This window comes from Mytilus trossulus, chromosome 13, assembly GCF_036588685.1.
Source record: "Mytilus trossulus isolate FHL-02 chromosome 13, PNRI_Mtr1.1.1.hap1, whole genome shotgun sequence".
In the NCBI taxonomy this organism is placed as follows: domain Eukaryota; kingdom Metazoa; phylum Mollusca; class Bivalvia; order Mytilida; family Mytilidae; genus Mytilus; species Mytilus trossulus.
In genome coordinates, this window is record NC_086385.1 from 31,028,966 (window position 1) to 31,101,054 (window position 72,089).

The 72,089-nt window shown below is 33.6% G+C and overlaps 5 protein-coding genes across 5 annotated transcripts; all 5 read left to right on the forward strand.

Annotated features, from left to right (window-relative positions):
- Positions 1-15,916: 15,916 nt before the first annotated feature.
- Positions 15,917-17,572, forward strand: LOC134694246 (uncharacterized). The gene has a single exon (XM_063555248.1). The coding sequence runs from the start codon at positions 15,917-15,919 to the stop codon at positions 17,570-17,572; it is 1,656 nt and encodes a 551-aa protein (XP_063411318.1).
- A 716-nt stretch (positions 17,573-18,288) lies between these two features.
- LOC134694247 (complement C1q-like protein 4) lies at positions 18,289-24,831 on the forward strand. Its single transcript, XM_063555249.1, has 3 exons — positions 18,289-18,359; positions 19,203-19,285; positions 24,389-24,831. The coding sequence occupies exons 1-3, from the start codon at positions 18,289-18,291 to the stop codon at positions 24,829-24,831; spliced, it is 597 nt and encodes a 198-aa protein (XP_063411319.1).
- Positions 24,832-53,498: 28,667 nt separating this feature from the next.
- On the forward strand, positions 53,499-55,147 carry LOC134694248 (protein PML-like). The gene is made up of 2 exons (XM_063555250.1): positions 53,499-54,366; positions 54,606-55,147. Exons 1-2 carry the CDS (start codon positions 53,499-53,501, stop codon positions 55,145-55,147), a joined length of 1,410 nt encoding a protein of 469 aa, XP_063411320.1.
- A 4,687-nt stretch (positions 55,148-59,834) lies between these two features.
- LOC134694249 (complement C1q-like protein 4) lies at positions 59,835-61,000 on the forward strand. The gene is made up of 2 exons (XM_063555251.1): positions 59,835-59,976; positions 60,561-61,000. Exons 1-2 carry the CDS (start codon positions 59,835-59,837, stop codon positions 60,998-61,000), a joined length of 582 nt encoding a protein of 193 aa, XP_063411321.1.
- Positions 61,001-64,263: 3,263 nt separating this feature from the next.
- LOC134694250 (uncharacterized) lies at positions 64,264-68,044 on the forward strand. The gene is made up of 2 exons (XM_063555252.1): positions 64,264-64,417; positions 67,773-68,044. The coding sequence occupies exons 1-2, from the start codon at positions 64,264-64,266 to the stop codon at positions 68,042-68,044; spliced, it is 426 nt and encodes a 141-aa protein (XP_063411322.1).
- Positions 68,045-72,089: the final 4,045 nt, after the last annotated feature.

The following is a 72,089-nucleotide window of genomic DNA, read 5'->3' on the forward strand; positions in this document are numbered from 1 at the left end:
TTTTGAGAATATATAACTTTTAGAATTTTGTCGAAAACACGAAAGAAGGAGATGTAGTTTTTGTATATTTACCATCTTTCAAAAAGAGTGGCGAAAGATGCTTATGACAAAGGGGTATTAAAATACTCTAGCAATAAAATAAACTGACAATGCTATGAATGCCATGGCAAAAAAAAAAAATGAAAAAAATAACAATAGTTACAGTATAAAGAACAAATTAAACAAATTAAACAACACAATCCCTACCGAAAATCTAGATTTATTTAGGTGTTCCACATGTCAATAGACAAAAAAAAAAGAATGTTACTCCATGTTTTGAATACCACGGAAACCAACTGGAATTGTAAGAGTCGTCTACCGAAGAGCTTCCCTTAACATTTAATTTCAAAGGACAAGGTTTCAAAGTTTATTTGATTAAACGAACACTGACTGTTTTTTTTTATTTAGTAGTGACTCATTTTCTACGTCAAATATTACAGGCTTATTGATTTTATTAATTGTATCATGTCTTAAGTTTATAAGGTACATATTTCTTCATTGCGATTGCGCAAGTTTCCATGCAATATTTTGAGTTGCTGAAATGAGAGTAGACTTCGATTATTTGAATACTTCAAACAAAGGTATTGGACAAAATACTAAATCCCCATACAAGATTCTAGTGAGTAAGAGGAGGCAACCACCTCTCTCTGTTCAGCAATAGTAATGTGAATATGCAATATAGAAATTAAACATTAAGCCATCTTGGAGTCCACATGCATCTTGATTCTTAGTATTTCGAGTCTTTGTAGTGTGTTTGGTTTTCAACTTCTTCCGACTCAAAAGTTATGAATGTTTTTTTTTATATATATAGACTCATACTATTAGGAGTTGGACATAATAAACAACTATCATTGTTTGAGACAAGGGTTGCTGTCTTACATTTTGTAGTTATTTTCTTTATTTGGTTGTTGTGTCATTGACGAATATCCCGTTTATCCTTTTATTCATCTATTTAGGTTGAGGGCATAAGCCAGTGTCCTCTTTCGTCATGTTTTTTTTTCATTTTCAATATCTTGATTGGAGGAAGGAATTTTGAACCTGATCTTGGCTCCTACGCCTTTAAACTAAAAACCAGAGATTTTATTAGTTCATTTTCTAGGTTGATTCTTATCGAAACATTATAAGCGAGGTAAATACGGTTAGATTGTATACTGTATCTTTTCTATAGAAATGCTTTGCTCACTATTTCTCTGTTTTGTTTATCCTTGTTTTAAAATGAGTCATGTTTACGGAAACTGGCAAACGAGGGAATTGATTTAAAAATTATTTATAAAGAAATGTTTAAATTGCGAGAAACCGCTCAGAAATTAGATAAGGTCGTTTAAAAACAAAGTGCCCGGATATACGATATTGAAACAACAGTTACTATACAAAGAACCCATATTGAAGATTTAATGACCGATAGGTCATCTGAAATAGAATACCGTCGGAAACTGGAAAGACGTTTGAAAGTGATTGAAAATCATTTTGTTGGGAAACATTCCGATCCGAAGGAGAATGCTGTGAAAAGCAGTACTATTTCTAAACACGGAAATGTAGATCAGCAGGCAAATACGGATTATAAAAGTGGAATTGTAAATGAATCGGTTAATCCTAAATTGAATCCAATTTCTCGGAAAGGTAATGTTTGAACTCCTTTATTTTATTATTTTTATATGGGATATATACATTGTACATTGTAACCATGGTAACTGTTGATTATAGAATGAAAACATTTATGTTTGTAAAAGTACATAATAAACTAATTTTCATATGGAATTAAAAAAAACAGAAAATATAATGACACTGAACATTAAATTGTGTGGTTTTCAATTTTATACGAGTTTGTGTTTAAAATCTGGTGTTCATCGCACAAAGCGGCATAACTCGGTCTTTACTAGAGATCTCTGTTATTATTAACCTCCGAAATATTTGAACAAATAAAAAGGAAGGCGGCCTTTATGATATTCAAAATCATTTATAAGAAACAGAATAATACGGTTTGATTGGTATTCTGTTTAGTTTCGATGAGAACAGATATTTATCAGCAGTATTTTCGCAAATCCTCACATAACTATTGCTAAGTAAGCCGGAATGCCTAGTTATATAATTGTTTTATGTATAATTTTGGGCTGTTGACCGCATACTCGACCGATAGTGTCCGAGGTATTGATCCTTATTTTTTATTACTTTATTCTCATTTATCAGAACGTCTACTTTTACCAAAATATAACATAGACAGCGATGGATTTGTCGTGTTCTATTCCTACATGTCAAAACCGGAAATTAACCCTAGTGTTCATCTAACATTAATATACGACGTCCCTATTACAAATGTAGGAAATGGGTAAACCATGTGACTGGAATCTTCAACGCACTAACCAACGAGTGGTATGTATTTGTTCATATGGGTAACCCGAGTTTATTCCGGGGAACATTCTACCGAACTCATGATAAAGAACGCCGAGTATGGGACCACCTTCCTCCGAGCAAAAAATGGCGATGATGGTTCTGTTAGTGGGAACGTTGTGGCTAACATTACCAAAGGCGATACGGTCTTTTGCGTGTCCATTCCTCATATGCCGGTGATGGATATATTCATAGTAATATACATGGTCGTCCCTCATTTTCTGGCTGGCTTCTACGTTGAATCCCAATGAATATTTTGATTATTCGAAAAAACCCAATTCGAAATAAAAAAATCTAGAAGTTAAGAATAATTTTTGACATCCACTTTTCAATAATATTGCTTTGATTCAATGAGTCTAAAACGTCTTCTGATTCTAAGTCATATATACTTTTAGACGAGGAGACCTCATTGTGTGTGTCGCTTCTCTTCATTCCACAATGATTTAATCATCTAGCCACTGTGTTCTATAGGTACCATGCATATTCGCATTTGTCATCTATTCTTATGATTATTCAGTTTGGATTATTTAATGAGAAAAACGAATTAAAGGCGTCCGTATATTGTTTCCGTCATCAGACCAACTTTTAAGTAATTCAAGACATCCGGTTTTAAACTTGCATTTAATTTTCATAAGGCAACAACCATGTGATTTTCTCGCGTTGGGGGGGGGGCTTTGGATTTGCCCCCGACAAATTGATTTTTATTTTGTTTCTTTCAATTATAGAATAACATAGTGGCAGCTAAGGGTGAAACAAACATTTTCTTTTCTCAGGGTCAAAAACATTTTTTTTCTCCGGGTCAAAAACAAAATATTTTGTCTCTACAAGCGGGAAACACACTTTTGTTTTCGAATTTACAATTGCGTTTGCTTGGGTGTGTTTTAGAGACATACTTCCTGCACAATATAACCTAGAAAATTTTCAAACGTTAAGCAAAGATTATAGATTGATGGCATGTTTACCGGGGATCACTTTTGAACAAACAACTTCCTACCAAATGCTACTTTCGGATAGTTGGGCCATTAAATTCTACCAAATATTATATCAGGACGATTTGGCTATCATTCAAGTAGTAAATCGTCTAAAAGTGAAATCAAATGCTTAATTTGTGACGATTTCCGTAATCCAGCATGACTTAATGATGCTAGTACCCGATACATATTTTTTGTATTGTCAAAAAACAGCTCATATTTTTGTAGCAGAAATATTCTACCTTCTAATGAATAGCTAAAAGTTTATATTTTAGCAAGTTTATAAAATTGTTTATTTATTCGTGTCCAAAAAGGGGCGTACTCCTTCGGCTAAAAGAGTTCAAAATTATATTTCATCGTTCTTGTTTTGATTTAGACCAACTTTAATGATCATTAGTTATTGCCGAGCAATCTATCCAAAATGGGTAACTGATCAAGGAACATCAGAATTATTAAATACACCCAGTACCTTACCGTAACTTTTTAAAAAGGACTAACAGTGCTAAAAAGTACGATAGCCAAACTATCGACATTCGAGGAAAATTCAAAATTGAAAGTCCATAATCAAATGACAAAATCGGCTCAAACACATCAAACGAATGAATAACAACTTTCATATTCTTAACTTGAGACGGGTTTTATCATGTGTAGAAAAAGGTAGATTAAACCTGGTTTTTAGCTACCTAAACCTCTCACTTGTATGACAGTCGCAAAAACATTCCATATAAGGACAACAATGTGTGAATAAAACATACATCCACAATATGAATAAATGTCAATAAAGGGGTACAGCAGTCAACACATAATCATAATCTTAATCACTATAAAACGAAATTATATATGTCAACAAAGAAAAAGAACAAGGCATAAATACAAAGCACATTAACAAAAACGAAAGACACAAATACAAAAAATCACCATAGCAGCTATCATCTCAAAGATCAAGTATATATAATATATATATAAATTGTTATACCTTCACTTTGGTGGAAACATCAAAAGTCATTGTCTGATTGTAAAGATCACCATGATAGTACTAGTTAACATATTTAAAACTTGTATTATTGGATATTTTTTAATGATCAGTTTGCACCTAGTTTTGATGTCTGTAAATGCTTAACATACGTAAAAATCGTCCACATGCATTGAGAGAAAACTATGAAAATTCAGCTGCTTTTGTTAATCTGTTATAAACTATTGTCCCTAACTAACCTTGCTTTTAGAGATTCCTTTTACGAGTTGTTTCACTAAGAAGGGATATGCATGTCCCCTGACTATGAAGAACTAGTGAAAAGAACAAATGTGTGGAATCTTTCAGTTTTTGTTCATCTAATCGTTTGTTGCGCGTAGTATTTTTTAAACCAATAATATTTTTTCTTTAAAAATCTCTTAAAACGCTTAAACATGTAAATCCCTTAATGCTATCAATGCTTTGCATTTGCAGCAGTCCGTTTTTGTACTATATAGAGCCAGTCAACGGTTGACAAGAGAAGCAACTTGTTTCAAAAGTGGGTAATAACAGAATCAAATTGGTAATTGGCAAATGAACTATAAGATCATGAATTTTTCATCGGTATTTCTCTCCGCGTTGTAATAAGAAGATTTGGAAAAATCAGGGCTGATATGCATATTACAAATGTAGCACTTATGTAAATATATCCAATCGTAGAATTGATTTATCGAAGAATATGTAGAAAAATCCGTCTGTTCGGAACAAATCTGACATGCATTAGTTCTATGCATATCAGCCCAAAGTTTAAGCATTGTCATTGTTATCTAACATACGATTTTTTTTATAAATATCTAAAGTCACGTTCGTCACGACATATTTAAAATTGTATGCATGGGCACTTAACATGATCAGTGTAATTAAAGTAGGGATACATACATATATTGATGTATAATGAATTCATCAAAATTTTCAAGAGTTCATCAAAACAATTTTTTCGACCTATAATAAACTTAATATGAAAAATCTATCATGTTTAATGCCATTTGTACAAGTACTTGTATGTATTTCAAATTATAAAAGGGACACATTTAATAAAAGGCCTCATAGATAAATATAGATGTTGTGCCGTGTCCTGATTTTTTATATTTATTTAGATAAACAAAATTACAATGACATAAAAAGTCATAATAATTTGCTAAGTCATCATTGAAGTTTACAAGTTTATATTTACTCAAAAGTACATTGTATTTGATCTTCAAGTCGTCAAACTGTTATGAAGGAATCAATATTTTAGATTTATGAAAGCAGAGCCGTAGTGTAGTGGTTAGTTCAGTTTTATGTGTAATTTTGATGATACCTTTGTCAATACCCCTGATTTTGACCAAGCGATGCTTATGGGTTTTTTGAAGAGATTAACGATTTTAATTTTTGTTTCGCTAATTTCATTATGAGTATAGCAAGATTTAGTATCTATTAAAGAAGAAATTCTATATTGTTTGATTCCTAATTTCAACTCAATTTAGTAGACTATTTTAAAACATTGTTAAGATAATACATCTCTCACTACTTTTTTCTTTTTAGTTGATATATAACTGTCTGCTTGTGACACCAGGTACTGTCTATTACATTTTCATTGTATATATTTGAATAACATTTTATGAAGAGAAAAAAAGGTGCATCGGACTACAAACGCAAAGGTTCCTGGTTTGATTCTCGCTCCGGGGATAAAATTTCAGGGTCTGAATTTTTGGCCCTCCCTTGACACCAATTGCGAGTATGGTCTGGAGGAAACGATGATAGTCCGTCGGAAGGGGACGATAAATGGCTGACCCGTATATATTAAGAGAGAGCCAATACCTCTTGCACGTTAAATACACCCTTGTAGATTTCGAAAAAGAGCAGGCTAATGCCGCTACAAGGCAGTACTCGCACCCGCTATTATTGAAATGGATTAATATAACTTAAGTTGTAATAACTTGTTTCCCAGTCCACTATAAAAAAAATATGTTTAAACTTATAATTTAAAATGACTGTGCACTAGACCAACATTAGAAATGACGTAGTGATGGTGAATAAATTAAGAATTCACATAAAATTGTCCCTCTAGGATCAGTCACTGGAGTGTGTAAATGTATTTTGATTGTACATTCTGTCCAAATAGTCTCCTAGTTCGGTGTCCCAAGAAGGTTAAAAGGTTAAATGTTTAATTCCTGGACAGGTCAAACAAAATTTGTTAATACAGTTTTTATTTTTTTATTTTTTATGGGCTAGTTCCCAAAGCCAGGTCAAATCAGGATTTAAATAAGTCCAAGATACAAACACGTGCTCTGTGACATGTCTTCAGATTCAGTGCAAACTTGCATACTAGCACAAAGCAAGGTTCACAATATAACATTCTTAATTATATGTCTGTAACATATGCCAACGGACGTTAAGTATCAGATCTATCGTTGATAAGTGCGCACAGTACATTGCAAGTCTTGTTGCTTCGCATAACGATGTTGAGTTATTAGTTTCAGTCGAAATACACGCCATCTTGAATAAATTACTTATCACGTATAGATTCTGATTGGTTGCATTATAATGAGGCTGAGATACAGCAACAGCTATTGGCTTAATTGAGACTTTTTTCGTCCAGGATAAGACATCAAATACCGGAAAATTAACTATGTGTATTTCAATTCCGATCAGCTGTCATTAATTCATGTGCGTTTTATTATGCATACATTTCACAGTTAAATTCAATATTGAAATATCAATTATTAATACGTGTTTAATTGCTTTGTTACCTTTCAATTTGTACGATTTGCTTTGCTAAATAATGTTCCTTTACAATGTTTACAAATATGCATTTTCTGGGTTATGAACCAAGGTCTACCCTTAAGTAATTGTAAAACTTTCAATTTCTTTGAGGTATTCTCAGCACGGTTCAGTCTATGCTAATACTTTTCAGTTTCCTTCTGTTTGTACTAGTATACATCAACATCATAATTAATTGTCTGAAGAGCATCTTATCAGTACTGGAATAATTTCAAGCTAAGTGAACATGACTGAACAACTTTATTGTTCAGACTTTCACATGCTTTCAGATAAAACTTGGTTTTCTGGCACCGGTATCAATGCACAGTAATCCAGGAAATTAAAGTCCTTTTATACGCTACTAAATTTTTCGAAGATAAGCGTAGATTACTTTGCTAATTACTTATTTCTCTTTTCCTTTCATATATCTTTTGGGTAGATGTACGCGCTATACGCCACTCTTAACCAGCCGTGAATGTTTCCCCGCCCCATTCAAATGGACTCATTGTTTATAAAGATTTGTAAGGTAATTAATACAAAGCCTTTGATAAATTTAGTTCTATTGCAATAAATTACATAGTTCCCCTTTCTTGTCACATGTTTCGGGTAGATGTACGCCCTATACACAGCTATGAACACTAACCCGCTAAACAGTATGTTGTGTAACAATAAAGGCAACTATATTAGGGACAACACTTTTGTTATGACCAGTCTACTATTGTACACACTAATTGGTTAGCTACGCGGTCTTACAATATCTTATTCCTTTATCAACATAAATACGAATGCGATTTAAATTTACGCGCCGATTCAGTCGAATCACCTTTGGAACATTTAAATAATCTCCCTTTAATCATTGTAAATTGAATGGGAATTTCCACTGAAAACGAAAGTAAATTTAAGTTACCTCGGTTGATAAAAACCAAATGACACAGTTTTTGTTTTAAACAAACTTGCCAGGTAAGTTTAATCTAACAATCATACTAGTCTTCAAAATAGAAATGTAAAACTTAAATGATAACGATGACAATACAAATGGTTTGTTTACGTCGGTAACCAAGGCTAATTATAGTAGATGTCAAACCACAATTTCTAAAATAACATATAACAACTTTTGAAAACTACATGCAAAGGAATTTTGAGGTGTTTTTATATTTAATTGAGATACTGAATTGTTTGGATTTCGTTTTGTTTTTTAGCCACGGTGTTGTCTGTTTATTTTCTATCTACGAGTTTGAAAGTTTCTCTGCATGGTATCTTTCGCCCTTCTTTGGTAATATACGGACATTATCAAGAAAGACGTAATTTTTTTCTGCATTATGATGAAAAGAAATGGGGACATATGATGAACACACAAACACTAAAGCTGTGTTCATATAGCAATTTTCACTTTGATTTTTTTTAATAGAAACTGTTAATTCAAATCAAAAGTGACAGTATTTTTCTCTGATGAATACGTATCGATGTTGTTTTTGACAATGTTCCTGATATTTCTCTGGACCAAAGACGCTTATGCAGAGACTCCCCTCTACATTGCGATTTTTGTATTCTTACTAGAGTTCATTATTTTTACTATTTTATGTTTTCTTACGATATTAAGATAACATTATTATATTTCCGTACTATCTTCTTTCCAATTTTCTTAAATTATTTAAGACATTCTTACTCGTCTATGTATTCCAACTGTAGTATATGATATTTTATGTATTCAAAAGATTTACACTCTTATTAATGTGAAATATATTATGTAGTGTCACAAACTCTCATCAAGTTGTCTTTTTTAACGTGGAGAACTTGATGTACTGTAATTGTGTAACATCTAGTTTTTTGTCTCATTCTTGATTTCTTTTTTTTTCTTGAAAAAAAACCTTATAGATACAAAATTTCTTTTTTTCTTAAGTTTTTATCTGATAAGCAGTTGAGACAGATCAGAGTGAACACTTTCGCTTTAAAAGGATAAAAATGTTTTGATATCGTTTCTTTTGATAAATGCAATAAGATAAAATACCGTCTATGTCTATCTATATCTATGTCTATGTCTATGCTTTTTAACTTTTTACTTGTTTGGCTTTATAAATATTTTGACATGAGCGTCACTGATGAGTCTTACATGTATGTAGACGAAACCCGCGTCTGGCGGACTAACTTATAATCCTGGTACCTTTAATAACTTCTATCTATACCGTACCTTGACCTATCATGGTTTACTTTTATAAATAGTTATTATAATGGAGAGTTAGTTGCCTCAGTGGCACTCATACCGAACCTTCCTATATCTATCTATGTCCAGCTCGGACTTCTCTTGAACTTTATTTTAATGTGCTTATTGTTATGCGTTTACTTTACTGCATTGGCTAGAGGTATACGGGGAGGGTTGAGATCTCATAAATATGTTTAACCCTGCCGCAATTTTGCGCCTGTCCCAAGTCAGGAGACTCTGGTCTTTGTTAGTCTTGTATTATTTGAAATTTTAGTTTCTTGTGTAATATTTGGAGTTCAGTATGGCGTTCATTATCACTGAAGTAGTATATACATGTGTTTAGGGGCCAGCTGAAAGACGCCTCCGGATGCAGGAATTTCTCGCTGCATTGAAGACCTGTTGGTGACCTTCTGCTGTTGTCTGCTCAATGATCGGGTTGTTGTCGTTTTAACACATTCCCCATTTCCATTCTCATTTCTAAATTTAACCAAAAATTCTTTACAGTCCAAATGAGGTCAAAGAAGGCCGCAAAAATTTTCATTGTTTTAGTGAAAATCTTTACAGTGCAGATCCCATGTTTTTCAATTCGTAATGAATGACGGACAATAAATTCTGTGCTGGTTGTCAGCGCAGTGATGAAGACATTACAGCTGTATCTTGGTGCAGTGACTGCTGTGGGCTTGTATGTAAGGCGTGTTCTAGAGTTCACCAAAGAATGTCCCCGCCTCACAAGGTAATACCAACGTAAGAGATACAACAACTGAGTTCGTCACTTAATTCTTACATTGTCTTAGAACTGCGACAATCATCCAGATCAAAAGATTGCACTGAACTGCTGTCAACATGACAAGGTAGTCTGCGTGTCATGTGTTCCGGTATCACATCAGAATTGCAAGTCTATCATTTCAACTGAAAAAGCTGCTAGAGGCGTAAAAGATGGTACCACTGATCTAGAGAGAAGAATTTCAAACCTATGTCAAGTTATAGAGAACAGACGGAGTCAAAGTGAGAGAACACTTGAACATTTGGAAGAAAGTCGTACAAAAATAAAGACAAGGGTGTCTGAAATGGTTGTTTAACAGTCTATTCACTTTTTGAGTGTAATTGGCTGAAGATGTTTCAATTGTTTAATAATTGAGATCAATAACAACTAGACATATTAATGGGTGATAACTATAATTGATTGTTTTTAAATTCGAAAGAATTGAGAACGTGTTACGTGTAATCAACACCTCCTTTCGTGTTCAAACTGGTTTCTTGATAGAAATTAGTCAAAAACCATCCACTGTCCTGACAGCGAATCGGTATTACATAGTGAGCATTCCGATTGGACTTAGCTTTGTTAGATTTTTGTTTTAACTCTAGAAAGGTATGTCATTTCGTATAGCCTTATGAATCCTACTCATTAACTTGTCATTTTGACGAGTATCATCAATTGATCTAGAGTTCCCAACCGTTCCCAGCCTTTCAAGTGCAGCTGAGTCCATCCTGGCTTTTATTTAATTTTTTTTCGGAGGGGGTTTAGAGTTTGTGTTGCCCAATCTGTAATTTCCCATGTAGTGTGTAGTGTTTTGTGGACAATTATCCGTCTCCTCGTCTTTTATTGTTTGTCCATTGAGAAGTCTGTCTTTCTTTTACATATAATATTTCATTCGCACTATGGTATCCTCCCTTTTTTTATTATTTCTGTTCTTCTGGTATCAAAAAGAATATTTCACGAAAGAGAAAGGCGAACGTGACCAAACGGGAAATGAAAAAACTCACAAGTCAAAGACAACGAACAACGCCAATCCAAAATACGAAATATGACAAAAAACAAACAACATTCTACTTAAACACAATTATGTTAGGTAAAACAAATTCAAATTAAGCAATACATAACTGAATATTAAAAAAACACAATTTTAAACACTACCGAACTTTTAAAATATTAAACAGACGCAATTCTCGATAATACAGAACTATAACTTAAATAAACGAAGTTTTTGATATAACAGAACTATAAATTAATCAGACGCAGTGCTCAACATTACAAAATTATAGATTAAACAGACGCAGTGCTCAACATTACAGAATTATAGATTAAACAGACGCAGTGCTCAATATTACAGTACTATAAATTAAACAGACGCAGCGCTCAACATTACAGAATTATAAATTAATCAGACTCAGTGCTCAACATTACAGAACTATGAATTTAACAGACGCAGTAATCAACATTACAGAATTATAAATTAATCAGACGCAGTGCTCAACATTACAGAACTATGAATTTAACAGACACAGTGCTCAACATTACAGAACTATAAATTTAACAGACGCAGTGTTCAACATTACTACACTATAAATTAATCAGACGCAGTGCTCAACGTTACAGAACTATGAATTTAACAGACGCAGTGCTCAACATTACAGAACTATAAATTTCAGCACTGTTAAGACACTATGGGTGTCGTCGGTTAAGATCTGTTCAGTCTATGCCTATACATGTCAGTATCCTTTTGATTTTAGTTGCAGAAATCAACATCATACGTATTTTGTCTGAAAAGTATCTTATCAGTACTGGAATAATTTCAAGCGAAGTGAACATGACTGAACGAATTGATTGTTCAGATATTCACATGCTTTTCAAATAAAACTTGGTTTCCTGACACAGGTATTAATGCATAGTAACCCAGGAATTGAATATAAGCTACTATTTTTTTTCGAAGATAAACGTAGATTGATATGTTGATTACTGAGTTCCCTTTTATTTTCATATTTGTTTGGTAGATGTACTCACTATACGCCGCTCTTAAAATACCGCGAATGTATCCCCGCCCATTCCGATTCCCATGAAATCATTGTTTATTAAAGATTTGTAAGTTAATATATATGTTCCAGACCGTATGAGTATTTGGACCGTACGCGTATGGTCTGGACCGTATGCGTCCTTTTTCAAAATACTCATACGGTCGGACCGTACGCGTACGGTCTGACTAATATTAAGAAGTTGTCAAAGTTAATTAGATCAATATAACTTAACTCTCAAATTGATATAAAAAAAGTTTAATTGTAATTGAAAAAAAAAACCTATATATTTTAATGATTTAAAAAATTCACGCTAATTGAATCTGTTAATCTCTTGTATTTAACATATCGATCACTCAGTAAAATAATTGAATTATGATCACTTAAATTGAAAATATCGGAAGTAAATATAATGTGGGAGGACAATTGTTTTAGAATATTTAGAAACTTTACCAAAAAATATTTTTGCTAAGGAACATACACGAACTGCAAAAATGTAAATGTAAAAAATATTAGTACGTTACTTGTGGTAGCAAGTGTAACATTGGTTGAGAGTACCAAAATTAGGATCAAGATATACAATTAAACAAATATTTAATTTCAATTGTTCATTTGTTCATTTTATCCGTGTAATTGTAATAATATTAAATTAGTAAATCTGAAAATAAAGATTGTGATTAATGTTATTTTTTTTAAATTTAACCCATATGATCTAATACCATGTATGGTCAGCTCGTCCTGGACCATACGCGTATACTCATACGGTCCGACCGTACGCGTATGGTCGGACCGTACGAGTATACGTATACGGTCCGGACCGTACGCGTACGGCCCAAATACTCATATGGTCTGGAACATATACAAAGCTTGCAATCAATTTAATTATATTGCAATAATTCTTATATGATTAGCATATCGATAAATACTGGAATTGGATTGGTCAATTATAATTTTTCTCTAAGTTTACACTTCGATAAACCATGTTTCCCCCAAGGGTGACATGGGAATAGAAATATGGTCACTTGGTCTTCTTCCGAGCTGCAGTAAAACGCTTGCCGAAGTGGGGCGTCCGTTTGGCTGTGCGGGATGTATCAAGTTCGCAGTCACGTCCAGTCAGATTGGGGACTTTAAATCCGATGCCTCGTGTAAAGAGAGTGCCACGCTCTTTGCACGTTAAGAACCCTTGCAACAGGTGGCCTGTTGCAAGGCAAAATTTCTGTCCCTATCCAATATACCCTTATTTTCCAGTGGCAGTCCAAATTTTCCCGACCATCATCCCAGATGGCCTCTATTATATCAAGACCTACCTATTGTATTTATTGTGAACTTGTTCTCGTCCTGAATATGCATGAAAAATTTGCCACTGGACGTTAAGCAACCAACAATCAATCAATCAATCAACCGAAACTACTTTCGTAATCTATTCATGCGCGATACAAAAGCTTGCAAGAATACCGGGATTTTCGAGAAATAGAGATAAAAACAAATGCATAACAGTTGTGTTTATTTTAGTGCATATATGACAAAAAATAAATAAAATAAATACACTAAAGCTACGAAAATGTATAAATTTAAAAATCAAATAAAATTCCGAGAACTTTCATGAATGATTTGGCGAATTTACGTCATGGAAACACGACTTCATACGAATGAAAACTTTAATTGGAAAGATTATTTCGTTACTTGTACGCTTCAAATTCAAATATTATATCTCATTAATTTGAAGTTTTGGAGGTAGGTGTTATTTTATTTAAGATTCCGTTGCATTTTGCGAACATTTATGGATTTTAGAAAGTCAATAAGGCGACCAACTCCTTAGTTACGACATGTCAATTGTGCATTTTTAAAATGGTTATTATAGAATCATTTTCAAAACAAATGTTCTTATAAATCGCTATTATTAGCTTAAGAATTATAAGGATTAAACACAGTTTTTCTAGAGGTTATTGATGTGTAAGCCGGGGCTCTTACTCGCAAACTTTGTGAGTTAATCGCCCCGGTTTACACATCAATAACCTCTAGAAAAAATGTGTTTAATCCTATAATAAATAATATAGTTCCCTTTTCTTGTCATATGTTTCGGGTAAATGTACGCCCTATACACAAATCTTAACTCGCAAAAATAACCTGTTAAACGGTATGCTGTGTAACCATTAAGGCAACTATATAAGCGACAGTACATTTGTTATAACCCATTTACTATTGTACTCCCAAACTGGTTACCTACACGGTCTTTAAATATCTTTTTCTTTTTATCAACATTAATACAAATGCGATTTGAATTTAACCGCCGATTCAGTCAAATCACCTTTAATCTCCCTTAAATTGAATGGGAATTTCCGCTGAAAACGAAAGTAATTTGAAGTTACCTCGATTGATAAAAGCAAAAGACACAGTTTTTGTTTTAAACAAACTGGATTGGTAAGTTAAATCAAACAATCATATTTATAATAGAAAAGTAACACTTCTGATGATAAAGATGACATTACAACTCGTTTGTTTACGTCGGTCATCAAGGTTATTTAAAGTAGCTTACAAACCACAATTTCGAAAATAACATATAACAAGTATGTATGTTATGATTATTTGAAAACTACATGCAAAGGCATTTTTAGGTGTTCTTATTTTTAATTGAGATTCTGAATTGTCTGGATTTTCTTTCTTTTTTAGCCACGGCGTTGTCTGTTTATTTTATTTTTTAGCCATGTCCTTGTTTGTCTATTTATTTTCTTTTTAGCTATGTCGTTGTCTGTTTATTTTATTTTTTAGCCACGGCGTTGTCTGTTTATTTTTTTTTTAGTCACGGCGTTGTCTGTTTATTTTCTTTTTAGCCACGGCGTTGTTTGTTTATTTTCTTTTTAGTCACGACGTTGTTTGTTTATTTTCTTTTTAAGCCACGACGTTGTCTATTTATTTTTTATCTTTGAATTTGAATGTTCCTCTGCACGGAATCTTTCGCCCTTCATTTGTAGTATACTGACATTTTCAAGAAAGACGTTATTCGTTTCTGCATTATGATGAAAAGATATGGGGACATTATAATGAACACGCAAACACTAAAGCTGTGTTCATATACCAATTTTTCCCTTGAATTTGCTTATACATGTAGTTACTTCTCATCAAAAGTGACAGTGTTAATCTCTGATAAATACGAATCGATATTGTGTGTGACAATGTTTTTGACATTTGTCTTGACCAAAGACGCTAATGCACGGAATCCCCTCCCGAGTCCCATTTTTTTTAATTGTTATGAAAGTTCATTATTTTTACTATTTGATGTTTTCTTACGATATTAAGATAACAGTATTATATTTCCGTACTATGTTCTTTACCTTTTTACTCGTCTATTTATTCCAACTGATATTTTATTTTTTCAAAAGATTTCTTCCTAGAAATTCTTTACACTCTTAATAATGTGAAATATATTTTGTAGTGTCACAAACTATCATGTTGTCTTATATAATATGGAGAACTTGATGTACTGTAATTGTGTAACATTTAGTTTTTGACCTCATTCTTGATTTCTTGTTTTTTTCTTGAAAACTTGCAGTTATTCAGCTATTATCTGATAAGTAGTTGGGACAGGTCAGAGTGATCACTCTCGCTTTAAAAGGATAAAAATGTTTTTATATATTTTCTTCTGAAAAATGCAATAAGATAAAATACTATCTATGTTTATATTTTACAGACCATATGAGGTCAAAGAAGGCCGCAACACTTTTCATTCTTTTAGTGAATATCTTAACTGCAGACGCTATGTTTTTTTATTCTTACAGAATGGCGGACAGTAAATTATGTGCTGGTTGTCAGCGCAGTGATGAAGACATTCCAGCTGTATCTTGGTGCAGTGACTGCAGTGAACTTGTATGCAAGGCGTGTTCTAGAGTTCATGAAAGGATGTCCCCGCCTCACAAGATAGTACCAACGCAAGAGATACAACAACTCAGTTCGTCACTTTTTACATTGTCCAAGAACTGCGACAATCATCCAGATCAAAAGATTGCACTGTACTGCTGTCAACATGACAAGGTAGTCTGCGTTTCATGTGTTCCTGTATCACATCAAAATTGCAAGTCTATCATTTCAATTGAAAAAGCTGCTAGAGGCGTGAAAGATGGTACCGCTATTTCTGATCTAGAAAGAAGAATTTCAAATTTATGTCATGTTACAGAGAACAGACGGAGTCAAAGTGAGAAAACACTTGTAGATTTGGAAGAAAATCGTACCAAAATAAAGACAAGGGTGTCTGAAATGAAACGGAAAGTCATTGCTCATTTGAATACGTTAGAAGCAGAGATACATAAAGATATTGATTTTAAGTATGAAAATTGTACTGAGAGTGTGTCCCGAAATAAAATAAGCATACAGTCCAGCGCAGACTCGCTGTCTACATGGAAAAGTGATCTAAATTCACTGAAACTACACACATCAGAAGTTCATTTATTCCAGGTGGTAAAATTTCTAGATGCAAAAACTTACCAGAAAGAATTAGAAATCAGAGAAATCCAAACAGCTCATGTACCCATACTTAAATATCATCCGTCAGAATATGAGTCGACCATTAAGAAATTAATCCCAGACTTGGGTACAATAACGGTAGAAAATGTCCAAGTCCAAATGCCTGTACTAGATATCGATCAACAATCTCAATCTTTAGTGAAAGACGAACGAAAGTTTTCACTGACACATTCATTCGAGACCACGGAATTAGGTAATGAAGTAGGTATCAATAGAGGATGCTTTATTCCTGATAATAGATTACTCCTCTGTCACTACTTGAGCAAACAAGTTTTTGTATGTACACTGGATGGATCGAACTCCAAAGTAATTGATTTGGATTATGCACCACATGATATAAGCTTATATGACAAAAAACATGCTGTAGTAGCTGTAGGTTATGCAGGTATCAAGATCATCAACCTGACATCATTGAAGCCTGGTAGGAGAATTCAAGTTAAAGGATTCTGTGATGGAATAACCAGTGTAAAGGATAAGATCTGGGTAAGCAATAATGCTCAAACTCTAACCTTAGTGGATATCAATGGTAAAGTTCTTAAAGTTATACAAACAACATTTGAACCTAGGAAAATCTGTGCCAATCAAGATGGTGATGTCTATTGTACTTACATGTACTTTGATAGTAGTAAAGTATTCTTAGTATCTTCGGATGGAAAAGAACGTGAGATATACAACAGTCCTATCCTGCAAACTTCTTATGCTGTAGCTGTAGATGACCGTGGTGATGTGTATGTATCAGGAGGTGTATCAAACAACATACATAAAATATCTAATGATGGACAGAAACATGACATTGTCTTGTCAGCAGGCGATGGCATCAATGGACCGTCTGGTTTATCTTACAACAATGAAACAAAAGATCTGTTAATCGTAAACAACTGCGGTAGATCTATCAATATCTATAAAACCCAATGAACACTGGCTAATGAATACTAAAATGACTGTTAGCATCTGAAAAAGCCGACAGATAAATAATAAGTTTTTATATTTTAATGACAAATTGATATGTATATATAACCGAGTTTTCTAATTTTGCTTTTGCTTGAATTTTTTTTTAGATTTAGCCGAGAGTATTCAATACCTATTGAAATATAAAGTGTAATGAATATGAGATTTTTTAATAAATAATAACACATTAAAAAAAACTAGGAAATATATTGATAGTATTTTTGTATTAGTATTTAAACTTGCACAAAGAGGAAGAGAGGAGCACAATAAAGATGGGTATGCATATTTCATTCACACAATCTATTTATTTGATGAAAGACCAAAATTGTGAGTCAGTAATTTGAGACTTCTATAATAAGACGTAATATTAAAAAAAAATTACCTAAATGTTCACTCATTGAATCTAAACCAATAAAAATAGCACCAGCTGTTAAAAATAAAGACAAAAGGCTGAGTTTTAAAAAACCCAATGTTTTTTTTTTTTTTAAGTCATATTATTTATTTAGTGAAAAGAAATGTAAAGTTTAACGAATGACCTCCAACAATTAGAAAAAAAAAGGAAAACAGTATAGGCACCAATAAATGACCCAAAGTGAAAAGAGCGAAATATGTAATATTAGAAAACTATCGGCCTAAGTTACAACATTTAAGTTTGGAAAAACAAATATGAAAGAACTAGATAAATGGCAACCACTGAATTACAGGATCATGACTTAGGAGAGGTAAGTAAAGAAAGTAGTTTTATTTGTAACAAGTAGGTAATAGATATAGATAGTTAAAGTCGTGTCGAGCTCATTTGAGGTATAAAATTATTGTAAAGAACTCCAATCATAAGCAGAGAAAACTTTTTATCAGAGCGTCACTGATAATTTTACTTTATTTATAATGTGCACCTGGCTTACAAAATATAACATTTGATATATTCAATGAGTCTTTACCAAAGTTTATCAATTATAAAATATCATCATAAAATTTCAAAATGATATTTAGTTTAATTCTCTTATCTCAAACAGATATGCCCCCGACTTTAAAATAATAGAAGCCTTTAATTTAATCATTTTTGTATTATACTTATAGACGATAATAAGACTTTATATTTTTCAAAAGACCTTCGAACAACAAAAACAACACTGTAATTTGACCTTATGTTGGTTTTTTTTTTTGATTGGTTATGGAGTCACATTTCCAATTCTTAATTTTACCTAACAAAATCAACTCTAATAATAAATTTAGAATTAAATAAGATACAAGGACAATTTCGCGAACATGAAACACTCGAATCTACGCATGCTTTTTTATTATCTAATAAGCAAAATTCGAGTTTTGGCTCTTTTTTTTTTTTTTTTTAAATACTGACTTTTGACTCCGCAGTTGATATCTTTGAAAAAGGTAACCGACTTCGCCGGTTGGACATTCTGGTACTCTTTCAAGTAAGAGCAACGTAAAATTAAAGATTAAGCTTTCAATCGGTAAATTGTTTTTGGGGAAAAAGTAAACCACTTTTCCCTCCCCCCCCCCCAAAAAAAAAAAATATAAATAAAAAAATAACTTAATGAAAAAATATGTACCTTTTATGTATTTGATTTTACTTCTTTAGGTCGATATTACTTGACCGAGTACCAGGATGTCCTAACATAGAGATGGTAACTTGTCGAAATGTTGGACAATCCGATGTCAAAAGTTGGTAATATGACACTAATCAGTCTATTAAATGCAGAAGGAAATAGTGAATTTGTGCCTACAATTTAAATATAGAAATTAAATACCTTTGTAAGATACTTTTGAATCTTTGTTCCCGGTAAAGATTACCAAGTAAAAATCAATACTTTCAAGAAAAGTAAGCAAACTTTCTATCAAAATAAAATGTAAAATATTAATATCAAATTTTTAAACCATTTAAAATTATCAATTAAAGAAAAGTTACTAACCGCGACAAGGTCGAATTGAGATCATTTCTATGGGCCTTTAACAATGTTTAATGACGATATTTTAGTCTAGTTTTTAAATCCATTGACGAGTAATTTATTTCTTTTCTTTTAAGTATTTGGCCTTATATAAAATTTTACAAAAACAATCGAAATGAAATATTTCATTGATATATTTAATTAACAAAGTGGAAAACTATTCCATATAAACAAGTTAAATCCACGGTTTATATTTGATAACAAAACTTTTAAATTATAAAACTAAATATAGAGATCGAGCATCTTTAATATCAAGAATTACATCCACTAGAATTATAGTGCATAATAAACAAGTGAACTAATTCGAATGAAAATAAATAAATATCCTTTCATTTAATAGACGGAACAGGAATTGACCTTCGTGTAGATAGTAATATTTCATGTTAAAAACATTAAAATGAGGGGGGAAACGGGCGTATAAAGATGATACAAAAACCCAATGCACTACTGTAGGGAAAATCAATTTACAAAAGAAAAGCGTTCAACTATTTAACTTTTCATATTTAATTTATAGGCTAAACCTGATACAAAATAGTTTTGGTTGTGACTAGTAAAGGTACCTAGATACTAATTTACATAGGGTGTAAGTTGTCACCTTAAAAAAAAAAAAAATCTTCAAAGTAAATGGAGTGTTTCTCATTGCGATTGCGAAAGTTTTCATTTGTTGGTTCTAGTTTCATTAGAGTTGAGATAATGCTTTAATGATTGAAACAGTATAAAAAAGAAAACAAGTCCTTTAATTTAACATCAGCTTGGATGAAGGTTCAAATCGCATTCGGTTTTCATAACATTTCATTGCTGGTGAAACATCACACCATTCAAACTGGAAAACGAATTGTCTAATTTATAAAAAAAAAAAAAAAAAAACAACAACCGAGAAACACGTTTGAACCACATCAACAAACGATAGCTACTGAACATCAGGTTTAGAGTCGGACAATTCAGAGCTTGAACTAGTGAGATATTGGCAAATCGTTGTTTGAGACGATCTTTGAGGGTTGCTGTCTTACATTTTATAGTTGTTTTCTTTGTTCAAATGCTGTCTCATTAACGTGTATCCCACAATTCCTTCATGTATTCATCTCAGTTTAGGTTGAGGACTTTTGGCTGTGTCCTCTTTAATCTTTTTTATTTACAATATCTTTAACAGACTGGGTCAATTTTCCATCCTTAATTCGACTCAAACGTCCATGAACTGAAAACCAGAGATATGAATAGTTCAATAACAAGGTTGATTCTTATCAAAACTTTCAGAACGAGATAACTTAAAATACGGTCAGATTTTATACCGTAACTTTTCTATAGAAAATGAATCGCATAGTATGTCTCAGTTTTGTTTGTCTTTGTCTGACAATAAACCATGCTTACGGAAAACCTGAAAACGATGGAATTGATTTAAAAATCATCTATAAAGAAATGTTAGAAGTGCCCGGATATACGATCTAGAATCAACAGTCACTTTCCAAAAAAAACATATTCAAGATTTAATGACCGATAAGAAAGCTGACATAGAATACCGTAGAAAACTGGAAAGACGTTTGAAAGTGATTTGAAATAGTTTTGTTAGGGAATATTCTGATCCGAGGGAGTATGGTGTGAAAAGCAGTAATATTTCTCTACACGAACATGTGGATCAGGAGGGTAAGACGGATTATAGAAGTGGAATTGTTGATGGATCGGTCCAAAAGATGGTTAATCCTAAATGGAACGCAACTTCTCGAAAAAGTAAGGTTCAAATACCTTAATTTTAATATTGAATATAATTGTGACTACTTGTATATAATAGACTTATTAAAGGGCATCCGATACAGGTTCTCGATAAAATGTCATTTTCATAATTTTAAAAATATGTTGTAAGCCTTGCCGAGTTGTAAAATAAAACATAGGTCACCGTGTTGTTTTCGAGAAAATTGAGGCTTAAAATTGGGGAATTGTGCAATTTTGCAAAAAAGTTAGGCAAAGTTATAAAATGTTTTGAGCAGATACTCTTCGTCGTAAACTATTAAGATCGGGTTCAATCTGAAGCTGTAATAAAACACATAACGGAAAACATTAAATCCCTACACGAATGAACATACAATTATGCAAGCTTTGTTTGACCTTGCGGTCATAAAATTTTCGAGCACGATTTTTGTACTCAGACTCAAGAATCAACCAATGAAAATGCTGGATTTCATGTTTCGAGCATGATTTGTGTGCTTCAAGCACTGAACAAAGTTTTATGACTTCAGTCCCAAATGCTCAAAGTGGTATTTTTTGAAACCTAAAAATATGGAAAGAAAGTGTTTCTGATAATGTCATTTTTTTTTATCATTTTTCTACATAAACTGCATTTTGTCATGCTTTCTCCAGATCTAAAATAGAAAAAAAATATATGTCATATATTCCATGATAAAAGTAATGTATCCTAAAAAATGAGTACCCCTTTTAACCTCAACTCAATTTCGACGTTATGTCTGCAAGTTACCGGCGACATTTTTCAGATATATAAATCTTGCTTTTAAAGAGCTACTTATAAATTGGTCATATTGTTTTCGGAAATAAAATCATGCGAATCATAAATACCTCTCTCTGTTTGTGGTCTAAGTGAGAAACATCGCAAGAAAAGTTCTTACGGACTGTTGAAAATTTTACGGCTTTTAAAATTAAAGACTCGACAATTTTAGAACTTGACATACAGGTACATGTACTGCACACACTCGTGTATTATTGTTTACCATATGTTGACCTCTAGTTGTTGTCCTGTGTGTTTTTTTTTTGTTTTTATTGGCGGGCTGCTGTTTCATAACAATACTCCTTAAAATCTTTTTATTCATGTTTTAATTACTTTTTTAGAATTTCACGTTTATCCATGAAATTAAAATTCTATTAGGGTCAATGATTGCAATTGTAAAAATATTTACTTATGAACTTCTTTTTTTACATAAATTAGGCAGCTAGTTTTCTCGTTTGAATTGTTTTTCGGGGCCTTCGATAGCTAACTAAGCAGTATGAGGTTTGCTCATTGTTGAAGACGGTACGATAACCTAAAGTTGTTAATCTCTGTGTCATGTTTGTCTTTCGTGGAGAGATGTCTCATCGGCAATTACACAACATCTCCTTTTTTATGTTAACAGAAAACAAATCAAAGTCTTATAAAGGAGAATCTTCAATTTGCTAAAGGATGCTTTTGTCCATGCAGACAGACAGAGAAACTATATTTTTTTTTATTTGACAAAACGATTAATTGTCACCCCCACCCCTCCCTTTTCCCCCTTTTTGGCTTTGGGTTTGTTTCTGTTCCTCTCCTAACATTCCATACTTTACCCTGAGAAATTACGATTTCAAAGCAAGTCACTTTTATAAATTTGAACTTATGCATATTTTTCTCTTTAGTTTTAAATGATGTGGTTTTTTTTGGGGGAGGTGTACAAGCTGCGATTAAAATCCAAATACCTCTCTCATAGTGTAGTTTTATTGGTAAATAACTATACATATGTTTTCAACACAGCGCGACCCATTGTGGAGTACACTAAATATCGCACGTCCATTCCTCAATCTGTCTTTTATGTCCTTCCGGTGGTTAATTAAATTTTTAAGTGTACAATTCTTGCCAATTTTTTATAAAACTAATATTGTATGAACACGTTTGAAAATCAGGGCATATCAACTATTTCTTAAAAGAGTTGTGCCATTTGGAAATATTAATAATATTGGAATTTGCAATGCATTTGATGTCAATCCGTCATTTCTCTATTTTACCGAACTAAACAAAGAAATAACTCGACGGGTGCCCATGGTATACGGTGCAGGAAATTCTTACCCTTCCGGAGCACCTGATTGTACTCCTGGTTGTTAGTGAAGTTCGTGTTGTTTTTATTTGTTATTTGTAAATGTTGATGTAAATGTCTTTTGGTTTAATGATTCTTTGTTTAGTCCTTGGTTTTGATTGTTATTGTCTCTGATCAATTTGCAAAAAAAATAATAAAGAACAAAATAAACAGCTGCACTACGTGCGCATTATACGCCCGTCGTCTAATAAATGTTTTTAAAATAACACGGAGGTTGTAATAGAAGTCATGCTAAGTATATCCTGACTTATTCCTTATTCTTGCTCAATAGGAAGTTTATATATCACATCATGTTTTATATGATACCAAATTGAAGCTCAATAAAAATTCAAGAACTCAAAACTTTTTGAATCATCCCAAAAAGTGTAGATCTTCAGATTAATATAACTAAGAAGTGTGTACAGTTTAAAGCAATGAAAAGCGACGTTTTGCGGGATTTCAAACGCATTACGTCGCGCCAAGAGTTAACTCACTTAAACTGTATCGGATGCCCTTAAATCTAGTATGCTTGTAAAAGTACACATCAAACTAATTTTTAAATGGATTTAAAACCAAAAATCAAACAATATTTTGCCACTATGAATTTTTTTGATTTGTGTGATTCAGTTCAGATTTAGTTTTAAAATTTGATGTGTGTCGGACAAAGCGGCATAACTCGAGCTTTAATAGAGATTATTGTTACTGATCACCCTAAAAAGAATTAAAACAAAAAAAATGAAAGCCTTTATGATATTTAAAATTACTGAAAAAAAACCCAGAATAATGAATTGATTAGATTAGGGTTGTGTTAAGTTTGTTTTCAAACAAATATTTATTTACAGTATTTAAAGTGTTTTTGTAATCTGAACTATTGCTTAGTAATACTGGAATGTCTTGATGTTTTTTTTGATTGAAGTGGATTTTAGGGCTGTTGGACGCTAACTCGAATTACACTGTCCGAAGTAAAGGTTACACCTTATTTTACTAACTACGTGTATCTTATTTTTTAGAACGACTACTTTTACAACCAGATAACACGGCCAGCGATGCACTTGTTGCATTCTACGCATATATGTCCATTCCAGAAAACAACCCTAGTGCCCATCATACATTGATATATGACGTCTCCGTTACCAATGTAGGAAGCGGTTACAACCACGTGACAGGAATCTTCACCGCACCAACAAGTGGGATATACGTGTTCATATGGGTAACCAGAGTTTATAATGGTGAACACCCTACCGAACTCATGATAAACACCGCGGTGTATGGGGTCACCTTTCTTCGAGCAAAGGGCAGTAGTAATGATGGCTCAGTAAGTGGGACCGTTGTAGCTAACGTTACCAAAGGTGATGCGGTCTTTGTGCGTGTTCATTCCTCTTATCCTGGAGATGGATATATTTACAGTAATGTTCATGGTCGTCCATCATTTTCTGGCTGGCTTCTACGTTGAATTCTTAAGAATATAAACTATACGAAAAGAAATAAATTGAAAGAAAAAAAATGCATTAAAGATACTTTTCTGTTATTTTTTTTTATAAACATGATAAACAAGGTGCTATTTTCAATATCAGATATAAAAAAAGAAGATGTGGTACGATTGCAAATGAAACAACTCTCCATAAGAGACCAAAATGACACCGAAATTAACAATTATAAAGAGCTTTGATTCAATGAAGACTGTTGGTCTTTCTGATTTTGAATATATAATAGAAACTTACTCTTAAAATATAATCGACTTCATAGTTGTCAATGAAACAAACATCTATGAAAAGGGACAAAATATACCAAAGAGATATTCAAAAAGTAAAATCACAAAACTACTGAACTTAAAAGAAAAATAAAATTGGAAAGTCCCTAATCACATGTCAAAATCCAATGACAAAACACGTCCAAAACGAATGGACAACAACTGTCAAATTTATGACTTGGTACACACATTTTCAAATGTAGAAAATGGTGGATTTATAGCACTATACCTCTCACTATTTCCGACAGTCTCATCAAATTTCGTTATTGTTTTACAACGATACGTGAGTTTAAAAAACAAAATAAATAAAATAGTCAAAATATTGACACAGCAGTCATCATTATATTAAAAATTTAAAAGGAACAATTTTTCAAAGGAAATTAAAAACACATTCATTGCTTCGCGTGTCTGACGTTATTTAAAAAAAAAAATTGTCGATCTATGTTTAAACAAAACAGTATGGCACGCAGAGTTAAACAAAAATCAAAAGTATGCTGGAATGAATGTCGCTACAACAACTAGCTACTATCAGAAAATCAATTTAAAATTGTCGAGAAGTTCTTTACAATATATACGACTCCACAAATGGTTAATTTCACTACGCGATGACATACTTTGACGTTTGTGGTTCAATGTATTTTCTAAATTATAATAGGAATATAACATAATGACTTATACATGTTATAATAGAATACTAACAAACTGACGGGATATTTTGTGATACTGAGTCACGTTTTAAGGATCAAAGAAACACAAAAAGTCACATGTACAAAACACACAAACAAAAATGAAAGATAATACATTGACGGAATGAATACGTGCCGAGCCACGTCGAATGGATATCACAGAAAAAAATCGAAACAGTAAAAATAATATCAATAATTGAATAAATTGGGAAATGAATATCCCATATGCAGGGGAAGCTGGTATTTTGCTACTAAGACGTCGGAAAATTATAATTTCAAAATTAAAATCGTCTCGTTTGTCATAGATACTGGCACTGAGATGACAGTGTATGTCAATCTCGAGATTTAAGTCTAAAATTAGGCGGAGGAATCTTTGTCTGTTGTTTCTTTAATTTCTGGTTCACCAGTTAAGTAAATGGATACCACCATGTGACGGGAATCTTCACCGCACCAACAAGTGTGCGTATTCATATATATGGGTAACAAGAGTTTCATCTGGTTAATATCCTACCTAACTTATGATTAACAATTCTGAGTCATCTTCCTCCGAGCAAAGCATGGCGATAATGGCTCTGTAGGTAGGACCGTTGTGGCTAACGTTACCAAAGGTAATTCGGTCTTTTTGCGAGTTCTTGCTGGTGATTGATATTTATTCATAGCAATACACATGGTCGTCCATCATTTTCTGACTTGCTCTACGTTGAATTTCAAGGAACATGGCGAAAAACTTGTAAAATAAAAGGCTGAATCTAAGAATACTTTCTGATGTGATTGTTCTCAAGGTATCATTTTCTTGTGAATATAGCCACTTGTCAATACTATTGTTTTGATTAAATAAAGTCGCCAAAAGTCCTCCTGTTCAGAGCATATAATCCAAACTAAGTGTCTACTACATAACAGAAAAAAGATGTTTAAATGTAGTATATTTTCCACGTATACAACCATTTTTCAAAGAAAATTAGCGAATGATTCCAAGGGATGTCAAACACATGAGTCTAAAAACAATCTGACAATGCTGACCCAATTAAAAAAACATCAAAAGATAAACGAAAGTACGCAAAACACAATAAAAAAACCTAAAGATTGGCGACAAGAATGCATCCAAAAATCTTGATTGATCTCAGTCGCTATCAATGGGTACGCAGATCCTGCATCAAACGTTTAAAGACTATGAAAATGATGTAAACAAAAAGCTACTCCATTCAGCAACGAGCAAAGCGTAATTATAAAAAAAATAACATGTGGTATGATTGCCAATGAGACAACTCTCAACAAGAGGCCAAATGACACAGAAATTAACATCTATACGGCTATATAGGTCACCGTACGGCTTCAACAATGAGAAAGGCTCATTCCGCATAGTCAGCTATAAAAGGTTCTGTAAAGACAATGTAATACAAATCAAACGAAAAAACTAACAGCCGAATTTATATAAAAAAAACATGAACGAAAAAAATATGTAAACATTAACAAACGACAACCAATGCATTATAGGTTCCTGACTTGGGACAGGCACCTTCATAAATAATGTTGCGGGGTTAAACATGTATTACTAAATGGGATTCCACCACCGCCACCACTTCCCCCAAAACATGGACAGTGTTGTACCAGTACACCATAAAACGAACTAAACAAATCAGTTGAAGAAAGCTTAACTCACCCGCTATGAACAAATACAAATCCCAAGATGTGACTAGGAACTTTGTCAATTCTATAATTGGCCATGAAATTATATATCCATTTATTTGTCGTCTTCCTTAAAAAGGACAACTAAGTTCAATTAAAAAAGTGCTAGTAAATATGCGTACAAGATGTAAATATCTGTTGATTTTCCTTTAATCGTTTGTTTGGCTTGGAATTTTAAAAACCACGAGATATTTTACATTAAAGAAGGTTGAAAAAAAATGCCTATACATGTTTATATCTTTCAATTTGTAATGCTTTTTATAGGCAGCAGTCTGTTTTTGTACTGTATAGAACCACTCGACGATTGACAAAAGGAAGCAACTTGTTTCAAACGTGTGAAATAACAGCAACAATTGGGTAATTTGCAAATAGAATATAAGATAATTAATTTTTCAGCACTATTTCTAACCGCGTTGTTATTAGAAGTTGTTAAGAAATCAGGGTTGATATGCGAGGAGTTATTTTTCGTTTTTCGTGATCGGCGCATGTTCGCTATCGTGATCCGTTTTTCTACAAATTTATATATTCGTGATTCGCGAGGTAAGCATTATTTGCGAATCGTTTTCATTAGAGTTTGATGTTCGTTCTTCGTGATTGAGACACATAATTCGTTTTCATGACTTTTTTCCATAGACAGAAAACTACATGGACCAGATGGAACCTTATCGTCGAACACTTTGAAGTTCGTAGACATTATCCTTAGTGAACTGGGTTATTTGCAAAGTCAAATAATGTCAGTTAACTCACCAATTCCAATTAACATGTTGTCATGTTTCACTGTATGCGTTGAAAACTTGCATGTTCTTGGACATTTCAAATGCAAATTACCAACAATTTTAAAACATGCCCGTAACATATGTAAAGTAATACGGTGTATGAGGGATTAAAAAGGAGTGTTCTGTGGACTGTCGACAACTTTACTGATCCCTCTTCTTAATATCCTATTTCTGAACATGACATGCCATTGTCGTCCCTGACTGCTATGGAGCACTTAAAACAAAAAGCCCTGCTGTCAAAAGACCAGGAACATGAAATGCGCGAGTGGGCCCAGGAGTTTGGAAAGTGTGTGTTCGACAAAGACCAGTACGACAGCAAACGACAATATACACCACTGGCACATTACCACTTAATATGTATACAAATGCAACTTACAGTGCCACAAGTGAACAAATCAAATTTCCTTCAATATCTGAAGAAGTTAACAAGGCCTACGATCAAGTTTCTGAATATGATTCAGAATCAGATGTGGACGACACAGAAGAAACGAACAATACTATTGACAACCCAGGATGTCTTAGTTTTCTTTATGGGACAACCAGCCGGAGTGGGAGAACAATCAGGCTCAGCAGTAATTTTTTTTGAAAAAATTAATATATAAACTATATAGTCCTTGAGTTGAATCTCAAGATAAGACACAGACGTGGTTCCGTGGTATTTTACGCAAGTAAAACACTACTATGGAATAATAAAAGATACAAAACAAGATGTCAGAATGTGACTGTTTTCAACGATTTAATTTAGAACCTGGGAGAATTCAACACGTAAACAAGTAAAGAGCCAGTAATGTATTTAATTGTAGTTAAAGTGAACCAATACACAACACATACAACCAGCTTCTGAATCTCTATAATCGATTGATTGGGGATACTCTTTTTATATTTTCGTGATCCGTGATCATGGACATTTATTTTCTGTAAATCGTGATTGACAAAAAAAATCAACTCGTGAATTGTGATGAGACCCTTCCCCCCTTTTTGCAGGACCCTCATATGCGTATTACAAAAAATGTAAAGATATTCAATCGCAGTACTGATTTATTGTAGAGTATATAAAAAAAAATCCGTTTGTTCAGAACAAATCTTAACTTAGTTAGTTTTATGCATATCCGCCCAAAGTTTAAGCATTGTCATTGTTATCTGAGAAACAAATTTGTTTACAAGTATCTAACGACACGTTCGTCACAGCATAGAATTATTTAAAATTGTATGCATGTGCACTAAACATGTTTAGTGTTATTGAAGTAAGTGTGCATACAGATATTGATGTATAATGAAACAATAGACCACTTTCGAGTTCATCCGTCACCGGCAAAAAATCGTCAATTTTGCACGCCTTTATGACGTCATTTACCAGATAGAGGGGCTCGCCTGTATCCCTGCACTATTTACGTTCATCAAGCGTCTAAGTGATCGTTTTTGTGCAGGATAAACTAGAAAAAATGGTTGCTCTGTAGGTACTTACTGACAATTCCCTAATGACAGCAGTGTTGATTGTCTATTTTCAGAATTCAATTTGCCGAATAATTCGTACAATATAGAATTATAATTTTCCAACCACTCGCTCAAAATTGTAAGGAAGTGACGACGCCCCTAAACGCACAGATGACGGTGATAAAGGCGCGTATAATTGACAAGTTTTTTCCGGTGACGGATGAACTCGAAAGTGATCTATTCATCAAAATTTTAAGAGTTCATCGAAACAATTTCTTGTCGTGGCTAGTGCATCGGATAAAGGTTCCTGGTTTCATCCTCGCTTCGGTGTTAAAAACGCAGGGTCTCATTTTTCGGCCCTCCGATTGCGATTATGGTCTTTCATTGTACAATCTCTCTTGATAATCTTATAGTTTTGTGCCACTGGAAGTTCACATTGTATATTCTGTCTGGATAATCTTCTAGCTATGTGCCACAAGAAGTTTTGCTTGTACAATCTGTCCGGATCGTCTCCTAGTCTTGAGTAACCGGAAGGGAGGGGACAGTAAATGACTGACCTGTGTTACGAGAGAGCCATATTTTTTGCACGTTAAATACATCCTTGTAGATTACGAAATAGAGCAGGCTAATGCCACTAGAAGGCACCATTAACACCGGCAAAGTGAACTTGTTTCCCAATCTTCAATAAATAAATATGTTTAAACTAATAATTTAACATGTATTCTGTCTGGATAGTCTCCTAGTTGTGTGCCAGAAGAAAGTTCTATTGTACATTCTGTCCGGATCGTCTCCTAGTTGTGTGCAACAAGAAGTTTTGATTGTGCATTCTGTTCGGATAGTCCCCTAGTTGTGTGCAACAAGAAGGTTAGATTGACATTCTGTCCGGATAATCTCCTAGTTGTGTGCCACAAGAAGTTTTGATTGTGCATTCTGTTCGAATAGTCTCCGAGTTGTGTGCAACAAGAAGGTTAGATTGTACATTCTGTCTGGATAGTGTCCTAGTTTTGACCCACGGACAGTTGTGATTGTAACTTCTTCAGTGCCACAATAAGTTTTGATCGGCAATCTGGAAAGTCTCCTAGTTTTGTGACACAAGAAGTTTTGATAGCACAATCTTTTCGGATAGTCTCTTAGTTGTGTGCCACAAGAGAGTTACATTGTACATTCTTTCTGGATAGTCTCCGAGTTGTGTGACGCAAGAAGTTTAGATTATACATTCTGGCCGGATAGTCTCCTGGTTGTGTGCCACAAGAAGTTTTAATTACACGGTCTGTCCTGATAGTCTCCGAGTTGTGTGCCACAAGAAGTTTTGATTGTACAGTCTGTTGGATCGTCTCCTAGTTGTGTGCCACGGACAGTTGTGATTGTACAATCTATACGGATAGTCTCCTAGTTGTGCCACAATAAGATTAATCACTCTGGATAGACTCCTAGTTGTGTGTTACAAGAAGGTGTGATTGAACATTCTGTCCGGATGATCTCCTAGTTGTAGGCCACAAGAAGTTTTGATAGTACAATCTTTTCGGATCGTCTCTTAGTTGTGTGCCACAAGAAGTTTAGATTGTACATTCTGTCCGGATATTCCCATAGTTGTGCGCCACAAGAAGTTTACATTGTACATTCTGTATAGATAGTCTCCGAGTTGTGTGCCGCAAGAAGTTTCCATTGTACATTCTGTCCGGATAGTCTCTTAGTTTTGCGCCACAAGAAGTTTACATTGTACATTCCGTCTAGATATTCTCCTAGTTGTGTGCCACAGGAAGTTTTGATTGTACATTCTGTCCGGATAGTCTCTTAGTTGTGCGCCACAAGAAGTTTACATTGTACATTCCGTCTGGATATTCTCCTAGTTTTGTGACGCAGGAAGTTTTGATTGTACATTCTGTCCGGATAGTCTCCTAGATGTGTGCCACAAGAAGGTTAAGAGGTCAGATGTTCAATTCCTGGACAGGTCAAACAATTTTTTATAGTTTTAACATTTTCTAATGGGTTAGTTCTGAAAAGCCAGGTCAAATTAGGCGTTAATCTAGCCCAAGATCCAAAAAGGTGTTCATTTAAATGTCTGCAGGTAGAAAGGAAAACTTAAATACTAACACAAATCAAGGTTCATGATATACCATACTAAATCATATGTCTGTAACATTTATCAACGGACGTGAAGTATCAGATCTGTCATTGATAAGTGAATATATTACATGGAAAGTCTTGTATACATTTGTTTCAACAATTTGTATGAATAAATTCTTAAGTTCTAGGTAACATAGATGATTTTGATTCTGTTTCAAGAAAATGCTTAAAATATATTGATGAAACTTGACATTTTCTAACGCATAACTGATTTAAATCGTTATCGCCATAAACCAAAGTGTACCCTTAACTAATTGTTAAACTTTCAATTTTTTTTAGGTGAATTCAACACTGTTCAGTCTATGCCCATACCTTTCAGTATCCATTTGATTTAATTGTAGAAATCAACATCATATGTTTTTTTCTGAGAGTATCTTATCAGTCCTGGAATAATTTCAAGCGAAGTGAACATGACTGAACGACTTGATTGTTCAGACTTTCACATGAATTTTAGATGAAACTTGGTTTCCTGGCACATATATTAATCCACCGAAATCCAGGAATTGAATGTGCTTTTAAAGCTACTATTTTTTTCGAAAATAAACGTAAATTGATTTTTTAATAACCTAGTTCACTTTTTATTTCATATCTTTAGGCTCTTAACCCGTCGCTAATGTATCCCCGTCCCCTTCCCATGTAATCATCGTTTAATAGTTACATGATTAGATGTATAATTCATTATACTACGATATTGTGATTGGCTAACTGCACATCGATCAATTGTTATTCCTTAAGTAAATGCATTACACAATAAAACTTATCATCATAATAACACGAGGTCTCACATTAAAGTTCATAGGTGAATTGAATAAGACAAAATGATAGAATTCGTGTTTTCATGATCCTATAGACGAGCGCCGATTTGAGAAAAAGTCTCTCGTTAAGGTTTTTAATGCACCTATCTAACACACAGCTAATTTTGGTACCATTAGAACATAAAACTTCTAGAGCATACGATTTGGGTGGTCGTCAAGGTTCCCTATGGTCACGTTTCTTGTAAATCTCACGAGAACACAGACATGTCGAAATTCTTTGGATTATACGGCGAAATTTAACATTGAATATATCTGCATTTTTGTAAATATATTATTCATTTTTATTTAAGATAGCTTTGTATACATCCGAAAAAGACATCGAATCCAAAAAGAAGAAGTTTTTATGAAAAATTAGTAAATTCAGAGGCATTTGTCAGACCAACCCTAAAATGTAAAAAAAATACCATGTTTTTTTAAGATTGTCAGTGTCAATGACTTATTAAAACTCTCATACTTTGTTTTTTATAAATTCCATATACCTTGAAAAGATTGCGACACACATCGAAGCTCAATGATGGATAATTAATGTTTGACGACTTCTTTTAAATCTGCATTATTTAACGGTATTCCGGATCTGCATCGTGTTTATCCCGGACACTCATAATTTATATAAATCGAGTATCTATTAATATGTACAGGTAACATTTGAGTTGCCAAAACACGAGTCATGTTTCAACATATTACTAAATAATTATTCGTATATATATATATTACGCATTACTAACGATATTAGCAGGTGATATGTAAGCAGCAGACTGCCTTTTGTAGAATAGTAAATTCTTTACATTAAATATTATTTTAATTATAACTCATCATGAATGAGTGTCCAAGTCCTGTTAAATGTGCGCCACCTCCATTAAAACGAGGTCGCATGTCTATAAATTGGCAACGCTGTATAATATGTCAAAATATAACAACAGATACTCTCAGTATGACAACTGATAGAGGTTTTACAACCTTAATGAATGCTGTAAGGCAAAGACAAGATAATGTGTTTAGGTTGTTTTTGAGTGAGGTTGATACATTAGATGACATTATTATGAACAACATAAAATATCACAAAACTTGTTACAGGACATATACAAGCAAACACAACATACCGTCTCCATCAAGTTGTACATCTGCTGCAAAAGTCCAGCAACAGCAGTCTCAAGCAGAAACTACTAGTTCATGTTCATCTCCAAATATCCTTACTAGATCTAGGCTTTCACTAGATTTTTTTGTGTTGTATCTTTTGTAAAAACAAGACTTTTAAAAAAGATCGAAAACTTCATCGTGTTTCCTCGTCTATGAGGGTTCAAAGCCTTTTTGAAACAGCAACTAAACATGCTGACAATGAAATGCTCTTTCAAATTGCAGATAAAGATTTCACGTCAAATGCTTTATATCACTCTGGTTGCATAACAAAATACCTTTTGAGAGAAAAAGAAATTAAAACAGAAACCGATGAAAATAATACTGGTACCATGTACGATAAAGCATTTGCCTCGTTTGTTGAGTCTATAAGCGAGGAATTGTTCGTTCACAAAATGGTGTTCTCCTTGTCTTATCTCCTTTCTAAATATAAATCATTTCTGCAAGAAGACGTATCATCTAAGTACACTTCTTATAGACTTCAACTCAGATTAAAAAGTCACTTTCAAGAACATATTGTGATTGATGTAAATCACGGTCAAGGGGAGTCTAACTTCGTATATCGTAGTTCTCTCACATTGCGCGAGGCAGTTAGAACTGCTATTCGTTTCAAGGCCGAAACAAAGTTTACTAAACTGCAGATGTCTGCGTGCACTTCAAAAAACGACCAAACCGACGAAAATCAAATATTATATTCAGCTGCTTCAATTCTCAGACGAGAGATTAGAAATGCCGTTGTCCCTATGGATACTTATCCTTCAGTTGATGAAATGTCTTTATCGAAATCTCTAGAGACCGTGCCTTCTGTTTTAACTGGCTTTATAAATTGGCTTATCGATGACTCTAACAGCCAAGTAGATATAAAAAACCATTTATCTGACATTCCATTTGAAAGTATAAGGAAAAGCTTGGCTCTATCTGAATGCATAGTTTCATTGCACAAAAAAGCTTTATCACCTCTTTACATTGGCCTTGCATTACAGTTACATCATATGCATGGGTCGAAAGCTTTAATCGAGACATTACATTCGCATGGATTTTGTGCATCATATCATGAGGTACGGCGATACCTTACAAGCCTTGCGTGCTCTGAATTATCTCAAGTTCAAAACAATACATACATTCCCAGTGGAATTCGCCAATATAACGGCACATTCTCGGTCATACATGAAGGAGCTGATAATGTCGACATCAATGCAGAAACAATTGATGGAAAGGATACTTTCCATTCAATGGCAAGAGCGGTATTCCAAGTATGTGAGGAGATAAATGGTGAAACTGAGCATCTGGAACACCAAAAAATCGCCCGAGGTCGTATAAAAACCCTGCCAATAGACGAAAAAGTATTTTCCCTTACTGCATGTGCTCCTTTTACAAAGCCAAAGCAAAGAGCTGAACCTAGCCGCAAGAATGACGTTTATTCAAAGCTTTCTGCGTGTGTACGTCCCTATGCTGAAACCTCTGATCTTATCTGGGTACTCTTGAGAAATTTATCAAGGACTATTGTTGACCTTCCATACAAACAACCTTCGTTTGAAGGACAACAAATTCCATTCTGGACTGGATTCCACAAGCAGATCTCGAATATTAGTACCACTTATCATGTTGTCAGCTATCCGCCAATCATTGACGCGAAACCTTCCGACATGGGCACTGTGTATACAACAATGAAGAGGTGTGCTGATATGTGCCAGAAGGCTGGTCAACCATTTTCTATTCAAACTTTTGATTTACAATTGTACGCAGTGGCACAACAGGTAAAATGGGATAGACCTTCTGAGTTTAAATCACACATTTTACGTCTTGATGGTTTTCATACCCTATCGTGTTTTATTTCATCAATAGGTAAGATATGGGGAGATGGTGGTCTCCGCGACCTGCTAGTTGATTCTGGTGTGTACGCAGCAGCAACGGTAGACCAAATGCTTGCAGGAAAACAGTTCAACCGGGCAGTTAGAGGACTCACACTCCTTTATGAGACATTGAAAACACTTTGGATCTGTTCGTTCTTTGATTGAATCAGACAACAAACATGTTTAGAGATCCCTGAAAGCCTTTTTGTAGGCCTCACAGAGTGTCATGAAAGTTTTACGAGTAATAGCCATACATTTGACATGCTTCAAAGTCTAGAAAAAGCTCTGAATGACGACCTTGGGTCACAAATGATCGAGTTTCGGGAATGGGGTGGTCGTGTTTCTCCTACATTTCGTTATTGGGATATGCTACTACAAGCTTTAGAAATTATGCTGATAAATATCCGAGCTGAAAGAAATGGCATTTGGTCTCTTCATTTGCATTCTATTTTCTCAATGCTTCCTTACTTCTTTGTAGCCAACAAAAACAATTATTCCAGATGGACCCCTGCCTACCTTTTAGATATGCTAAACCTGTCAACTGAGATAGAAGGTCTTTTTTCGATGGGTTTCTTTTCTGTTCGTCAAAAAGTTGGATCGTTCAATGGCGTTTGGAGCGACATGGCAACAGAAAAAACAGTGATAAAAGATTCAAATGGAGACGGTGGTATTGTTGGTTTAACAAGGAAGAAGGCTTCATTGATAAGATGGAATCTTACAAGGCATGTGCTTAGTCAGATAACATCGACAATGAGAGCACGTGCGGGTCTTGCCCAGGTTGATGACCAATGTCACGATGAAGCAAAACCAGCTGCAATGAAAAGGGACGAAAAACATGTACAAGATCTAATTGTTTATATAACAGAAAATATGACAAATCCATTCGACGTTGATAATCACCCCCGTCAGCTTATTAACATTTCAACTGGTCTCCATGCAAGTCACGACATTGAAGATTCACTGTTAAAATCAGTTGAAACTGGAAGAACTAAAATGAAGATGTTTGTTGAGTCATCTCTATCAACAGATAAGGCAGGTAGCTTTTACCATCCTATCAAAAGATCAGGACTGAAGACCTTTGAAGATATGAACCCCAAAGTACAACTTAAATGCAAATCTGGGCAAGTTGTAAAAGGTCATTTGAATCCTGAACTTGTGTTTAGACGTGCACTATCTCTAACTAAATGTAGAGATGACGTATCTGTGGAAACTGTTTTGTCTTATCCAATTTGTCCCATTCCCACTGCATTATTTCATGACGATGGAACTATGAGAAAGACAAATAAGTCTGATCTTGCCCATGAATTAGAAAATTTAGTAGGATCAGTACCTAACATTCTTCCGTTCGAACACAGTGCTACCATCCTAATAAGAGATGGCATGAGTTTAGTTCAGTCATTTGATGTTAAAAGGATGTCCACATTTGGAGACTTGGCCAAATCTTATATTACGCAGTTACAATCATGCTTCCGATTCACAGACACGGTTGTTGATGTCTTCGATCGCTATGACACTGAACATTCCATTAAATCAACAGAGCGTCATAGACGATCGGCAACAACATCTACGCAAAAAGTGTATCATATCTCTGAAGGCCGAACTGTTCCAGACTGGAAGAAATTCCTATCAAGCAACAAAAACAAGCAAGCATTGATTACTTTCCTTGGTGATTATCTGAGCAGCAATTTGTCTGATATGATCCAGGAGGAAAATAAATGTTTAGTTCTTGCCGGTGCATTTTCCAATCCAGAAATAGTGCGACAACTCTCTAATGAGCATGTAATCGATCTCCCAGACCTTTTCTGTTCGCACGAAGAAGCAGACACAAGAATCATGCTTCATGTTATGCACTCTGATAAACTCTTTCAACAGTTGAACATAAGGGGACGAATCATAGTCAAGTGTTCCGATACAGATGTTCTTGTGCTCTGTGTTCATTATTTCAAGGTTCTCGTGTCGACTGAACAAATGTGGTTTTTGACGGGGTCAACTTATTCCCTTAGGGACTGTAGAAGGTACATACCAATTCATGAGTTAAGTAAATCTCTTTCACCTTTACTAGCTAATATTCTCCCTGCAGTTCATGCTTTAACTGGTTGTGATTCCACTTCCGCTATATTTGGGTTTGGCAAAAAGACCGTCTTCAAATTGATAAGAAAATCTCCGAGTAAGTTTACCAACCTCCAAAACTTTGACAAGATCGATTTTTCAACATCGTTGTCAGCAGTCAGAGAGCTTATTTCAAGCTTGTATGACCCAAAAGACAAATTTGCTTCATCACATGTTGACTTAAACAAGTTACGTGTTAAACTTGCAACATGCAAAGACACAAGTTTGTTGCGATTGCCACCAAGCAAACCTGCATTCAAAGAACATGTTTTGCGATCATGTCTTCAAACGAAAATTTGGATGTCCTCCCATGTCGATCACCCAAATCCTTTGTCTCCTTATGAATACGGATGGAAAAAGAGTTCACATGGCCCGGATCCAGTCTACTTTTTAGGCATGATGACGTCCGATTTCCTACAAGATTTAATATGTTCTTGCAAGGGAAAATATATATGTAGCAAGTCATGTATTTGCCGAGAGCAGCAGATGTCTTGCACTGAGCTCTGTCCATGTGAGGGTAGTGATACATGTCAAAATATATTTTCTAAAGAGGACATCGACCTCGAAGATCAAATAAATGACGATGGTGAAGATGCAAATGATACCATAGACTAACGAAAGAACATTTGAGCAAAGGGACAACATTAAGTTTGTTTTGTCTCACTGTTATTCAATGGGAATGTTTATTTTTTATTATTAATTTTGTGTTTTTGTAATTGATCTACCAGCAAAAATAATTGGTTGTATACTTAAGTTCCGTATGCGATGATAGTGTTAATAGAAAATTTGAATTAAAAAAAAAAAAAAAAAATAAAAAAAAAAAAAAAACCTTGCTAGTGATCTTCGACCTTGACGTGGTTGGCAAGCTTAAGACAATTAAATCATAATACATTTATAACTGTCGAACTAACAGGAGACCAAAATAACATATATTTTTAACTGTGCTGTAAAACTGGTAAATATGCGTTTTGAAGCAGTTGTACGGAATGTTTTAATATAGTTTTATCGGTATACAAAAATGCTAGGCGAAACATTAGAACTTAAAAAACAAGTTATATATGTTATTAATATAAAACCAAAAGAATCTGTGTGTTTTCGATGCAAAATTAAATATTACCGAGCAGTTTTTGTCAAAACCCGTAAAAACTATGATTTTCAGAAAAATACGAGAATTTTTCCTTTAAAACTCTTTTTTGTAAAAAAAATTTTTAGAAACAAAAAATAGATAGACTTTAGTATATCAAATGATATCTTTCAAATAATATTGCAGATGAATTTGTTTTTAAACTGCATTTTTCGAACAACATCGTCAAATTATGACTTTTATTTTCCCCCCCTTTTTGCCGTTTTTAGAAAAATGTGACCATTTCCCAATTTGACGACCAGGCAATTTTGAATGTACGATAAAAGACCTTTCAAATGATATATCATATAGCCGTGTGTTAGGTAGGTGCATTAAAAACCTCCGAATCCTTGATTTGGCGCTCGCCTACTACACTACCAATAATTTACCTATACTTTTTTGGTACATTTCTACCCTCGTGCATATCAGTACTGTTAGGAAAGACTGAAAACTTATAATGTTATACTTTCAATGAAATCAGTACTGATTTTGTCAGTACTGTTTCAGTACTGATTTTGACAGTACTGTTTTAGTACTGATTTTGACAGTACTGTTTCAGTACTGATTTTGACAGTACTGTTTTAGTACTGATTTTGACAGTACTGTTTCAGTACTGATTTTGACAGTACTGTTTCAGTACTGATTTTGTCAGTACTGTTTCAGTACTTATTTTGACAGTACTGTTTCAGTACTGATTTTGTCAGTACTGTTTCAGTACTGATGTTGACAGTACTATTTCGGTATTGTTATTTTCAGTACTGTTTCAGTAGATTTGGTGTTGTTAATCTTTTAACTTGAATGTGTATTGTTTCAAAAAATATTTGGAACTGAAAACTTTTAAACTCGGTAAGTATAGTATGCTATATAATAATTTGTGGCATATTTTGTATCTTTTGTAGATATCTCTGATTAAGTGTTTATCATTAGAGAAGTTTTTACTATGTGCATCTCAGTATAATTGGTATCCAAATATAGGTTTGATAATTCTGTGACAATATTATTATTATCCTTTTTTAAGCTGGTTACGTTTTTCTCTTAGACTATATCACCCTGCTGCGCAGTTTTTTTGTTAGCGACGTGAACATGACCAAGGAAAATTATCAAGCTTACTCTCGTCTATCGAAATACTATTGAAGCGAAGGAGAAAACAACAGAAATGAAGCAAGATAAGCAGTTTAAAGGATTTTACCCATTAGGAGCACCTGAATTCACTCCCGGTTTTTAATGGAGTTCGTGTTGTCTTTTATGTATTTTTCAAAGTGTTGTTGTAAATGCCCTTTTGTTTTGTGATTCTTTGCTTACTTCTTGATTTTGGTTGTGACTGTCTTTCAGTGTTTAAAAAAATAATACGCATTAGGAGCACCTGAATTCACTCCCGGTTTTTAATGGAGTTCGTGTTGTTTTTATATATGTAATTTTCAATGTGTTGTTGTAAATGCCCTTTCGTTTTGTGATTCTTTGCTTACTTCTTGATTTTGATTGTGACTGTCTTTCAGTGTTTATAAAAAAAATACGCACTCGACATCAGGAAGATTCACACTGTGGTTCGAGGCTGATATTTTACAGTATCAATTGTATAATAGCGCATAATTTATATATATATCAAACAAGATTAGAATCTTCAATACTGTTCATTTATTGGTATTTTGCTATTGCTTAAAATATGTTGTAATTAATGCAGTTATATGTTACTATGTTAGGCAATGCACAAAACAATCTCTCGATTACCTTATTTTTAATCATAACTGGAATTTCTTTTATTTATCATAACCATTTTTTAATATATAATAAAAAATTCAATGTCATACCAACATGTGAAGTTTGTGGCAAAAATCTCTGTCATTTTTACGCCCCTTGGTTATTTTATGACCCTTTAAAGCTCATAAATAAAACAATCAAAGAAACAATTAATTTTGCATGTATCATGTTTCATTGTTCTCCCCCTATGCCATCTTTTCTTTGGAATGCTTTGTTGAATGTCAGTTTCCTGGCTCTTTTCCTCAATTCAGTCCCGGATATAATGTGTCTTTTTACATGTACAGTGGTAATCCAAGAGGACACTTTAGTTCTAATATGAGCTCATTATAAGCATCCACCTTTAATGTTTTGGTACTTGTACGAAACTCAGGATTCAATGGTTCATGATCAAATGTTGGGTTTTTTTTTCTGATCAGTGCTATATTGTCTAGATACATCATTTTGTTTATAGGTCTTCAATTTTCACATCGAACATTCCCATGTCTGCTGCTGTCTCCATTGCTGTTAATCATTCTGAAGAAAAAAAATGTAATGAATTTATAAATAATAAAATTGAGAATGGATATTGGGAATGTGTCAAAGAGACAACAACCCGACCAAATAAAAAACAACAGCAGAAGGTCACCAACAGGTCTAGGCTACAATACATTATCTTATGTTAAAACTTTCCTCATTTCTGTGTTATGTAAAAATAAAAAGAATGCCCAATTATGGATGGGAATGGTATGACATCAAAATTTACTTATTACTTTATATACTACCATAAGTCCAGTAATCACTAATGGACTGGACTTCTGATACTACATGTATATATAATATTATAATCAATCAAAGTTGAAATTTGTTTCTAAATAAAAAAAAAAGGAAAATATGATAATTTAATTCATCATCATCAAAGAATTGGTGTTTGCCAGTGGCAAGTATTTCATACACGTGTAGCTTTAACCATCGGTCTATTTATGTGTTCTTTATAATAAGATCCGTGAAACAACGACGAAAGACATTAAAATATATACTAACTACTTTATACAAAAGTACATTAATGTTTAATAGATTGAAGTGGAAATTTAATTTAATTGAAAATTTATCGTACATAGTCATATATGTAGCACCTAGCCAGATATGTTATACATCTATCTATGGTAGCACACAGAAACGTGTCCGATTCCTCAAAAACGCGTCAATGTGACGTCAATGATTTGATAAACATGTCAAATTGCACTGGCGAAACCACTTCTGCGGGACGCCGGTCGAGCAGTACCCTCATAGACATACATTTTCTAAAAGGACATTTATAGGCATCACCGGATAATATTAAAACAATAGAATTTACTTACTATTTATAAACGATGATTTAAACTTTACAAAACTTATTAAATGCAATGTTAATGGTTTTTTTTTTCTAAATACGCAGACATATTTGCCACTGGACATTAAGTAATCAATAGTTAATTATGTGTTGTAAACTTAGCTTGCAGTTATGCTTGTTATGAATTACCTATGCTGAACAAACTAATGTTTATCAATGACATACCGTTAACGTGGTCAAGTACCGGGAATAAAATACAATATAAAATGTACATGATGTATTAGTTTTCTAAATTGTGAAGTACCTCTGTCTGAACTTTATAATAATAATAATCATATTGATAAAGAAAATCATATATTAAAGCGCTTCAAATAAAAATAACTTTTTATTGTGCATTTTTTTTTTTAAACCAGACCTATAGTCTGTGTCTGCAAGCAGAAGAAAGCGTGCACAGTGTAGCATACCTTGGACATTTGTCTGTACGGATTACTAAACCTTTCCTCCAGATTTTTTTTTTGGCACCTGCTTCGACTTTTTTTTCTAATCATTTATAATCCAACCGAACAATACGGGTTCTATCGTATCCCACACCATTAATATTGAATTGCGTTTTTACTTTACAGAGTATCATTGGGGGTACAAATGTATATGAGTTTTGAAATATTCTGGCGTTTTTAACCGGACACATTCTTAAATTATCGGACACGTTTTTGAGATTGTAACAATACAAAAGAGGTAGGAGTTTGGTATTCTGTAGTTGGTTTTCAAGTTATGGTTTTACACTAGTCACTTTTGGGGCCCTTTACACCTTGATGTTCGGTGAGAGCTCATGCCGGCACGGTGTTGAAGACCGTACTTTGACCTATAATGGTTTACTTCTACAAATTACGACTTATATGAACAGGAGACTTTTCTCATTGGCAGTTATACCACATCTTCTTATATATAATACAACACTGAGCCACCCAACCCATCCACCGCAATTACTCGTTTGTGAGGGCTGCCTAGAGTCAGAGGTGGATTTAGGGGGGGGGGACTGGAGACCCGCCCCCCCTTTTTGGAAAAAAATTGGTTGCTTATATAGGAGAATCATTGAAGCGTAACTGGAGCCGGCCCCCTCTTAGGTCAGTCAGTGGCCCCCCATTTATGTAAATTTCTGGATCCGCCACTGAGAGTGGTTACACCGGGCCAAAAATGCATCGGACTGAAACAACATACTGGTTGTGTGTACACTGACAATTAAAATAAAAATTAAAATAATGTATAAAATATTGTAAAAAATAATTTTTCATTTGAGTGCATTTACGTAACAATAACACAATGTAACCGTAGACATAAATATCATTGTTACACTCGTAAGTATTCTATGTGGTTCCTTAGTCAACCATATGTCTGCATTCCGGCGATATAGCCTAAACTTCATTGTAACAATAACTTTTTTACGACTTTTACATTTCAATGTAACCATAGCCAGTACCAAAATAAAATAGAAATTCAAATATTTCACAGACATCTTTATTTACAATATAAAAATAGGAAGACTGTTGAATGATTTTCAGTGGCGGATTCAGAGGGGGGCGTAGAGGGCGTACGCCCCCCCCCCCCCATTTTGCTTGGACTTTTTTTTTTTTTTTTTTTGTAAAATGATTAATCAGACTAGACTTCGTGAACTTTGCCATTTCCCGAGTATTTAATTTTTATACGACAATTCTTTACTTATAAAGACATTTTTCGCTGGCCGGTATTTACTGATTGTCAAAGTCATGTGATTTGCTATGGTGGAGTTGACCAGTGCGTTGAAAAAACGGCACTCGGTCATTTTGAAATTAAAATTACAGTAATACACATTGCTTAGGCTGAGGTTGTCATGACAATCAGGAAACCTTCAAAGCGACACAGGATTGAACAAGAACGTATTGACTTCTATTTCATTATTCCACTAAACAGAAAGTAATGGTAAATACTCTATAGACTATTACACACTCATGAAAAAAAAGTTCCACAATATTATTTACCTACGAAAACATGTTTAACAAATTGAATAATGATCCCCAGTCAGTATAAGCTCTAGAAAGATTTAAAATCTCAGGTACGAACCATTTGATTTGAGGAGGCAGTCTGAGATATTTGAGAGAAAAAAAAATGACTCTCTGATTCTTGCCTTAAACAAAAGTTTTGGCCGTATCTGGATTGAAAACAATAGTCTTGTCCACTTTTTTGCTATTAAAAACTAAAATTTCCAACAAAAATATTTAGCATGAAATTAATATGATGAATAAAAACGGGCGTATTTTTTTGTGGCCGGGCTTTTCATGTCTGACTGGAATGTCTGTTTTGCCGAACTTATATATATTGAATACTTTTTTCAAGACCAGACTGCATGCAACCTGCCTACTAGGTGTGACTTTTATGTCTCCATTTGTTGACCGTCATTCATAACTTCGTTGTCATTTTAGACACGTTCGTAGTCTTTGTTGGATTTGGAACCCCTCACTTCGGTTCCCTAAGTTATGTTGGGTGAAACATATCAATCAAACATTTTGATAAAAACTGCTTGTTTGTCTTTTTTAACTCGTGTCGGTCGTATTGTAAATTTCATTTAATTTCCATGTCTATTCTTTACTGACAAGTCCTACATCAAATATATCAGTACATAGCTTTGGATCAATACTATCATTTTATGATAGACAATTAATAGGGAGAATACAGCATAAAAAATGTCCAACCCTTACACTTTACAGCAACTATATATAAAATATGCATGCCCCAAGCCAGAAACCGTTTAAATAGTGCATATAACACTTATTTTATGTTTTTTTTAGCCCAAAAAAGGTCCCAAAAATATTCCGACTCGCTCCGCTCGGCAAAATTTAATATCTTCGCCCCCCATTCAAAAATCCGGGATCCGCCCCTGATTTTTACCACATCAAATGCACAATGAGCAAACCCATATATCGCATTGCCCAGATCGCATAGTATGCTAAAAAAATATTTAAAAAAACCCAGAAGTAACAGAAATGTTGTTGTTAAATCATTTCAAACGAGATCACTTATATATAAAAAAAATATACATATATGCAGCAACAACTTAACAGCAACAAACACAGCAGTCAATGTGGCGAGATGAAATAATTTTGTAGGCACCTACATGTAGGACTTATATATTAAAAAATGTTTCCCAAATTAAATGAAGCATTGGGCCCTATAAAAAAAATCCTGTCAAAATAAGAAACACATTTTTAAAAGGGGGTTCCAAATCTGGAGATAGGGTTTCCAAATAGATTTCCCTTTTCAAATTTATGCATTCATCGTTAAAAAGGGGTCCAACCTTCGGACCCCTCCCCTTCTTACGCCGAGGGGTGTACCGCACCTCCCTTTATCCAATCATATGTTTAGAAAGTCAGGCTAATCACAAATATCAATTTGACAAATATTAATACTATAATCTATTTAATAAGGTTTGGCAAAGAAGTAATAATATGTATCCAAAACAACCCGCGATTTTATACCTATTTTGACATTTACAGAAAGTTCTGTAACCAGAGGCGGATCCACCCATTGTTTTAAAAGAGGGTTCCAAACACAGGCACTTGTTTCTATCCATACGAAGGTCGACTATCCATAGTCGACCTACACAGGCACTTGTTCCTATCCATACGAAGGTCGACTATACATAGTCGACCTTCGTATGGATAGAAACTAGTCCTATAACATATGACTTCGCATTCTTATTCAATTTTTAACGTTTTTATACTGATATTTCCATTTATTTTTTTTGGCACATTGATAGTAAAAAGAAAAAATCAGAACAGCAAATAGAAATAGTAAATAATGCCCCGAGGTCATAGGACTAGGATAGAAACAAGTGCCTGTGGTTCCAAATACTCTGGATAAAAGGAAAAAGGGGGGTTCCAACTCAGTCCCCTAAAGATTTATTTATATTATTTTCATAATTATAGCGAAAAAATGGGGGAAATAAAATATTTTAAGTGGTATTATATGACTTATATAGAATAAATAATGCATTGAACGTCCAAAATAATTTGGTGTTCCCACCCCCGGAACCCCAGGGGTCCGCCACTGTGTAACGCGTATTCTGCTTTTTTAACTAACGTAATATTTATGTTTTGAATTAGCTATATGCTACACTTTTCTCAGTTTTAAAATATTCAATGTACTACTATACCTTGATCTACCTTCAATCCCATTGTGGTATTCAATCCAGAAGAAGTTTGAACTGTTGAACTGTTGAAATGTCAGTGCGAGTGCAAAAATAACGTTTGTAAACAATGAATGACGTCATGTGTAAATTCAATCACATAAACGTTTTACAATAGGCAATTGTATGTTCCATATTGACGCGCTTTTGTGATGACGATAATAACATCAACGGCAAAATTTGAGACAACAGTAGATCAGCCGGGAAGGATAGGATACAGAAATACAGCAGAGAAAATATCGGTTTACCAGCCACTTGCAGAAATTCTTAAAGTTACAGAAAGAGACGATTGTTACGACAAGTCAGAGATGGCGGATCCTTTTCGAATCATCTAAGGATTGCTATTGTTCATGTATGTTTTAAAAGTCAAATGTAGGCTATGTCTTCTTCCATCACAAGTTTTATTCCGTGAGCATCCTGTCAGATCATATATTTTGCCGGAATCAACATTCTGTATACTGTGTCAACAGAATACAGAATGTTGATTCTGTATTCTGTTGACACAACATTCTATATTCTGTTGACATTTATACAAAAACAATGTCTTTCCCTTCAAGAATTTAGTTCAAATTTATGTGGTTCATAAGGGAACAGAACATTCGATTTACATATATATATATATATATATATTTGTTTATAAAAAAAGATGCCGTATTATTGCCAACGACACAACAACAACAGCAACAACATATATTTTATTTGCCAATCATGGCACCCAAAATGAGCGGAATAATCACAACTCTCCACAACAGATCAGATGACCAGAAATTAACAAATATAGGTCACCATACGGCCATCAATAATGAGCAAAGCCATATCGCATAGTCAGCTAAAAAAGGCAACAAAATGACAAATGTCAACGAATTCAAACAAGAAAACTAGCGTTCTTATTCATGTACAAAAATGAACGAACAATGAATATGTAACACACCAACAAACAACAACCACTGAATTACAGGCTCCTGACTTCGGACAGGAACATATATACAGAATGTGATGAGGTTAAACATGCTAGGGTCTTCCCCCTAAACCTGGAACAGAGTTGTTACAGTACTACATAACAACAAACTATAAAATTCAGTTGAAAAAGGTTTATTTAACTTTAAATAACAGATGAATGAAAATAGAAATACATCTCAGTAACAAAAACATAATGGACGTTACCGTTACTCAACAAAAAAGGTCACTAAATACAGATCTGAGAGTACTTGCAGTTACTGACAGCTAGTTCAAAGCCACTAACAACTACATGTAATAACAAAAATCATGCATCTAACTTCAAAGACTTAGTTCATAGTTTTTTTTTATACTTCTGTTGATTATTTTAATCTTAGTTTTTTCCTTCTGTTAAAAAGAGATTAAATAACAGACGCAATGGGCAATGTTCAACAAATTTGTTTAAAGATGGCAAATTTGTGTTACATTCGTTTAATTTATAATAATACAAAAAAACTAAAGAGACAGAAAGACAAAATTTGTCTCCAACGACAAGCAAGAATAAACCAAGAAACAGAAAACAGACAATTTTCCAATGTCCTATTTGGCTGGCTTTCATATTATTCCCATTGATGTTATAAAGTAGACAAAAGCAATGAAGAATCGATAATAGTGTGGTGCTTGAATATGAAGAAAAGAGAATAACAGGCAAAATTAATAATAATAAGTGAAAAATGATATAGAATATTACAGAATACAGAAATGAAGAAACGACTTCCAGACCAGACACTTTTATAAGTTGCACATTTTTTTTATTTTTTTTTTGCCTTTTAAATCTTTCTGTTTGGACACCATATTGGTCCGACACCCCAATAGCCTGACGCCCTATTAGTCCGACGACCCATTGGACCGACACACGAATACTAGTAATCCGACACATAATTATTGAGAAATACTTTGTATGAATAATATTTATATTTTAAGAGGATAATCCCCATAGTTTAAAATGATCCTACTGAGATTCCTCAAAATAATAACATATTAGAGTACATGTATTAAAAATATGCTTAATGTCCAGTGGCAAATATTACATGCATGTTCAAAACAATTGTTAAATAAGTTCAATAGGTATAAGGTAAGTCCTGTAAAAGATGTCATCTGGGGTGAAAGAAGGTCAATGAAACTTGGACTGCCACTGGATAACGAAAGCATATTGAAGGTGGACAGGAATTTGCCCTGCTGCATATTCAGACAAAAGGCCACCGACGGCCTCTCAAAGAGTTGTTGCAATAGTTATTAACCTGCAGAGATCATGGCACTCTCTTTCTATACATGCTATATGAGGCATCCGATTAAAGGTGACCAATCTTACATTTGTTGAAAATTAAACATCCCGCACAATTTTACTACCAATGGTTTTACTGATTTTACTGTATCACATAAACATTATCCGTTGTGATGACTGACTTGCACTTCTGGTGACATTTTCTTAGTGAGAATGTGTTCACATATGGAACATATCTTGTCCTTATGTCCCACGTAAGTGTCATCAATAACTCCTGAACCACTTTACAGAATTTTGTAAATCATCGATACAAACTTTATCTCATGATGTATTTTTTCAAAGGACAATTTACAAAGTGTTACGTCCATAATTAATACCATAACATGCATGTTGGGGAAAAACAACTTTTTATAAATGCATGCAAAGTATTTGATGCAGTATGATCTATTGTTATAGGTATCTAAAAATGGATCCCACCAAAACACAAAGACTAAGTCTATGAGGAAAATAAAGTTTTAGATCAACGACTAAAAATTGTCATGAACAGATAAAATATGAGATAGAGATAGCACTGGTATGAAAAGTGACAGTAGAACATTGAAATAATTTGAAAGGTAGGTATATATATAGTTTTACACTCAATTATGATTTTTTTAAAGTAAGTATTTGCAGTTATTCCTATAATTTTATTTCAATATCATGAAATGTTGTAGTGTGTTCATATGACAACAAACCAACAACGAGCAAGTTCAAAAAAATAAAGAGTAGAAATACAATTCTTCAACAATTGAAATATATCATTAAAGTTAACAAAGAAGTCTACGGAAAGTACATATCCGTACGCACAACTTCTCATTTAACTGTTTCACAGATTGCATTGATATTGTGCTCGAATAATCAGATTATATTAATACATATGTGTTTTGTTGCCGATCCAAAGATGTCAGAGTGTTACAGCAGGACATAGTTGAACTTAGGAACCTAAAGGAAATATAAACAAAGATCTCCTTCTCTGTAACCGAATAACAGATTTAAAAGATAGTATTTTATTATAATGAGAATTTCCACTGGTACTAATAATGAAAAAATTCACAAAAAGAATACTTTTATTTAATTTTTAAACTATTGCATATGTATAAAATAATAAAAAGTAGTAGGATTGTCACTAAGACAACTATCAACCAAATTTGAGACGATGTGAATGTGAACAATAATTTACAACTGTGCAGACTTCAACAATGAGAAAACCCATACCGTATTGTCGGCTACAAAAGACCATGACATAAACAATATATGAAACAATTTAATTCAGAAAAATTAACGACCTAATTTATAACAAAACAAATTAAAAATGTTAAAAGTGCAGCCCGTATTGAAAACATGGATATTTGCCATGAACCCAGACTTGGGACGCTAAAATTCTTCTCCAAATCGTATAAGATCAGGCCCTGAAGTCATACAAAATTTTCTCAGTGCCCGGAGAAAAAAAATCGTGGTCGAAAATTGAAATCCAGCATTTTGATTGGTTGATTTGTTGATTTTGGAGTTTGCGTAAATAACTGACTCGAAAGTTTAATGACTTCAAGGCCAGTTTTCAAGTAGGTAAATCAAACATTGTTCCATTTTTTTTCTTTCATTTTTCTCCCTGTATAATATAAACCTTGTATAATTAACGTTATACCACCTTTAGCAACGCATGTACACTGATTCACATTATGTCATGGTTGACCTATGTTTAATCTTATTATTGGACTTTAACAAAATGATAAATGTTATAATCCACTTTTTCCTTTCCAGAAACAAGTTGGCAAAGATATATATCACATGCATAGGAAGAGCAATGGAAAATAACATTGAAGCAGAATTATGAAACAGTTATTAAAAAACCCCATTAAATTTAGAGAGAGAAAAATACATTTTTTTACTTTTTAATGCTGTTCATTCTTAAGATTACTGTTTATTGTATTTCGATGAAAGTTATTGCAGTTGATAAGAAGATAGAACAAAAATTTGAGTTCTTCAGCTTGTTTGATTCAGTCAATAAAAATTAATTTTGAAAAGCAAACCATATATGTTCAAAAATCAAAAAGGTTAATTATGTACCAAATGTCCTCCGTCAGACATTTATCAGTCTGTTGGAAATCTTTCTTTAAATTTTTATGCTTATTTTACAAAATGTACCTTTGTTTGTATGTCTGTAAGATTCAAATCAATCAAGAGATTTCTGAGGAACTACAAACCAAGAGTTTCTAAAAGTCATCAGTCCTCATGTGAACATGCTATACTGAGTAATGTAGTTTTCACCCTTTCAACTCCCCGTTAACGGGATGCCTAAATATTGAAGCACTAAATTTCATATATTCTTTTCGTAAAATACGCTCTGCAGTTTTATAGGAAAGAGTACAAGAGTTATGCATACATGTAATTAAGTTACTATTCACAATACACTCATTACAAGTGAATGAAATTGCAGCATGATTAATGTATACAAAAAAAAAAAGAAATCTGTCAATAAATGTGTTTAACCATTAAAAATCTTACATTGAGCATATGATTGGAAATTTATTTATGAGAAGTTAGACTAAAAAAAGTGGTCGTATTCTGAATATTCGCTCAGCTCACAGTAAAAGGAGAAAAACATACACTGTTCAGTCTGAAGGTACCTGTTCATGTAGGGGGACATGTCTTATAGCAGATTCTCTCCTTGTGGTGAACTAGCATGTTAAAAAGGAGCTCAGTGCATTATTGGTCTAGTTCTGTACAAAATATGTTAATTACAATGTATTTATATCTGAGTATCATGTCCTCTTCCTGCACTTAACTTGCCACTGGATCACATAACATCAATCCATCCACCCATCTTCTCAAAAGTAATATATCGAGTTCCAATGTGTAATATGTTCTGATTTGACTGAAGCAAGATATAAATACATGTTATATGGTATTGTCAAATAGAAGTATTAATAAGTATTAAAAACATAAACCTTGTAGACCACACAAGATGCAATTCTGACAATAAATATGACATAAAGCCAGAATATTTAAAAAAAAAAAAGCTAAAGTAACTGTCGAAGAGCTGGATCTAAAGCTGAACCACTTCAGGACAACAAAAATCAGAGAAATAAAAAAAAACATAACGAAAACATTAACATGTCACGATAAAGAAAATAAATGGAAATGAGGTAAGTGTCAAAGAGAACAATTAACCCACCCCAAATATACAAAACAACTAGGCATCACTATACAGATAAAGTCTGATTTAAAAAGTGTTATAATGAAACAGTACTGAAGAAATTAGTAACGAAACACTACTTACGAAATCAGTACTGAATCATTACTGACGAAATCAGTACTGAAACAGTACTGTCAACATCAGTACTGAAACAGTACTGTCAAAATCAGTACTGAAACAGTACTGACAAAATCAGTACTGAAACAGTACTGTCAAAATCAGTACTAAAACAGTACTGTCAAAATCAGTACTAAAACAGTACTGTCAAAATCAGTACTGAAACCGTACTGTCAAAATCGGTACTGAAATAGTACTGACAAAATCATTACTAAAACAGTACTGTCAAAATCAGTACTAAAACAGTACTGTCAAAATCAGTACTGAAACAGTACTGACAAAATCAGTATTGATTTCATTGAAAGTATAACATTATAAGTTTTCAGTCTTTCCTAACAGTACTGATATGCACGAGGGTAGAAATGTACCAAAAAAGTATAGGTAAATTATTGGTAGTGTAGGTAACATTGTAATTATAAGTATTGAATATGTTTTTTTATATCTTTCTGTAACTTCATATGGATGTAAAAGCGTTGTCTATGCGCACATTTTTAGAATTAAGCGCTTTTACATCTCAAAGAAGTCACAAAAAGAAGCATTAAATTCTTAATTAAAGATTTATATGCTAATATATACAAAGCCTTGGATCAACTTAATTATATTGCAATAAATAACATAGTTCATTTTCTTGTCATTTATATCGGGTAGATGTACGCCCTATACACAGCTCTGAACACGCACAAAGAACCTAGCTGCTAAACAGTTTGGTGCGTATATATTACGGACAATTCTTTTGTTATGACCTATCTACTATAAATTGTATTCACAATTTTTTAAGCTACACGGTCTGAAAATATCTTTTTCTTATTGTTAATATAAATACGAATGCGATTTGAATTTACGCGCCGATTCAGTCGAAGCACCTTTGGAACATTTTCATAATCTCCCTTTAATTGAATGGGAATTTCCACTGAAAACGAAAGTAATTTCAAGTCACCTCGGTTGATAAAAAATAAAAGACACAGTTTTCGATTTAAACAAACTGGATAGGTAAGTTTCATCAGACAATTATATTTAAAATAGAAAAGTAAACGTTATAATGATAAAGACGACACTACAAATCGTTTGTTTACGTCGGTAAACAAGGTTAATTATAGTAGCTTACAAACCACAATTTCGAAAATAACACATAATAAGTGTGTAATTTATGATTTTTTGAAAACTACATGCAAAGGCATTTTGATGTGTTTTTATATTAAATTGATATACTTAATTGTCTGAATTCTTTTCTTTTTATTTTAGCCACGGCGTTGTCTGTTTATTTTCTATCTATGAGTTTGAATGTGCCTTTGCATGGTATCTTTCGCCTTTCATTTGTAGTATACCATTGTATACGTAAATTTTTCAAGAAAGATTTTACTCGTTTCTGCATTATGATGTAAAGAAATGGGAACATATAATGAATATGCAAACACTAAAGCTGTGTTCATATACATGTACCAATTTTCTTTTTGAATTTGCTTATAGTTACTTCACATCAAACAGTTTTAATTTCGGATAAATATATACGAATCGATGTTCTTTTCTGGAGTTATTCAGTTATAATCTAATCAGAGTTATGACAGGTAAGAGTGATCACTCTTGCTTTAAAAGGACAAAAATGTGTTTAAATCATTTATTTTGAAAAAAGCAATAAAATAAAATACTCTCTAAGTCTAAATTTAACCAAAAACTCTTTACAGACCACATAAGATCAAAGAAAGCCACAACACGTTTCATTCTTTTAGTGAATATCTTCACTGCAGACGCTATTTTTTTTTATTCTTACAGAATGGCGGACAGTAAATTCTGTGCTGGTTGTCAGCGCAGTGATGAAGACATTACAGCTGTATCTTGGTGCAGTGACTGCTGTGAACTTGTATGGAAGGCGTGTTCTAGATTTTACAAAAGGATGTCCCCGCCTCATAAGGTAATACCAACGCAAGAGATACAACAACTGAGTTCGTCACTTCTTACATTGTCCAAGAACTGCGACAATCATCCAGATCAAAAGATTGCACTGTACTGCTGTCAACATGACAAGGTAGTCTGCGTGTCATGTCTTCCGGTATCACATCAACATTGCAAGTCTATCATTTCAATTGAAAAAGCTGCTAGAGGCGTGAAAGATAGTACCGCTATTTCTGATTTAGAGAGAAGAATTTCAAACCTATGTCAAGTTACAGAAAACAGACGGAGTCAAAGTGAGAAAACACTTGTAGATTTGGAAATAAATCGTACCAAAATAAAGACAATGGTGTCTGAAATCAAACGGAAAGCAATTGCTCATTTAGATACGTTAGAAGCAGAGAAACATGAAGATATTGATTCTAAGTATAAAAAATGTACTGAGAGTGTGTCCCGAAACAGAAATAGCATACAATCCAATGCAGACTCGCTGTCTACATGGAAAAGTGATTTAAAGTCACTGAAGCAACATACATCAGAAATTCATTTATTCCAGGTGGTAAAATTTCTAGATGCAAAAATTTACCAGAAAGAATTAGAAATCAGAGAAATCGAAACAGCTCCTGTTCCGATACTAAAATATCATCCGTCAGAATCAGAATCGAACATTAAGAAACTAGTCCCAGACTTGGGTACAATAACAGTAGAAAATGTTCAAGTCCAAATACCTGTACTAGATATTGATCAACAAGGTCAATTTCTAATGAAAGACAAAAGAAAGTTATCACTGTCACATTCATTCCAGACCACGAAATTAGATAATTAAGTACGTATCTTTAGAGGATGCTTTATTCCTGACAATAGGTTACTACTCAATCAATACATGGGCAAACAACTTTTTGTTTGTAAACTTGATGGATCACACTCCAGCGTGATTGATTTGGATTATCAATCACAAAATATCAGCTTATATGACAAAACTATGCTGTAGTATCTGTTGGTAAAGCAGGTTTCCAGATCATCGACCTGAAATCATTGAAGCCTGGAAGGCTAATTCAAGTTGGTGGAAAGTGTAGTGGAATCACCAGTGTAAAGGATAAGATCTGGGTAAAAAACAAATCTAACACTCTAACCATTGTGGATATCAATGGTAAAGTTTTTAAAGTAATAAAAACAACGTTTGATGCTTATCAAATCTGTGCCAGTCAGGACGGTGATGTATATTGTACTGACTTAAATAGTAGTACAGTATTCTTAGTTTCTTCGGATGGAAAAGAACGTGAGTTATACAACAGTCCCGACCTGAGAGGTGCTAGGGGTGTAGCTGTAGATGACCGTGGGGATGTGTTTGTATCAGGATGGTTATCAAACAACATACATAGAATATCTGATGATGGACAGAAACATGACATTATCTTGTCAGCAGACGATGGTATCAAGGGACCGTTCGGTTTATCTTACAACAATGAAACAAGAGAACTGTTACTCTTAAACAACCGTGGTGAATCAATCTATATCTATAAAACCAAATGAACACTGGCTAATGAACAATAAACAGACTGTAAGAATTGATGATTACCCAAAAGATAAACAATAAGTTTTTATATCTTAATGACAAATTGATTTATATAATCTAGTTTTCTAATTTTGCTTGATTTTTTTTTAGATTTAGCTTTATTGACAAGTTAATAAGTTAAACAATACCGAGGGTGATCCAATACCTATTTGAATATGAAGTGTAATGAATATCAGACTTTTTGATAAATAATGAAACATTGAAAAATCTATAAAAATGTATTGATAGGTTTCGTTTACTAGTCGGAAGTAACTTTTCAAACTTGCACAAAGAGGATGAAGAGAGCAATATAATGATGGGTGTACATATTTCGGTCACACATCATATTTTAGTTCATGAAAGACGAAAATTGTGAGTTAATAATTTGAGACTTCTATAATTAGATCTAATATTTTTTTTTTTACCTGAATGTGTTGTCATTGAATCTAAACAAATAAAAATAGATAGCACCATTTGTTAAAAATAAAGACCAAAGGCTTACTTTAAAAAAACAGTGTTTTTTTATTCTTTCATATGTTTAGCGGAAAGTAATGTATAGTTCAAATGGCCTGCAACAATTAGAGAGAGAAAAAAAATGGATACTGTATAGGCACCAATAAATAGCCCGACATGAAAAGAGCGAAATATGTCATATTAGAAAACTAACGACCTAAGTTACAACAGTTAAGTTGGGAAAAACAAATATGTAAGATATAGATAAAAGACAACCACTGAATAACAGGATCCTGACTTAGGAGAGGTACGTAAAGAAAGTAGTTCTATTTGTAACAAGTAGTCAATATATATATATAGCTCATTTGAGGGATACAATTATTGTAAGGAACAGCAATGATAAGCAGAGAAACCCACCCTCTTAACATAAAACTTTTTATCAGAGCGCCAATGGTAATTAAACTGCATGAATAATGCGCACCTGGCTTACAAAGTAATACAATTGATATCTTCAATGAATCTTTTCCAAAGTTTATAGGTCAAAGTATAGTTTTTGATATGGAGCCTTGGCTCACATCGAACAGCCAGCTATAAAGAGCCACAATAATGACTACATGTAATGTAAAACTGTTCAAACGGGACTACCAACGGTCTACGCTATAAATAATTGACAAACACTTATGAACCACATCAGCAAACGACAAATACTGAACATCAGATTCATGTTGTATACGAATAGAAGACGATCAATAATTAAGAATTATTTTTTTTTCTTTTTATAACTTCATATGAGCGTACATTCGTAAGTCGAAGCATATCTGGTATGAAAGGCGGAAGCTAAAATAATGGAATCGTATGAAACGTTTTTGCAATGTTTTAATGATTTAATTCAACTTATAAATAATTTTAAAATTAATTGAAATGAAAAGAGTGAACGATGTGTTTTTCAATTTTATGTCTTTGTTTTGGAATGAAGTGTGACGTACATGTTATCTGACCTAGTTCACATTTGCGTTTATAATACTGACTTTTGACTCCGCAGTTTATATCTTTTAAACAGGTAATGGAATTTGCCGTTTGGACATTCTGGTACCCTTTTAAGTAAGAGTAACGTAAAAATGTAAAATCAACCTTTCAATCGGCACATATTTTTTAGAAATTGGTAAATCACTCACTCCCCCCCAAAAAAAAGAAATAAAATGGAAATAATTAAATGAAAAAATGTACCGATTATGTATTTTATTTTACTTCTTAAGGTAGCTCTTACTTGACCGAGTATCAAGATGTCCTACCACAGCGGGGTAACCTGTCGACAAGTTATACAATCCGATATCAAAAGTCAAAAGTAATATGAAAATAATCAGTCTACTGAAGAGCAGAGGGTAAACGTCAATTTTGAGCTTACAATGTAACTGCAGATATTAAATTACTTTGAAAGCTAATGTACTTTTGGACCTTTATTTCCCAGAAAGACTACAAATTATATATCTTCAATACTTGCAAGAAAAAGTTAGCAAAATTTTTATAAGTAAAATGCAAAAAAAATACTTTTATATTTATACCACCAATCAAAATTATCAAATTAAGAAAAATAACTAGCCGCGACATGATCGAATTGAGATAATTTCTATGTGTTTTTAAACATGATATTTAAGTCTACTTTTTAAATTTATTGACGGATAATTTATTTCTTTTCTTTTTAACATTTTGCCTTTTATCCAATTTCACAAAAACAATCGAAATGAAATATTTCATTCATATGGGTAATTAACGAAGTGGAAACTCACCTGAAAATTTTGTTTGAAGTTCTTTACCTGTTCGGACGAATTTGTGCAGTTAAAACACTACTATTCAACTAAACTAAGGAAAAGAAAAGGTTAGTTACAAATTTCATTTTCGTGGTTTTTTTTTTATGTCTTATACAATAAGGCAAATGTGATTCCAAATTAAAACAGAACTCTTCCATATAAATAAGTTAAATCCACGGTTTATATTTGATAACAAAACTTTGAAATTATAAAATTAAATAAACAGATTGTGCATCTTTAATATCAAGAATTTTATCCACTATAATCATAGTTCATAATAAATTAGGGAACTTATTTGAAGGAAAACAAAGAAATATTCTTACATTTAATAGACGGAAGAGGAATTGACCTTCGTATATAGCTTGTTTTTTTTGTCCCATTTATGTTTCGTCGTCTATGCATCCGTTCGTCCGTCTGTCCCGCTTTAGGTTAAAATTTTTGATCGAGGAAGTTGTTGATGAAATTGAAGTCCAATCAACTTGCATGGAACTTAGTACACTTGTTCCCCATGATATGTTTGTTTCTAATTGAAATGCCAAATTAGAGATTTCCCCCATTTTCACGGTCTACCGAACATAGAAAATGATAGTGCAGATGGAATATTCGTGAACTGGGGACACATTCTTGTTTTTCCATGATAAAATATTGAAAATAAGGGTTAAAGGTCGTATAAAGTTGAGACAAAAACCTAAAGCACTACTGTAGGGAAAATCAATTTACAAAAGAAAAGCGTTCCACTTTTTAACTTTTCATATCTAATTTATAGGTTAAACCTGATAAAAAAGTCTTGGGTGGCTAGTATAGGTACCTAGATACTACTTTTCATAGGGTGAAAGTTGTCGTCTTTAAACAGAAAGAGAATTAAAAATGTTCAAAGTAAATGAAGTGTTACTCATTGCGATTGCGTAAGTTTTCTGTGTCTGGTTTTAGTTGCAATTTGAGAGTACTATGCTTTTATGAGTGAACCCGTATAATAAAGAAAACACCTTTCATTTAACATTATGAATACAATTGAGAATGGAAATGTGGAATATGTCACAGACAACAACCGAAGCCCACCAATGGCCACTAAATAAAATTGTGTACTACATGTAGTTCAGTGAAATGGACGTCACACTGAACTCCAAAACATATAAATGAAAAACATACTTGCAAAAAGAGAATGTTACCAAATGTTAGATTTATAAAACTTTAAATGGCGCATGCTACTGTTGTCAGCGTAACACTTCTTATCTAATATTTACAGATTCTGACATGCTGATTTACGGACACATTTTTAGACATATTTGTTTAAATTTTTGCCCATACAAGCTTAGATTGCAGTAAGTCAAAGTAGGCTATTTTCAGAAATAAAAATGTGGCTATTTATTGTTTTATACACGAAGCAATCCGGGAGATAGGACACATTTACTATCATTGTAAATATGAAGTTCTTTAGGGAGTTTAAAGTATTCGATAAGAAGATGTTACATATGAACGCCTTCCATAAGACAACTCTCCATCCAAGTCACAATTTGTAAATAAAAAACCATTAGAGGTCATAGAATGGTCTCCAACACGGAGCGTTGACTCACACCTAACAGTAAGCGATAAAAGGCACAATAAATAACTAGACTAGTGTAAAACAATTCAAACGGGAAAACCAACGGGATAATCTAAATAAAAAAACAAGAAACGAGAAAAACTTTGAACATCATCAACAAACGACAACTACTGAACATCAGGTTTAGACTCAGACGATTCTGAGCTTGACATAGTGACATATTGGCAAATCATTGTTTGAGACGATCTTTGAGGGTTGCTGTCTTACATTTTGTAGTTCATTTCCTTTGTTTTGTTGCTGCCTAATTGATGTGTATCCAATATATAATTTTATTCAGGTTTTAGGACTTCAGCCAGTGTTCCTTTTCTTTTCACTTCTTTTATATATTATATTCAGTTTCGTGAGAGGTTAGCCAAACCTCGGCTCCTACGCCTCTGAACTGAAATGATATGAATAGTTCATTTACAGGGTTGATTCTTATCGAAACTTTCAGAACGAGATAAATACTTTTAGAGTTCATACCACAACTTATCCACTGAAATGATTCGCTCAATGTGTTTCAGTTTTGTTTGTCTTTGTCTTACAATAAGCTATGTTTACGGAAACCTGGAAAACGACGGAATTGATTTGAAAATAATATATAAAGAAATGTTAGAATTGCGCGAGTCCGTTCAGAAATTAGATAATGTCGTTCAAAAACAAGGTGCCCGGATATACGATCTTGAAACAACAGTCACTATCCAAAGAACCCATATTCAAGATTTAATGACCGATAAGAAAACTGACATATAATACCGTAGGAAACTGGAACGTCGTGTGAAAGTGATTGAAAATAATTTTGTTTGGAAATATTCCAAACCTATGGAGTATAATGTGAAAAGCAGTAATATTTCTCCGCATGCAAATGTGGATCAGCATGATCATACGGATTATAATAGTGGAATTTTTGATGGAATCGTTAAAGAAATAGTTAATCCTAAATTTAATGCAAATTCCCGGAAAGGTAAGTTTTGAACACCTTTAATTTAATATTTTGATATATATTATAATTGTGGCTGTTTGTCGATAATAGATTCAGAAATAATATGTTTGTAAAATAAAATTGAGAATGTAAATGGGAAATGTGTCGAACAGACAACAACCCGACTGTAGAGTACATATTAACTCATAATATTCAAATGAAATAAAAGAAGGGATTGTGTGATTTTCAATTTTTATTTTTTTTAGTTTTAAATTGTTCTTCGTCGCACAAAGCGGCATAGCTCAGTTTTTTTCTTAACTAATCTCTGTTTTGTTATTGAATACCCTCAGAAAAAATTACAAAGAGGGAAACTCTTATGATATTCAAAATCACACAATAAGAAACAGAATAATACGATTTGAATATTGATTTGTTTAGATTGGATGCAAACAGGTATTTATCAACAGTGTTTTTGCAATTCCTTATTGAACTATTGCTAGGTAAATCTGGAAAATCTTAATGTTTATTTTATGTATAATTTGGGGCTGTTGAATGCTAATTCGAATGATGCTGTTAGGGGTTTAGACTCGCCATTCAATTACAAACTACGCGTCTCTAATTTTCAGAGCGTATTCTTTTACCACAAGATAACACTGCAAGCGATGGACTTGTTGCGTTTTATTCATATATGTCCAATCCAGAAAACAACCCTAGTGCCCATCATACATTGATATATGACGTCTCCGTTACCAATGTAGGAAACGGTTATAATCACGTGACAGGAATCTTTACCGCACCAAGAAGTGGAGTTTACGTGTTCATATGGGTTACCCGAATTCTTAATGGTGAACATCCCACCGAACTCATGATAAACAATGCAGTTTATGGGGTTACATTTCTCCGAGCAAAGAATGGCGATGATGGCTCTGTCAGTGGGAATGTTGTGGCCAACGTTAACAAAGGTGATTCGGTCTATGTGCGCGTTCATTCCACATATGCTGGAGATGGATATATTCATAGTAATGAGCATGGTCGTCCATCCTTTTCTGGCTGGCTTCTACATTGAACTCAAAGGAATATAAATTAGTTCAAAAACATTTTGAAATAAAATACTAAATTTAAGAATAGTTTCTGATCGTTCTCAATGTATTATTTTCATATGAATATAGCCACTTTTCAATACTTATGTTTAGATTCGTTAAGTCCCTAAATGTCCTCTTATCATGAGTGTATAGTTCAAATTAAGCGTCTACTACATAAAAAAAAGAAGATGTTCATGCAAATGTAGTATATTTGCTACTGAGACAATAATATTTCGAAAATAACAGCGAATGATTCCAAAGGGATATTCAAACACACGAGTCTAAAAAAAACCACATCAAAAGACAAACGAGAGTACTCAAAACACCATAAATAAACTCAAGATTGAACGACACGATCTCAACCAAAAACATCGATTGATCTCAAGCGCTACCAAAGGATACGCAAATCCTGCATCAAACGTTAAAAGACCATATGACACGGATGTAAACAAAAGAGATCATCCTGCTCTATTCAATAATGAGCAAAGCGTTATTATAAAAAGGAAGATGTGGTATGATTGCCAATGAGACAACTCTCCACAAGAGATTATTTGACATAGAAATCAACATCTATAGGTCACCATACGACCTTCAACGATGAGCAAAGCCCATATCGCATAGTCAGCTATACAAGGCTCTGTAATGACAATGTAAAACAATTCAAAAGAAAAAACTAACAGCCGAATGTATGTATAAAAACATGAACTAAAGAAATATGTCAACATAAACAAACGACAGCCAATGCACTACAGGCTCCTGACTCAGAACACGTTTTAGAAATATAAATGTGACGTCACTTTGGGCGTTGCATTGACTATGGCTAACAGGGCTGTGCTTTTTTAATGTATTCGTTTTTATTCTATAGCTAGTCACCACGTCACTTTAACCATGTATATCTATTATATAGTCATTTTATAAAATTTACTGTTTGCAAAACTATGTATTATTTTTGATAATAATGATGTTTTTGTTCAGGCGGATAACCCTGGCCTCGCAACTTTTTGGACCTCGGCGATCTTCATTTTTGTAGTTGTTATGGTTTTCAAACTTTAAATCTGACCATAGTTTTGTGTGGACGAAGCGCGTCTGGCGTATACAAATATTTTTTAACCTGTTACCTTTTGATGACTATGATTTGCTTGTTTCTCTTACCTATATTTTCTCCCATTTATCTGTTTATTTATTGTAACCCTGTCGTGTAATGTTGTCATTTTAATGTTAAAATTAACACTGCCATCAAAGTGGGAAGTTTGGCATGCCACTTAACCAGGTTGAACCAACTATTTTTTTCAGAAAATGCTCTGTACCAAGTCAGGAAAATGGCCATTGTTACATTATAGTTCGGTTCTGTGTGTGTTACATTTCGCTGTTGTGTCTCTGTTGTGTCGTAGTTATATTTGATACGTTTCTCTCAGTTTTAGTTTGTTACCCGGATTTGTTTTTTCTCTATCGATTTATGAATTTTGAACAGCGGTATACTACTGTTGCCTTTATTTCATTTGGGACAGGCACATTCATAAAGAATGTGGCGGTTTTAAACATGCTAGCGGGATTCCACCACCCCAACCCATTTCCCCTTACCATTACCAGTGGTGTAACAGTACAAAATAAGAACGAACTATACAAATCAGTTGAAGAAGGCTTAACTCATCAGATGAAAACAAATACAAATATTAAGACGTGACCGGATTCTTTGTCTATTCTATAGTTGACCATGAAATTATGTATCCATTTATTTGCCGGCTATGCTTTAAAAGGACTTCAACTTCATCTGACAACTAAGAGCTAGTAAATATGTGTACAATGTGCAAACATCCGTTGATTTCCCTTTAATTGTTTGTTTAGCTTGGAATTTTAAAAAGCAATAGTTATGTTCGCGTCAGAAATGGTTCAAAAACGCCTACACATGTTTATCACTTTCAACTTTTCATGCTTTGCATAGGCAGAAGTCCGTTTTTATACTGCATAGAGCCAGTCTTCAAGTGACAAGGAAAGCAACTCGTTTAAAAAGTGGGTAATAATAGAATTTTAAAGTATTTTATAGATATAAGAAGATGTTACATATGAGTGCTAATGTCATGCGACAACTCTACATCCAAGTCACAATTTGTAAATCAAAAACTATTATAGGTCAAGGTACTTACTGTCTTTCACACGGAACCTTGGCTCACAACAAACAGCAAGCTATGTAGGACTCCAAAAATTACCAGAATAAAACAATTCAAACGGGAAAACCAACGGTGTAATCTATTTATAAAAACGAGAAACGAGAAACACTTCTGAATCACATCAACAAACGACAACTACTGATCATCAGGTTTAGACTCAGACGATTCAGAGCTTGATAAAGTGAACTACTGACAACTGTCATTGTATGAGTTGATCAAAGAGGGTTACTGTCTTACATTTTGTAGTTGTTTTCTTTGTTCGAATGATGTATCATTAACGTGTATCCAACAATTCCTTTTATTCATCTGAGTTTAGGTTGAGGACTTTTGGCAGTATCCTCTTTATTTTCTTTTAATTTTCAATATCTTAAACAGACGAAATCAATTTGCAATCCTTACTTTGGCTCAAACGCTCCTGATTGAGAACCAGAGATATGAATAGTTCATTTACAATGTTGATTCTTATTACAAATTTCACAACGAGATAACTTAAAATACGGTCAGATTTTATACCGTACTTTTTCTATAGAAAATGATTCGCGTAGTATGTCTCAGTTTAGTTTGTCTTTGTTTTACAATAAGCCATGCTTACGGAAAACTTGAAAACGATGGAATTGATTTAAAAATAATTTATAAAGAAATGTTGATAATGCGAGAAACCGTTCTGAAATAAATTAATGTCGTTCAGGAACAAAGTAAAAGTGAGAATGAAAATGGGGAATGTGTCAAAGAGACAACAATCCGACCAAATAACAAAAAAACAGCAGAAGGTCACCAATAGGTATTTAATTTAGCGAGAAATTCCCGCACCCGGAGGCGTCCTTCAGCTGGCTCCTAAACATATATATACTAGTTCAGTGATAATGAACGCCATACTAATTTCCAAATTGTACAGAAGAAACTAAAATTAAAATAATACAAGACCAACAAAGTGCCCGGATATACGATCTTGAAACAACAGTCATTACCCAAAGATCTCATATTCAAGATTAAATGGCCGATATAAAGAAAAGTGACATAAATTACCGTAGGAAACTTCAAAGTCGTTTGAAAGTGATTGAAATTAAATGTGTCAGGAAATGTTCCAATCCGAAGGAATATGGTGTGAAAAGCAGAGATATATCTCCACACGTAAATATGATAAGCAGCAAAATACGGATTATAAAAGTGGAATTGTAGCTGGATCAGTTAAAGAAATGGTTAAACCTAAATCAAATGCAAATTCTCGGAAAGGTGAGGTTTGATACCGTCATTTTCATATTTTGATATTGGATATAACCGTTGATTATAAACTGATAATTAGTTCGTTTGTAAATGTAAGCAATAAATATTAATATACAAATACAATTTTGAAAACTATATTGCCATTTTAATTTTTTTTAATTTGTGTGATCTTAAATATTTATCTGTTTGAGTTTACAATTTGATGTTCGGTGCACAAAGCGGCACAACTTGTGCATTCTAGAGATTTTGTTTAATGATCTTTGTTATTGGTCACACTCAGAAAATTAAATCAAATAAAAAGAATGGAAGCCATTATGATATTCAAAATCACAAAAAAGGCAAAAAATAAAACGGTTTGAATAGTATTTTGTATCGATTCGATGCAGACAGTGTTTTTGATATTTTGTTTAGTAAAGGCTGGAATGTCTTTATTTAGATATAGGAAGATGTGGTTTGAGTGCCAATGAGACAACTCTCCATCCAAGTTTTATGTTTATTATATGTGGGATTTTGGGCTGTTGGACGCAAACTCGTATGACTCTGTTCGAAGTTAAGGATCCACTTTTTTTTTAACTACATACGGTACGTGTATATCTCATTTTTTAGAACGACTACTTTTACAATCAGATAACACGGTGAACGTTGACTTTGTTGCATTCTATGCATATATGTCCAATCCAGAAAACAACCCTAGTGCCCACCATACGTTGAAATATGACGTTCCAGTTACAAATGTAGGAAGCGGGTACAACCAAGTGATCGGAGTTTTCACTGCACCAACAAGTGGGGTGTACGTGTTAATATAGGTTACCAGAGTTTATAATGGTTAACATCCTACCGAACTCATGATAAACACCGCAGTGTATGGTGTGACCTTCCTCCGAGCAAGAAATGGCGGATAAGGCTCTGTAAGTGGGACTGTTGTAGCTAACGTAACCAAAGGGGATTCAGTCTTTGTGCGTGTGCATTCCTCATATCCTGGAGATGGATACATCGCCAGTAATGAGCATGGTCATCCATCATTTTCCGGTTGGCTTCTACATTGAATTCTAAAGAATATATAAACTTTACGAAAAGAAACAAATTGAAATAACATAACAGTGCATTCAAGATACTTTCCTGGTTTTTTTTTTCATTTACAAGGTTATATTTTCTCTGATATATAGCTACTTTTTAATAATAGAGCTTTGATTCGATGATTTTGATTATATAATAAAAAACTATTAAAAAATAATCGACAATATAAAAATTAATACTCAGTATTTTTGCCAATGAAACAAACATCCATAAAAAGAGAGACTAAATATGCCAAAGAGATATTCAAACGCAGAAGTCAAAAGCAAACTGACTATGTCATTTCAAAACACAAAAAAAAACCGATCAAAAGACAAACAAAATACACAAAACAAAGCACAGTTAATTGTAACATGAACACCACAAACAACGGGGAGATGGAGGGGGTCACCCTGGAGGACAAGCATTTCCTGCTTAACATGTCAAAACACCATAGCACACGGAATTAATTACAACAAAAATTACAAATCCTCAACAATGGATTATACTGGAAAGTAATTGAAAGCAAATGAAAATAATGAAGAGCATCTCAAAGGTTTTACTATCTTAATTCTAAAAATGCCGTCAAACTGGTGCAAAGTGTAATATATATTGTATTTTGTCTTCATTTCATCGACCTAAATTTTCTTAAATCTTTAAAAATTAGCGTACAATTAGTCAGTAGTTACTAATTTCAGTGCGAAATAGATGTGCATATGGGTTGATTGACATCATGTGCAACTAGAAACGATAACTAATCTTGCAGTAAAACGTATTATGACGGTTGGCCGACATGAATTAATTTTAGTTAGTAAAAAGAGCATAGAGCGTACTTTCAGAAAATCATAGCATTTTTGATCGATACAGTCTTCATAAATCTGAAAATGGAAATGGGGAATGTGTCAAAGAGACATCAACCCGACCATGGAAAAGACAACAGCAGAAGATCACCAACAGGTCTTCATAGTAGCGAGAAATTCCCTCATCCGGACGCGTTCTTCAGCCGGCCCCTAAACAAATATATAATAGTTCAGTGATGATGAACGCCATACTCCAAATTTTACACAAGAAACTAAAATTTAATAAAAATTACAAGAATAACAAAAGCCAGTTCACTTTATCTTTTCTTTAAAGTCAAAACTTGATATTTGTCTGACAATGCCAATGTGGCATAACTTAGTCTTAACTGGATGGCCGTGAAGTTGCCCCAAAGTTGGTCATCAGGTGCAAAAAGCGTCAATTTTGACTATTTTCCGTCCTTTCTCTTGACCAAGAAGACCCAGGGATGCTTGTAAAGGTAGCCTACATGTAGAGTGAACCCTAGTTAATCAATTGACCCCAACAGTTGTTAGTTGGGAGTGGATCTGATCTCTGTTTAGCAGTCTACAGAAAGGCATTGGACCAAAAATACGGAATTTCACGATTTTTTTTCGATTTTTGACGACTTCAAATAGACCTGAAACCGGAAATAGTCGTTACCTATGCGTATTTCAATAACAATAACGATCAGTAGTTATATGGTCGTAGGTTTGCACTATTTTTGCAAGTTTTATGTCTCTGAACTTCCTGTGTAAGACACATATGTGAAGCCCACCCCTCATTTGTGCTCAAAATGCAACTTATAAATGAGAAACATGTATATGGATAGCCTCAGGTTGACGGAACATGCAAACATTTTACAAGAAGTATCATAAAGTGGACTTCTAAAAGTATGGAATGCCATTAGAGCCAAATAACGGTGATCTGGGTACGCCCGTCATATGACGGTCACCGCATGGTAAGGGTTAATTATGGACATTCGATTTGTTTGCACGAATTATTTCCTAACTTACCCAACATGATTTATCAATACGGAGAATAGCATGAATAACAAACTGTTTGATTGGTGTCAAGCGCCACTTTCAACTCAATTGGCTTATTTTGTGGTGGTTAGTTTTTTTCATAGAACCACCTACCTCCAGAAAAAAACATGTACAATCTAGGCCTGGACAACATTAAGATTGGGGTAAAGCGCACATGCATCGAGTGGTATTCGAACTCGCAAACTCCGTGGTGACAGTCTAGCTATAAAGGTGTTCTTCTATACTCAGACTATTCACACACCGAGCACACACATTCATGTACTATACCTTGAGGATAGATAATGAAGTTGATTAATTTGATCTGGAAAACGGAGAAACGACAGAAAAACACGTTTCCTTATGTATATTACAAGTATCAATATAACTTTGTTTACTACAATTTGTTTTGCACTTTTCCAAGGAAATGGATTCACAATCATTTCACTATCTACATTTATCTCATTTTTCAGAGCGGCTACTTTTACCACAAGACAACATAGTCAGCGATGGCCTTGTTGCATTCTATGCATATATGTCCAATCCAGAAAACAACCCTAGTGTCCATCTAACATTAATATATGACGTCTCCGTCACCAATGTTGGAAATGGATACAATCATGTGACCGGAATCTTTACCGCACCAACAAGTGGAGTTTACGTGTTTATATGGGTAACCAGAGTTTTATCTGGTGAACATTCTACCCAGCTTATGATTAACAATCTGTCTATGGAGTCATCTTGATACGAGCGAAGAATGGCGATGATGGCTCTGTAAGTGGAACCGTTGTGGCTTACGTTACGAAAGGTGATTCGGTCTTCTTGCGTGTTCATTCCACATATGCTGGTGATGGTCAAATTCATAGTAATGAACATGGTCGTCCATCATTCTCTGGCTGGCTTTTTCGTTGAATTTCAAGGAATATGCAATTTTCGAAAAGAAACTTTTTGAAATAAAATATTCAATTTAAGAATTATAGTTTCTGATATGATCGTTCTCAAAGTATTTTATTGTGAATATAGCTACTTTTCAATACTATTGTTTTGATTCAACAAAGTTCCTAAAAGTCCTCTTATTCTGAGTTTATGATCCAAATTAAGTGTCTTCTACATACAAAAAGAAGATGTTCAAATGTAGTTGAGACAGTAATTTTTCGAAAACAATAGAGAATGATTCCAAAGGGATATTCAAACACACGACTCTAAAAAAAAAATGACAATGCCAACCCAATTAAAAAAAACACATCAAAAGACAAACGAGAGTACTCAAAACACCATAAATAAACAAAAAATTGAGCGACACAAACCCAAACGAAAACCTTGATTGCTATCAGGTGCTACCAAAGGCTACGCAAATCCTGCATCAAACGTTAAAAGACCATATGACACGGATGTAAACAAAAGAGATCATCCTGCTCTATTCAACAATGAACAAAGCGTTATTATAAAAAGGAAGATGTGGTATGATTGCCAATGAGACAACTATCAACAAGAGATTATTTGACATTTAAACCATTGTGGTGACGTCAGCCTATTCATTTACTGTGGATTCTTTTTCTAGAATCAACGCTTCCTTAATTCGTCGCTGACATATACTCAACATTTTATATTCTTTTGTTTCCTTTGTGTGCCTAATTACATTAGGGTTGAATTGACTACTTTCCTGATTTCTGTTCAGTAATGGATTTAAATTAAAAACTTACCTTTAATTTTTGTAATTTATATATGCCTGTATTAGGAGTCGAACCCGTCCATGAACTTTTAAGTGTCACTAACATCAACATATCGACGAACCTCTCGGCTACCGATTGGCTTAGATTAACTTTTCTAATTTATATATATAAATGAATATTTGAAATACATCTGTACAATGGACACCCATGGATTGTACCTTTATATATACAATAAAAGGCAATCGTTCAGTCTGAGTTGGTAGCCGCGAGGTTTCATGCACATGCTCAATGAGTTAGAACTTGTCGGCTTAGCTTCGAGTCCTGGTATTTTTTTGTTGTTGTCCCTATTCTCTATTTTTCATTTATTGTTTCTTGTTTCTTAAGTTATTTTGGGTATTTTGTTTAATATAAGCGAGTTTGGTCGTTTATAATCGGATCATTGTTGGCTATTCCACATATTTGAAACAAAAATGTTAGCTTTGTTACCCCGATTTTGTTTTTTGTCCATGGATTTATGAGTTTTGAACAGCGGTATACTACTGTTGCCTTTATTTAGCATTATAGGTGTCCATTTTTGTTTTATAAATCAATATAGTATGATTTCATCTGTTTATTCGCAAACTAATGTGCAAGAAAATCGTGATGTGCCAAGAATAAGACTTCTTGTTAGAAATCATGGACACATGCTTTATATTTATGCTATCTATATGTTTTTTGTCAGGTTGTTGTCCCCGGCTTTGACACATTCCCCATTTTCATTCTCAGTTTTATTAGAAATAAGACAAAAAATGTCTATTTTTTTCAAAACATACATATTATGTTCAGATGTCTGATAAACATGATAAATGATCATCTTTAAGGGCAGATGTGTTGTGTGTAAAATATGTATTTGTTTGTTTTAACCATTTAAATGTAATATGTAATTTATTGTAATGCATCGTTTGTCACGATACAATGTTTTTTTTTAAATTCAGTTACAATACCTTCTAATTAAGAATAGGCTTTAGTTTTAAAAGACATTATCACAATAGTTTAAGTTATAGATACAACGGATAAGCGTTGATTCATGAAAAACAAACCATTCGCCCTTCGGGCTCATGGTTTCTTTTTCAAGAATCAACGCTTATCCATTATATCTATATCACATAAATCAACAACTAGAGGTCACCATACGACCTTCAACGATGAGCAAAGCCTATAATTCATAGTCAGCTATACAAGGCTCTGTAATGACAATGTAAAACAATTCAAAAGAAAAACTAACAGCCGAATGTATGTATAAAACATGAACTAAAGAAATATGTCAACATAAACAAACGACAGCCAATGCACTACAGGCTCCTGACTCGGAACACGTTTTAGAAATATAAATGTGACGTCACTTTGGGCGATGCATTGACTATGGCTAACAGGGCTGTGATTTTGTAATGTATTCGTTCTTATTCTATAGCTAGTCACCACGTCAGTTTTATCATGTATAGCTATTATATAGTCATTTTCTAAAATTAACTGTTTGCAAAACTATGTATTATTTTTGATAATAATGATGTTTTTGCCCCAGGCGGATAACCCTGGCCTCGTAACATTTTGGACCTCGGCGATCTTCAACTTTGTAGTTGTTATGGCTTTCAAACTTTTAAATCTGACCATAGTTTTGTGTGGACGAAGCGCGTCTGGCGTATAAAAAAATACTTTTTAACCTATTACCTTTTGATGGCTATGATTTGTTTGTTTCTCTTTCCTATATTTTCTCCAATTTATCTGTTTATTTATTGTAACCCTTTCGTGTAATGTTGTCATTTTAATGTTATAATTAACACTGCCATTAAAGCGGGAGGGTTGGTATGCCACTAAACCAGGTTGAACCAACTTTTTTTTTCAGAAAATGCTCTGTACCAAGACAGGAAATTGGCCATTGTTACATTATAGTGCGGTTCTGTGTGTGTTAAATTTCGATGTTGTGTCTCTGTTGTGTCGTAGTTATATTTGATACGTTTCCTTCAGTTTTAGTTTGTAACCCGGATTTGGTTTTTCTCTATCGATTTATGAATTTTGAACAGCGGTAAACTACTATTGCCTTTATTTCATTTGGAACAGGCACATTCATAAAGAATGTGGCGGGTTTAAACATGCTAGCGGGATTCCACCACCCCAGCCCCTTTCCCTTTACCATTACCAGTGGTGTAACAGTACAAAATAAGAACGAACTGTACAAATCAGTTGAAGAAGGCTTAACTCATCAGATGAAAACAAATACGAATATTAAGACGTGACCAGGTTCTTTGTCTATTCTATAGTTGATTATGAAATTATGTATCCATTTATTTGCCGGCTATGCTTTTAAAAGGTATTCAACTTCAACTGACAACTAAGAGCTAGTAAATATGTGCACAATGTGCAAACATCCGTTGATTTCCTTTTAATCGTTTGTTTAGCTTGGAATTTTAAAAAGCAATAGTGATGTTCGCGTCAGAATTGGTTAAAAAAAAGCCTATACATGTTTATCACTTTCAACTTTCCATGCTTTGCATAGGCAGAAGTCCGTTTTTATACTGCATAGAGCCAGTCTTCAAGTGACAATGAAAGCAACTCGTTTTAAAAGTGGGTAAAAATAAAATTTTAAATATTTAATAGATATAAGAAGATGTTACATTTGAGTGCTAATGTCATGCTTAAATTGATAAAGAAATGTTGATAATGCGAGAAATCGTTCTGAAATAAAATAATGTCGTTCAGGAACAAAGTAAAATTGAGAATGGAAATAGGGAATGTGTCAAAGAGACAACAACCCGACCAAATAAAAAACAACAGCAGAAAGTCACCAACAGGTCTTCGATATAGCGAGAAATTCCCGCACCCGGAGGCGTCCTTCAGCTGGCCCCTAAACATATATATATACTAGTTCAGTCATAATGAACGCCATACTAATTTCCAAATTGTACACAAGAAACTAAAATTAAAATAATACAAGACTAACAAAGTGCCCGGATATACGATCTTGAAACAACAGTCACTATCCAAAGAACTCATATTCAAGATTTAATGGCCGATAAGAAAACTGACATAGAATACCGTAGGAAACTTTAAAGTCGTTTGAAAGTGATTGAAATGAATTGT

What these genes read in the sequence shown, in the direction of transcription:
- LOC134694250 (XM_063555252.1), top strand. Translation starts at nt 64,264, where the DNA reads ATGTTCCAATCCGAAGGAATATGGTGTGAAAAGCAGAGATATATCTCC. An exon ending in AAATGCAAATTCTCGGAAAG is followed by an intron (nt 64,418 to 67,772) that starts GTGAGGTTTGAT and finishes CTCATTTTTCAG; the next exon opens with AGCGGCTACTTTTACCACAA.
- LOC134694247 (XM_063555249.1), top strand. Translation starts at nt 18,289, where the DNA reads ATGGCAACCACTGAATTACAGGATCATGACTTAGGAGAGGTAAGTAAA. An exon ending in AGTAGTTTTATTTGTAACAA is followed by an intron (nt 18,360 to 19,202) that starts GTAGGTAATAGA and finishes TTACTTCTTTAG; the next exon opens with GTCGATATTACTTGACCGAG. An exon ending in TGGACAATCCGATGTCAAAA is followed by an intron (nt 19,286 to 24,388) that starts GTTGGTAATATG and finishes CTTATTTTTTAG; the next exon opens with AACGACTACTTTTACAACCA.
- LOC134694249 (XM_063555251.1), top strand. Translation starts at nt 59,835, where the DNA reads ATGGAGTATAATGTGAAAAGCAGTAATATTTCTCCGCATGCAAATGTG. An exon ending in TAATGCAAATTCCCGGAAAG is followed by an intron (nt 59,977 to 60,560) that starts GTAAGTTTTGAA and finishes TCTAATTTTCAG; the next exon opens with AGCGTATTCTTTTACCACAA.
- LOC134694248 (XM_063555250.1), top strand. Translation starts at nt 53,499, where the DNA reads ATGGCGGACAGTAAATTCTGTGCTGGTTGTCAGCGCAGTGATGAAGAC. An exon ending in ACTAGATATTGATCAACAAG is followed by an intron (nt 54,367 to 54,605) that starts GTCAATTTCTAA and finishes ACTATGCTGTAG; the next exon opens with TATCTGTTGGTAAAGCAGGT.
- LOC134694246 (XM_063555248.1), top strand. Translation starts at nt 15,917, where the DNA reads ATGGCGGACAGTAAATTATGTGCTGGTTGTCAGCGCAGTGATGAAGAC.